This window comes from Macaca fascicularis, chromosome 3, assembly GCF_037993035.2.
Source record: "Macaca fascicularis isolate 582-1 chromosome 3, T2T-MFA8v1.1".
Classification (NCBI taxonomy): domain Eukaryota; kingdom Metazoa; phylum Chordata; class Mammalia; order Primates; family Cercopithecidae; genus Macaca; species Macaca fascicularis.
Window position 1 is genome coordinate 185438985 of NC_088377.1, and position 72089 is coordinate 185511073.

Genomic DNA, 72089 nt, shown 5'->3' on the forward strand with positions numbered 1-72089 from the left:
TTTATTATTCTTCAAGCTCTTGTTTCTGCATACTGGAAGTCCCTTACTTTTCCATCCTTACCCAGCTTCTTAATTCTAGAAGACTGAAGACTCAGAGGTCATTTTATATCTCTTACAGTCTCAGCTTTTTCAGGTCCAGGCTGCTGACACTTTTGCCAATATAATTCTCTCAGAAACATTATGTGTTTTCTATGTATTTGATTCCATTTAACTCCATGTGCCAAAAACACACCACAGTTCTGGGTCTTAAAAAAATGAAATAGGCTGGGTGTGGTGGCTCATGCCTGTAATCCCAGCACTTAGGGAGGCCAAGGTGGGCAAATCTCCTTAGTTCAGGAGTTCGAGACCAGCCAGGCCAACATGGTGAAACCCTGTCTCTAGTAAAAATACAAAAATTAGCTGGGCGTGGTGGCACATACCTGCAGTCCCAACTACTTGGCAGGCTGAGACAGGAGAATTGCTTGAACCTGGGAGGTGGAGGTTGCAGTGAGCCGACATTGTGCCACTGCACTCCAGCCTGGGCAACAGAGTGAGACTCAATCTAAAAAAAAAAAAGATAGGCATACCATTAGAGTCTTGCTATATTTTTAGAACACATAAGAGTTCCAATGAACAGCGGTCTGTTGAGCCACAAAGACAGAGAATCATGACCCTTTACCTAATTCCCAGAAATGATTCCATCAGACCCAGATCCCTCCAGTGAAGGAGACTATGTTCCTTCAAGGATAAATACTGCTATAATAACCACAAATGAGGTACATGAATCTTCTTTCAAGCCTTTACCAAAGGGTTCTAGTACTACTTACTTGGTTTAAATAGCTGTGAAAAAATGCCCCAGACTTTCAGGAACTACTTGATGCTGGCTCTGAGGAAATACTATTTCCCGAGGAATACCAATTACCACTGCTTCCCCCTATCAGAGAAAGGGCTCCTGAGACTCAAGAAACAAATTAGATCCTGTCCAGTTTGCCTCAAAATAGGTCAAACAGTTCCTGGAACCCATATGGTTGTCATTCTCCCGGTTCTTGAATGTTTATTTGGCAATGATATTCTTAACAATTGATAGAACTCCGTTTTCTGATAATTCAGAGAAGACATTCTCTTTCTTTTAAATGCCAGCCTCAAAAGTATCTAGAGAATATCTTCATATTTTTCCTTAGACTTTGATGCCTTAGAGTTTCTGATATCACATTCTTTCCTGAGTATTCACCTTGGGCCTTTTCCTCTGGGTGAACTTGACCTGGTCAACTTGCTTGTTGAAATGGTGCCCAGAATAGCATGGATTATTTCAGAAATGATATGAAAAGGGAATATGCTTGGGGATTATTAGTTCCTGGCAAAGAAGCATTATTAATGTAGCTAACATGGAAGTTTGTGTTTAAAGATATATCACACTACTCATTTTCAACTTATGAACAACTAAAGGTACAAAGATTTTTCACTTCATTTATTAACAAGACAGAGTTTTCCTATCCCATGCTTGTAAAATTGATTTTTTAAACATTTTTTAGGATAAAAAGTAGCATATGTTCACTAAATGAAAGTTGAAAATGTGAAAAAATGAAAAAAAAACCCATCGCCCATAAAAATAGGTGTATTTTCTCAGCAATGTTTGCTCTCCATGATTTAAAAAATACAAGCATGATTATAAAATTGAACAAACTAATTCTAAAATTATTTTTTCTGATAGAAGTAATATACAATATTACTAATAGTAGAAAAAAATTGAATACGGGAAAGCATAAAGAAGATAATTTTTACCACAAATGATACTGAGTGTTTCTGCCTGTGTTTATTTACCATCTGCATGTCTTCTCTGGTGCAATGCCTAATAAAATATTTTGACCATCTTAAAAATCAAATCGTTCATTTTATGATCGAGTGTTGTTGTTGTTACATAGCCAAGTAAGATTCACTAACTCTTTCATTTGGCATGGCGAAGGTAACTCTACTGTTTACATGGAAAAATTGCTCTAACAACCAACAGAGAAGGTCTCAGGAAAGTCCCCTTTCCATGGGCGCAACAGCGCTCCTCTACCTTGTTTTCTACCCAATCTCAACTTTTCTTTAAAAGAAAATCAGAACTTATCTACAGATGTACATGTAAATAGAAATCACTTTCTGAAATACTAATTGAAAATTTAGAACTATACCCTTAGAATTTTGTGAAGACAATAGAGTGAATGAGAACGACATTGCTCTTATCACCTAAAATATAGCCAGTTTTACTTCCTAAAACTTATGGATTGACATATAGAAGGTCAGGTAATAACTCTAGAGTTTTATAATAGAACATTATTAGCATTTATAAAAGATATTTCTTTAATTATATTATCACTTGACAATGACCATACAGTGGATAAGAGAGTAATTTGAAAATGTCCTTATAGTAACTTCTCTGCCTATAAGGAGATATTAGTAAATATGAACAGCAGCCTGCCCCACAGCAAATGGTTGTTTAGCCCAAATATCTGAGCAGTAAACCGAGCTGACCTTTCTGGATAAAGGGTGGTTGAGCAGCTGAGACCACTGGGTGGTCGAAGAGAAGACCGCACATCCTGAGCTCCCCAGTCTGCATGAGCAGAGGGCAGCTGATAAGTGGACATGCAGTGTTCCCAGACGTCACTGGTCCCAAACCACTTCTGCCTGCCACTGCCACAAATACAGTGGGAATGCCATCCTCTTCACACTCAGCTTTAATCCTCAGAGTTTTATCTGATCCTTTATGCACAGATGTAACTTGAAGTTCACATGGAATGCCAAGATTTCCACAGGACTTCTTGATTTTTTCACAGTGGCCAAGATCAGAAGTATAGCCTATCAATACTGCCATCCTGTGCGGACTTTCTAATTTCAAAAGCAACTCTTCTCTCTCTGAAACCCACTCTAAGTTTTTCCTTACCATCTTGAGCCCTTCAGGAGTTACTTCTTTGAGGTCCTGATGAGGCTGTTTGTCTTTCTGTTGGCTTCAATCCACTGATGGCCAGAGTCTCCAGGAATCATTGTCAATCTCATCAGCAAGAACAATTTCTTTGGGGGTTATATCAACACCAAATTTGATCATCATATCAACCAGTATACAGTTCTGGAGCAACCAAGATTTCTTCAGTATTTAAAAAAAAAAAAAAAAGCCTATGTAGTATGACGTGATACCCACTTCAGTTTGGCCTATGAGAAGTCCGCCAAAGCAAAATTTTGGAGCAATTAGCTGTTCCTTTGATGACTGTGGGTCGTTACTGGCATCATCCTTGAAAAACATCTCCACTTTAGGTGGGTAAAACTTATATCCTTCCTTGTCATCAGGATTTCTTTTGAGAAAAGAATCAGTTGCTATTCTTCTGCAAACCCATTCAGTTGGAATCATTTCACATGCGGGAGCAGCAAAAGCTGTCTGTCTCCCCACATTTTCTGGTGAAAGCAGTTTTGACACTTGCCTCCTGTAACAACTGAAAAATACAACTGGTAATTTTATTTGCGATTCCAGCTTTTACTTCCAGTTGATTCTTTCTAACTGCATTTCCTGCTGTTATCTGGTCCTTGGACTGCGGGAGGATTTTTTTTCTGGACTATCTAATAATTCATGGACTTTGTTTTACCCTTATTCAGTTGTTTTTTGTTTGTTTGTTTGTTTGTTTTAACCAATACTTAGTGCCTCAGCTGTTGCCAATATCCCGAGCGGGCTAAGGGTTGTGACCCCACTGGGAAGAGAGGCAGAAATCTCGGATACAGGTTCTTCATCAGAAATGCCTTTTGCAAATATTTTCTCTCAGTGTATAGATTGTCTTCTAAGGTTCTGAACAGTGTCTTACAAAGAGCAGAAGTTCTTAACTTTGATGAATCACTATCAATTTTATCTTCATGATTGAGATTAAATTTCATATCTAATAAGTCTTTGTTTAATCCAAGGTATCAATTTGTGGTCTTATGATTTCTTCTGAATTTTTATTTTTTTACACTTTATGATTCATTTTGATTTAATTTTTACATATGGTATGAGGTATGGGTCAAGATTTAAAAAGTTTTGCAAATGGATGTTAAATTTTTTCAGATCATTTGTTGAAAAAATTCTCTTTTCTGCACTGAGTTTTCTTTGTACTTTTATCAAATATTAATTGATAATTTATATGTGAGTCTTTATCTGGACTTTGTTTTGTTACAGTGGATTTATGTGTCTGTCCTTTCACCAATACTACGTTGTTTTGATTAATGTAGCTTTATACTTTAATCCTGATCTATACATCTTGATTAATGTGTCTTGAAATGAAATAATTAAGTCCTCAGGCTTTGTTCTTTTTAAAATTATGTCAGCTCTTGTACTTCCTTTGATTTTTTCCATATAAAGTTTAGAATTAGCTTGTTGATTTCTCCAAAAAGAATATTGCTGGCAATTTTCTACTAAGGTTGCATGGAATCTATGGAAGGTTAATTTATGATTAACATTAATAAATTAACATAACAATGTTGAGACTTGCAAATCTTGAATAAGGAACATCTCATATTTGTTTAGATCTTTGATTTATTTCATTGGCGTTTTGAAGTTTTCAATATGCAGATCATAACACCTGTATAAACATATTTTGCTAAATTTTTACCAAAGTATTTTTTATTTTTGTTATCATTACAATAGCACTGCTTGAAATTTTTCAGTTTCTATTGATAGTATATAGAATGTAGACAGAAACGTGATTTTGTGTATTAAATTTACATTGGCCTTCTAACTATTGACCTTGCTAAATTTACTTATTAGTTCTAATACCTTTCTTGTAGATTCTTAATAATTTTCTAAATATATAATCATGTCATCTGCAAAGAGAAACATTTTTACTTCTTCCATTCCAGTCTGTCTGTCTTTTTTTTCAATTTCTTCTCTTATTGCACTTAGAATTTTCAGTGTGTCTAAAAAGAGCAGTAAGAATGGACTTCTCATCCTTATTCCTGATCTTAGAGGCAAAGCATATGGTCTTTTAGTATTAACTCTGATGTTTACTCAGCAATGTTAAATTGCTGAGGATTTTCATTATGGTTGGATTTCAAATTTTGTCCAATGATTTTCTGCATCTCTTGAGATGAGCAATGTTTTTCTTCTTTTGTCTACTGATGTGATGAACTAATTTAATTAACTTTTGAATGCTTAACTATGTTTTCATGATGAAATAAACCTCACTTGGTAATGATATGTTATCTTTTTATGTATTGTTGGATTACAATTGCTAGCATTCTATTGAATATTTTCATATCTATGCTGTGGGGGATATTTGGTCTGTAATTTTCTTGTAATGTCTTTGTTTTTAATATATGTAATGCTGAGTTTATAAAATGAGCTGGGTGTCATTCCCTCCTCTCTTATTTTGTGGAAAAAAATTGTGTATAATTATATTACATTTTTCTGAAATGTTAGGAAAAACTTGTTAGTACAGCCATCTGGACTTGAAGATTTTTCTTTGAGAATTTTAAACCACAAATTCAATTTCTTTAATGTATAGTAGATTATTCAAGATAGCTATTTCTTCTTCAGTGAGTTTTGCTGCTGTGTCATGCATGACACATGTATGATTTATTTTTATGTTTATAAATAACTAGGATCTGAAAAAATTTTCCATCCTTCATTCCTAAAATTGTTAATTTGTGTCTTCTCTCTTTTTATCTTGGCCAATATGGCTAGTCACTATTAATTTATGAACTTTTTTCAAGGGAACAACTCTTTGGTCATTGATTCTCTCTTTGCTTCTCTTTCATTGTTTTTCCAATTCGTTGTTTTCTTCTGTTATTTTTATTTCCTGGAAATTCTGGGTGGATTCCTGAGGATCAACATTGTAGGCCATTGTTTTTTTAAAAAAACACTGTGACCTATAATAACAAATACTTTTTATATCGTATTTCGTTATGTGCTCAGAAAGCCCATTTACATACGATTAAAACAAACTTTCACAAAACAACACTCAGCCTTATTACATGCAATAAAGGTTTTTTTTTTTTTTTTTTTTTTTTTTTCAATTCAATTATATTCTGTTCCAGCCTGGATGAATTCTCTTTTGTTAACAAAAGGCTGTTCACAACCTGCTAAACTATCTTCACAGACTAGTAATGGTTAGTGACCTGCGGTTTGAAAAGGATTGCTGAATATAATTCTGATAACAAGTCATGTGTATAACACTTGTGAGACTCTCTATTATTTCTCTTTTCCTTTTATTGATACATAGTGTTTTGCACATTTATGGGGGTACATGTGAGCATTTTTAATGTGCATCAAACGTGTAAGATCAACTCAGGGTATTTGGGGTATCCATCATATTGAGTATTTGTCATTTCTATGTGTTGGTAACATTTCAAGTTCTTTCTTCTAGCTACTTAAAAATACACAATATATTGTTGTTAACTATAATCACCCCAGTCTGCTATTGAAAATTAGAACTTATTTCCTCTATCTAACTGTAAGTTTGTGCTTCTTCACGAACCTCTTTTCATTTCTCTCCCCGCCTACCCTCACACCCTCCCAAACTCTGGTATTGGAGAGCAAGGTTTTTAGCTCCTGCACATGAGTGAGAACATGTGATATTTTGTCTTTCTGTGCCTGGACTATTTCACTTAACATAATGACCTTTATTTCCATCCATATTGCTGCAGATGACATGATTTCATTCTTTCTTATGAATGAATAGTATTTCATTGTATATCTATACCACATTTTCTTTATCCATTCATCCATTGATGAACACTTACATTGAGTCCATACCTTTGCTATTGTTAAGTATTCCCTTTTCTATACATCCTTGCCAGCATCTGTTTTTTTTTTTTTTTTTTGTCTTTATAGGAATAACCATTCTAATTAGGGTGAGATCATATCTCATCATGGTTTTGATTTGCATTTCTCTGATGATTAGAGATGTTGAGCATGTTTTAAAATATGCTTGTTGGCTATTTGTGTGTCTTCCTTTGAAAATTGTCTATTCACATCATTTGCCCACTTTTTAATTGAATTTTTTTTTTAATTGTTGAATTGTTTGTGTTCCTTGCATATTCTAGATATTAGTCCCTTGTTGGATGGATAGTTTGCAACTATTTCCTCCCATTCAACAGTTCATCTCTTCACTTTGTTAATTGCTTCTTTCACTGTGCAAAAACTTTTTAGTTTACTATAGTGCCATTTGTCTATTTTTGTTTTAGTTGTCTCTGCTTTTGAGGTCTCAGCCATAAAATATTTGCCTAAACCAATATCCTGGAGTGTTTTCCCTTTGTTTTCTTCTAGTGGTTTTATAGTTTCAAGTCTTACTTTTAAGTCTTTGATCCACTTTGAACTGATTTTTATGTAAGGTGGAAGATAGGGATCCAGTTGCATTCTTCTGCATGTGAATATCCCATTTTTTCAGCACTATTTATTGAAGAAGGTATCCTTTCCTCAGAGTATGTTCTGGGCACCTTTGTTGAAAGTCTGTTGGCTGTAAATATGTAGATTTATTTTTGGGTTTTCTATTCTGTTCCATTGTTTTTTGTGTCTATTTCTATATCGATACCATGCCTTTTGGTTACTATAACCTTGTAATATATTTTGAAGTCAGGTAGTGTGATGACTCCTGCTTTGTACTTTTTGCTCAGGATTGTTTTGGTTATACTGGCTCTTTTTTCTATTCCATATGAATTTTAGAATTTTGTCTTCTATTTCTGTAAAAAATGACATTGGTATTTTGATAAGGGTTTCATTGAATCTGGATATTTCTTTGGTCATTTTGACAATATTGATTCTTCTGATCCATGAGCATGGGATATCTATTTGTTTATGTCTTCTTTAATTCATTTTATCAGTGTTTTATGGTTTTTATTGTAGAGATCTTTTATCCCCTTGGTTAAATTTACTCCTAGATATTTTATTTTATTTTTTTGTAGCAATTGTAAATGGGATTGTCTTCTTGATTTTTCTTTTGGCTGTTTTATTGTTGGTGTATAGAAATGCTACTGATTTTTGTATGTTAATTTTGTATCTTGCAACTTTATTGAATTTGTTTATCAGTTTTAGGAGTTTTTGGTGGAATCATTTTTTTTTCTAAATATAAGATTATTTCATGTGCAAAGAGAGACAATTTGACTCTCTCTTTTCCAATTTGAATGCCTTTTATTTTTTACTCTTGTCTGATTGCTCTGGCTAGGGGAAATAGTATTTTTAGTGGTATTTTAAGCATTATGTTCAATAGGAGTAGTGAAAGTGAGCAACTTTGTCTTGTTCTAGTTCTTGGAGAAAAGGTTTTCAACTTTTCCCCATTCATTATGATGTTGGCTGTGGGTTTGTCATATACGGCCATTATTATTTTGAGGTATGGTGCCTCTATGCCTAGTTTGTTGAGAGTTTTTATAACGAAATGATGTTGAATTTTATTAAATCCCTTTTCTGAATCTGTTGAAATGATCATATAGTTTTTGCCCTTCATTCTGTTCATGTGATGTGAAACATTTATTGATTTGTATATGTTAAACCATCCTTGTATCCCTGGGATGAAACCTGCTTGCTCATGGAGTATTATCTTTTTGACATTCTATTAAATTCATTTTGCTAGTATTTTGTGGAGAATTTATGTGTCTATGTTCATTAGGGGTATTGGTCTGTAGTTTTCTTTTTGTGTGTGTGTTCTTGTTTGGTTTGGTATCAGGACAATGCTGACCTCCTAGAGTAAATTAGGGATAATTCCCTGTTCTTCGATTTTTTGGAATAGCTTGAAGAGGATTGATATTAGTTCTTTTTATGTTTGTTAGAATTTGAAAGTGAGTCTATCTGGTCCTGGGCTTTTCTTTGTTGGGAGACTTTTTGTTGCTAATTTAATCTCGCTATTCATTATTAGTTTGTTCAAGTTTTCTATGTTTTCCTGATTCAATCTTGGTAGTTTGTATGTTTCCAGGAATTTATCCATTTTATCTAGGCTTTCCAGTTTGTTAGTGTATAGTTATTCATCATAATCTCTGATGATCTTTTATGTTTCTTTGGTATCAGTTGTAATGTCTCCTTTTTTATTTCTGATTTTGTTATTTGGTCTTCTCTTATTTTCTTGGTTAGTCTAGTTACAGGTTTGTCAGTTTTGTTTATCTTTCTGAAGAACTAACCTTTTGGTTTAATGATCCTTTTCTTTTAATCTCTATTTTATTTAGTTCTCATCTTATCTTTATTGCTTCTTTTCTTCTGCTAATTTTGGGTTTAGTCTGTTCTTCCTTTTCTATAATAATTCTTTGAGGTGCATTGTTTATTTTAAAACTTTCTACTTCTTTTGATGCAGATGTTTATTGGTGTAAACTTCCCTCTTAGTACTGCGTTAGTTGTACTCCACAGATTTTGGCATCTTGTGTTTCAACTTTTATTTGTTTCAATAAATGTTTTTTTTTTGTTTTTTGTTTTTTTGTTTTTTTTTTTTTTTGAGACGCAGTCTCGCTGTGTCTCCCAGGCTGGAATGCAGTGGCGTGATCTCGGCTCACTGCAAGCTCCGCCTTCTGGGTTCACGCCATTCTCCCGCCTCAGCCTCCCAAGTAGCTGAGACTACAGGCGCTCGCCATCACGTCCGGCTAGTTTTTTGTATTTTTAGTAGAGGCGGGGTTTCACCATGTTAGCCAGGATAGTCTCGATCTCCTGACCTCGTGATCCACCCGCCTCGGCCTCCCAAAGTGCTAGGATTACAGGCTTGAGCCACCGCGCCCGGCCTTGTTTCAATAAATGTTTTTATTTCCATTTTAAATTCTTCAGTCAGGACCATGTTGTTTTATTTTTATGTATTTGTATAGCTTCCAAAATTGTTCTTTGTATTAATTTTTGGTTTTATTCCACTGTTGTATGGGAAAATACTTAATATAATTTCAAGTTTTAAGAATTTTTTGAGACTTCTTTTGTGGCTGAAAATATGATCTATCCTGAAAAATGCTCCACAGGCTGAGTAGAAAAAAATGTGTATTCTGCAGTTGTTGAATAAAATGTTCTGTAGGTGTCTGTTAGGTCCATTTGATCTATAGTACGTTAAATTCAATATTTTTTAGTTGATTTTACATCTGGATGATCTGTCTAATGCTTAGAGTGGGGTGTTGAAGTTCCTCACTATTGTTGTATTGGAATTTATCTTTCTCTTTAGATCTAGTAATATTTGCTTTATGAATCTGGGTACCACAGTGCTAGGTGCATAGGTATTTACAATTATTATATCCTCTTGATGAATTGATCCCTTTATCATTATATAATGACCTTCTTTGCCTTTTCTTACTATTTTTGACTTAAAGTCTCTTTTATCGGATATAAATAAATCAACTTCTGCTCACATTTGGTTTTTGTTTGCATGGTATATCTTTCTTAATCCTTTTTCTTTCAGTCTATGTATGTCTTCGCAAGTAAAATGTGTTTCTTGTAGGCAGCACATAGTTGGATCATATATACTTCTTTTAATCAATTAAGTCAGTCTATATCTTTTAAGTGGAGAATTTAATCAATTTACATTTACGGTTATTATTGATATGTGAAGTTTTTTTTTTTTTTTTTTTTTTGGACAAGAGTCTCACTCCGTTGCCCAGGCTGGAGTGAAGTAGTATGATATTGGCTCACTGCAACCTTCGCCTCCCAGGTTCAAGTGATTCTTCTGCCTCAGCCGCCCACGTAGCTGGGATTACAGGCACCTGCCACCATGCCTGGCTAATTTCTGTTTTTTTTTTTTAGTAGAGATGGGATTTCACCATGTTGGCCAGACTGGTCTCAAACTCCTGACCTCAGGTGGTCTGCCTGCCTTGGCCTCCCAAAGTGCTGGGATTACAAGCGTGACCCGGCCATATGTGAAGTATTGTTTCTGTCATATTGTTCATTGTTTTCTGGTTGTTTTGTATTTTCTTCGTTCTTTTCTTTTTCTTTTAATGTTTGTCATTGCAGTTTGGTAGTTTTCTCTGGTGGTACAGTGTGAGTTCTTTCTCTTCCTCATTTGTGTGTTTGTTTTCCCAATGAGTTTTATACTTTGATGTGTTTTTGTGATGGTAAATGCTGTCTTTTTCTTTCAGGTTTGGGACTGCCTTGAGCATTTCTTGGAGGACCAGTTGAGTGGTGATGAATTTTATCAGCTTTTGCTTCTTTGGGAAAGACTTTTTTATTTCTCCTTCATTTATGAAGAATAATTTGCTGGAAGTCGATCTTTCTCTGGCAGTATTTTTTTTTTTCTTAGCCCTTTGAATATATCATCTCATTCTTTCCTGGCAGAAAGGCTTCTACCGAGAAATTCACTGTTAGTCTGATGGGGGTTCCTTTAAAGGTGACTATATGTTTTCTCTCACTGTTTGCAGAATTATTTCTGTGTATTTTACTGTAGACATCTGACTGTAATGTTTCATGAAAACTTTTTTGCATTATATCTGTTTGGGGATCTCAGAGCCTCTTGTATCTAGACGCCTAAATCTCTTGCTAGACTTGGGAAGTTGTTATATATTGTTATGTTGAATAGTTTTCTAATCCTTTTGTTCTCTCTCTGCCTTCTGAGACCCCAGTAATTCAAATATTTGGCCACTTTATGGTGTTTCATATGCTATGGAGAATTTGCTTATTCTTTTGTCTTTAGTTTTGTCAGGCTGTGTTATTTCAATAGACTTGTTTTCAAGTTCTGAGATTCTTTCTTCTGCTTGATCTAGTCTATTTTTGTTGAAGCTTTTGAATATATTTTGTATTTCATTAAATGAATTTTTCATTTTCTGAATTTCTGCTTGTTTTTTTTTTATTATTATCTCTCTCTTTGGCAAATTACCATTCATATCCTGAATTGTTTTTCCGATTTCTTTGTAAGTTTTTCAGAAGTTTCTTGTATTCCACTGAGCTTCTTTAATATTCAGATTTTGAATTCTTTTCCCATGATTTCATTGATTTTTTATTGGAATCTGTTGTTCGAGAGTTATTGTGTTCCTTTGGAGGTGTATTATTTCCTTGCTTTTTCATGTTTCTTGTGTTCTTACATTGATATTGACATATCTGAAATAATATTAGCTTCTTCCAACTTGTTGAATTTGCTTTTGTAGAGGAAGACTTTCTTGAAGATGTATCTATGGTGTTTGTTGGGTAGAACATTTGGCTTTGATTCTGGGTGCATGCAGTAGTGTAGCTTTAAACAACATCAGTGGTATCGGTGATTTCCTTAGGGTACAGCTGGAAACTGTAGTGAAGTTCTGCTGGGGACTGGGAAGCCAAGTAGGCCAGTTTTCCAGCCCCATTGGTACCAGTGTTGGGCTGAGAATGCCTGTTCTTGGACACCGGGGGCAGTGTAAACTGGCACTAGTATTAGCGGGTCCAGGCAGGCTAACCCTTGGGCCTTCTGCTAGCTTACTCACACGCTGGTAGTGGTAATTTTGGGCAAGGTGGGTGTCAGGTTCTTGGACCTCTGGACAACCAGTATGGCGTGGGCAATGGTAGAGTCAGTGGCAGAACAATCCTCTGGGTCTTGAGAAGTATGTGCTGGTGTTGGTGGTGGCCACAATGGGCTGCGTGGGCTAGTCTTTAGACCCGCGGGCGGCACATGTAGATAAGTGCCAGTTGTGTTGTTCTCATTTTGGTGAGTAGGTCCCTGGGAGGGGTGTTTAGGTTCCGATGGTGGTGAACTGAGTTGGGAAATCCCCTGACCCCTAGACTATGTGCTCTTGTATGGGAAGGGGGTAAATCTGGGTCAGGTGGGCTTGCCCTCAGGCCTCCAATGGCGTGTGGAGGAGCCACCCATGGTACGAAGGAGTTGGGTGATCCTCAGGCCACTGGTGGAATGCTTGCATGGGGGAAGCAACAACTGTGCTGTTATCCTGCCACTGGAGAGGGTAGTGCTCTCTTCAGTGGCAACAGCCTAGGCCAAAGGATGGGGAATGTGTGCACCACTTGCACCTCAGCCCCAGCAGCACTGCACCTTAGCCCCAAGTGTGATAGCCCAGGGTCACTCACGCCTAGATCTTGGGGATGCAGCCTGTACTTCTCTTGAGCCTCAGTTCCAGCACTGCTGGACTCCAAGACAGCATACAGTTTGTTGGGCCTCTACTATTTCTTGATCCATGACATTGATAAAAATTAAAAGCAAGTTGAATAGGACACGCATGGTCTAGACTCACAGCATATTCCAAGAAATTTCTCACCAGCTTCAAACAAAGTCATTAATTTCTTCATTAATTCAACAAATATTGAGCCATTACCTATGTGCCAGGTATCAATTTAGACACTGGGGATATAGCAGTGAACAGCACAGATAAAGTATTTGATCCATGAAATTTCTATTTTAGTGGGTAAAAACAGTCAATAAACAAAATATACAAATAAATTTGTCAAGAGACAATAAGTACCCTGAAGAGAAAGAAAGTAGGATAAAGAGAGACATGGGAATGCCATACTATTTTATTTGGGATGGTTAGTGACTATTTCTATGAAAAGGTCATATTTGAGCAAAGAACTGAAGGAGTGAGAAATATATGGGGAAACTATGTTCCCAACAGAGGATATAGCAAGTGCAAAGGCACTGAGGAAGGGTCATGCTTGAAATCAGAAAGGATTGCAGCCGGGGAGGGGAATGGTAGAGATGGGTTTAGAGATGTAGCAGTGTTCAGGCCACAGATTCTTCTACAAGCCATGGAAATGACAGATTTTACACTGAGAGAGAAGTGAGCTATTGGAAGTGTTCTGCAGCTGAATTATATGACTTGACTTACACTTTAAAAGAATCATTCTGACTGCTGTGGGGAGAACAGACTATGAAGGGGGGGCGGTAATATGGTAGCAGGGAGATCAATTAGGAAACTCTTGCAAAAGTCCAGGCAAAGGATGATGGTGACCTGGATTAGGGAGATAACAATACAGATGTAGAGAAGATATTAAGTTCTGTACGTACTTGGAAGGTAAAGCTGACCAATGTTCCTGATAAATTGTATGGGCTACAAAAGAAGGAGAGAAGCCAACCCCTATTCTCTATCATTCCATTTTATATATTTATATAGCTTTTGTTACCATTTATAATTATATTATGTATTTTTTGCCCACTTACTGATTGTCTTCCTTAACCAGTAGAGTAGGTATTCCATGATATCAGAAACCTCACCTATCTCATTCACAACGAAATTTCAGCACCTAGAAGAGTACCTGGTACACAGCAGGTGCTCAATAAATATTTGTTTGTATGAATGAGTGAAAAGAAAGGGATTTGGCATCTGTGATGAGCCCTTAATATATTTCTACTCTTTCCCACTCTAATTCTACTTCCGGGAATCTATTTTGAAGAAATTTCACAAAGGTAGAAACTTATCCCAATAGATACTCATCAAAGCAACCTATTCTTATAGTGGAAAATTAAACACATTCTAACAGTTCAACAGGAGGAAAATTTGGGACACTTCCCAAAAGGTTCAAGGAAGCCTTCACTTCAAGATATTTCACAGTGGAGGACCCCAGTGTTTCCCTTTGTCACTTTATAGGATTAGTTTGGTCTACTGTCATTCAGCTAAAATGCCTTGTGTCTCTGGTGGGTGTGAAGTCCATAACTAATCCCACTTTTGGGACAGGATGGTCAATGGTTAGAAACAGTCAGAAACAGTCTGTTCTGCCAGGACCTAAGCACCCAGAGATCAGCAGACCCATGGGCACCGGGTTATGCCAGCTAGATGGCAGGGTTATGTTAGTTCATTTCAAACCATGCATTCTAATTACAAATTCTTAAAATCTCAAGGGTTTAATTAAAAAAGTTTTACAGCAGGCTCTGAACCAGTTCCTGGGGCCTCATTATTGTCAGCTCTCCTCACCACAGGCCTATGTGTTAGGAGTTTAGGGAAAATAGAGAGAAGACTATGGGGAAAAGAGGGGAAAGAGAAGTATATATGATTGAAGAGCCCAAAGGAAAGTGGGAGTAGAAGTTTAATTATAACCCAGTTGGGCAATTTGCATCAGTGAGTTTAACCCTGAGAAGGAAAACAGGCTTAGGAAATGCCATGTGAATGTGGGTATGCTTGCTCCCCAAAGAGCTAACATTTACAAAAGACATTGCACTGCAGCCATAGCATGTACTCAGCACCTTTCTGTGTGCAAACATGAACATATTGAAATGTACAATTTTACTAATTAAGGACCCCCTTTATTCTACTGAGTATAAAAAATAAACAAAATATAACCCCATTTTTTCTCCCCAAAGATAGAATTATTTTTTAACTTGCACAGCAATATTCTGAATTCTAGTACTCAATCTTAAGTATATTTACTCTCAAAGCAATGAATTTCTGAACTCAAAGGTACTTAAGGCACTTTGACTCTTCGTTTTTCAAATAAGGAAAATAATATTCAGAGAGTATCTCAACATAGTAAAGAAAGGAAGAAGATGCTTTGTCTTTCCTGATCTCTATTTAAGCTCTCTCTTCATTATTCTGCACTATTTTCCAGTTATTTCTGGGATTGTTTATTCAACAAACACTCAGCCTTCTTGTGCAATGCACTGGTTAATCATGGGGGAAAAGTGCACACAACAATGAAATAGGAATAAATTCTATCTTCTGGAGTTGTATACTCTGGATGTAAATGTTCTTATATTCATTCTTTCTCTGTTTTCCTCTGCCTGCTTCTTAAAAGAACTTGAGGTGGTCAAGGTTTAGACCATTATATATTTAAGATGTTGAAAAGATTTCATTCAACAATGCTTTTTGCATCAATAACAATTTTATTCACTATTAGTCAGACATATTTTTTTCTTCAATTTAAGTCCTCTCCTTGACTTTCTGTAAGTACCTTAGAAATTTCCAAGTAAGTGTCATTTGCTTTGCCTATTGAAGTCAAATTATGTTATGTGTTTGAATTACAACTTGAAGGGGACTATGCTTTTAGTAACTCATTTTTTGTGTTCAAATGCAAAAATTATTGAAATTATTCTATGCTTGTAGTCTATGATTGCTTATTCTGAGTTCCATTTGCCTCTTCTTATGAAATCGTTGTTGTCTAGGACATGAAAAAAGACAGGTCATATTAGTAAATCAGTATTTATATTCAAGAAAAAGATCTAAAATATTTTTAGAAGAACTATTCTCACATAAAAATAAATCATCTCTGATAATATGTTTTCTAAAAGAGTTTGGCTTTTATGTTTATGCAAGACTGACTTCCTGCCAAGCCTTCACTTCAAGATATTTCACAGTGGAAGGCCCCAATGTTTCCTTTTGTCACTTTATAGGATTAGTTTGGTCCACTGTCATTCAGCTAAAATGCCTTGTATCTCTGGTTAGTGTAAAGTCCATAACTAAGCCCAAGTATTTGCTCTTTAAACTTTATAAAGTGGCTCTTCCATTCACCCTCAGAATGTGCCATTCATCATACCTTCAATGGCTGGGGAAAACATACTGTCTCTTTATGGCCTTTTTAATGCTCTGAAAAATGATTTGTTAAAGGAAGGGTTTTGAAAGAAGTATTGTCCTTTTGGCTTAAAGTTTATAGTTTTTCAGCACTTACTGTAAAAGGAACACATTCACAACCACATTTTTTTTTTCTAAAGGTAAAGGAATGGAATGTTTAGTCTGAAAGCTTAGAAGGAAGATGAGGCGCAGCATGAAAACAAAAGGAAAATCGGAAAGCTAAAACCGTAAGAAAGGAGAGAAAAATCCGAGATGAATCGTAGCAAAGTGATATGTTTATCATTATCCCAGAATATATAAATTTCTTTTTTTAACCAAAATATTAAGTCTTTTGAAATGTTCCAAAAACATGAGAATCTAAAACTGATTCTCACTCTTGATTTCAACAATTAATATTTCCTGAGTTTCTGCCTCCTCTTCGTGAATTTTTTTATACTAACATTAGTTACACATGGCACTTTTTCATAGCATGCAGCGATCACAACACAGGCACCTTTATCTTCACAATAAACAGATATTGACCTTTGAAAAATAATTTAGACCATTGTGAGCTAAGTACGACCTAATATAAAGGGGAAAATGCAAGTACTATTTGGGTTTCCAGAAATTTCAAGAATTGGGTGGCATTTTTGAAGAAAAAGCCTGTCAGGTTGTCCTGAAGATACCGCAGGTGTGTTATATTTGGTGTATCATCCAGGGTTCTTGTTGGCAATCAACAAAAAAGAAAGCCTCAGTTAACTCTGCAAGGTAGGAATTTATTAGATGTGATTTGGATTGCTCTCATAATTGGTAGAGTATGTGGAGAACCAAGCCTGAGTCCACCAGGAACGAGGATCCAGATGTTCAGAAATACAATCAAAATTACACCACCAGAATTGGTTATAATGCTATTGTTGTGGCCACTGGCCACTGAATGCCACTAACATAGTTATTCCATATACTCACACCTTCCTAGTGTCATCTGTGGAGGAGTCAATGGCCTCGTAGACTTGAACTGACTACACTCTAGCTACAAGGGTTGAGGGGAAGAAATATATGTATTTGGCATTTTAAGCTCGTGCACTGGCTAAGTGCATAAGTGATAAGAAGGGCCTATCTTCCACTATGACTGACTGTTTTAGGAGGCCCCCAAACAGAATTAGGATCCAAATGCTGAGCAGCCAAAAAAGAAAAAGAAAACTAAAAATGCCCCCTTGTCTGGTTAAAATTCAACTGAATCAAGTGAGTTGACAGCAGATAGGCAGTCTGTATTTTTCTAGTCAAATCTGCACTTTTTCATCCGTAGAAAGTTTTGAACTATGAATTATTAATAATAAGCCTTTTTAAAATTATACTTTAAGTTCTAGGATACATGTGCACAATGTGCAGGTTTGTTACATATGTATACATGTGCCATGTTGGTGTGCTGCACCCATTAACTCGTCATTTACATTAGGTATATCTCCTAATGCTATCCCTCCCCCCTCCCCCCTCCCCACAATAGGACCCGATGTGTGATGTTCCCCTTCCTGTGTCCAAGTGATCTCATTGTTCAATTCCCACCTATGAGTGAGAACATGCGGTATTTGGTTTTCTGTTCTTGCGATAGTTTGCTGAGAATGATGGTTTCCAGCTGCATCCATGTCCCTACAAAGGACATGGATTCATCCTTTTTTATGGCTGCATAGTATTCCATGGTGTATATGTGCCACATTTTCTTAACCCTGTCTGTCACTGATGGACATTTGGGTTGATTCCAAGTCTTTGCTATTGTGAATAGTGCTGCAGTAAACATATGTGTACATGTGTCTTTATAGCAGCATGACTTATAATCCTTTGGGTATATACCCGGTAATTGGATAGCTGGGTCAGATGGTATTTCTAGTTCTAGATCCTTGAGGAATTGCCACACTGTTTTCCACAATGGTTGAACTAGTTTACAGTCTCACCAACAGTGTAAAAGTGTTCCTATTTCTCCACATCCTCTCCAGCACCCCTGTTGTTTCCTGACTTTTTAATGATTGCCATTCTAACTGGTGTGAGATGGTATCTCATTGTGGTTTTGATTTGCATTTCTCTGATGGTGAGTGATGATGAGCATTTTTTCATGTGTCTGTTGGCTGCATAAATGTCTTCTTTTGAGAAGTGTCTGTTCATATCCTTTGCCCACTTTTTGATGGGGTTGTTTGTTTTTTTCTTGTAAATTTGTTTGAGTTCTTTGTAGGTTCTGGATATTAGCCCTTTGTCAGATGAGTAGATTGCAAAAATTTTCTCCCATTCTGTAGGTTGCCTGTTCACTCTGATGGTAGTTTCTTTTGCTGTGCAGAAGCTCTTTAGTTTAATTAGATCCCATTTGTCAATTTTGGCTTTTGTTGCCATTGCTTTTGGTGTTTTAGACATGAGGTCCTTGCCCATTCCTGTGTCCTGAATGGTATTACCTAGGTTTTGTTCTAGGGTTTTTATGGTTTTAGGATTTAAGTCTCTAATCCATCTTGAATTAACTTTCGTATAAGGAGTAAGGAAAGGATCCAGTTTCAGCTTTCTACTTATGGCTAACCAATTTTGCCCACACCCTTTTAATAATAAGCCTTTTGTTAATATAGGTGCATCCCAGATACCAAAGACATATTCTGAAGTAAGGTGCCATTACTGGGGGAAAACCCCAGATATTCTGCTATTTAAAAACAACCTCAGGCTGGGTGTGGTGATTCATGCCTGTAATCCCAGCACTTCTGGAGGCCAAGGCAAGTTCATTGCTTGAGCTCAGGAGTTTGAGACCAGCCTGGGCAACATGGTGAAACCCTGTCTCTACCAAAAACAGGAAAATTCATCAGGCATGGTGGCATGTGCCTGTGGTCCCAGCTACTCAGGATGCTGAGGTAGGAGGGTCACTGAAGCCTGGGAGGTCAAGGCTGCAGACATCTGTGGTCACACCACTGCACTCCAGCCTTGGTGACAGAGTGAGACCCTGTCTCAAAACAAAACAAAAACACCGAAAAACTCTGAGCTAATCAAATTTCTTTGAAAGAAATGTATTTTTTTTTTACACATAAGTTTCTTAAAAGTCAAGCATAGAACAAACTTCAAATCCAAATGAGTTGATAGAAAATTAGTTTGCCAGGCTGACTTATGGATCATGTTCTATCCAACTGGTTTCCTTTGTAAACTACTTTATAATTTTATATAATATTAAATTTAGTTTACTTTCCCCACTTTCCAACACATAAGTCATAATCTCTCTCCCCATGCTGGATTATTTACATCGATGTAAAAATACTCTCTATTATCTCATCACCTTAAAAAATAAGATCTTCTCTGGGTCCTTTATCCCTCCAGTTTTCCCCTGATTTCTTTGCTTCCTTATCAAAAGCATTTTGAATATGAGATTTCTCAAGTTTCTCATTTCCCTGATCTCCTCAACCCACCCTAGCTGGCTTTCTAACTCATCTGCCATGTAACGTGTCAAGGTTCCCATATGGATAGATCCCAAGATTACTTTTTCATCTTTATTTACATGATTTTGCTATCAGCTTTCAACAACATATGACTGTTGACATCTTGCTCCTCTTCCCCTTAAAAAAAAAATCTTCTCTCCCACAGCTCTGTGATCCTGTAATAAACTTGGGCTTTCCTCTTATCTCATGGGGCTAGTCTTTCCAAATCTCTCTCTCTCTCTCTTTTATTTTGCCTCTAAATGTTAGTTTGCAGCATTTTCAATGTTCTTCTCTTGAGAATTCAATTTGGCCTAAAGCTTTAATATCATCTATTTTCTGATGACTTCGAAATTTATATTTGCAGACCTGACCTCTGCTCTGAAGTCTAGACTCATTATTAAACTGCCTATCTAATATCTGCCTATCTAATATCTTCTCTTCATTCTGTACCCCAAACCTCTAAAGTCTAGACTCATATCTCAAACTGTCTAGCTGATATTTTCTCTTCATCCCATACCCTCATCTTCCATTGTCTCAGTTAAAGTTCTGAAAAACACTGATGGCTCAAGCCAAAAGCCTAGGTATCATACTTGATCTTTCTTTACCTGCCCCTATCACATCCAATTCGTCCACTAAGTCTATTAGATCCACCCTCAAATTATAAAGGATCATATTTTCCAAATATTATGACTTTTATTTATTTCTGTCCAGTTTGTTTATTTTTATTGTCTTAATGCACTGATAAGGACCTCTACGAGTATGTTGAAGGTAACACTGAGAGTAAACATTCTTCTTTTGTTTGTGAATTTAATGTGAATGCATCTGACTTTTTACAACTGAGTGTAATGCTTGCCGAAGGTTTCCGGTAGATACACTACTTCTTAGAGGAAGTTTTTTTCTACTTTACTGTGCTGCTAATGTTTAACCATCATCAGGACTTGGATTTTTTCAATTTATTTTTTGGCATGAGCATAAAGGTTTTTTTCTTGTAATCTGTGAATTCAGAGAACGAATAGATGTATTAGGAATACATTATCCTTGCATTCCTGAGACTTATCTGTTTCCCCCATCTGCTCCCTCTGGACTTGCAAGACCTCTTGTGGCCATTCGTGTTCTTTGCAGCACTTTGTTCTGGGTGAATTCTTGGTTTTCTTTTACCATGTGATACCATCTCTCTGGATCTTCTACAGGGAGCCTGCCTTCTGTTTTTTTAATGCTGTGTTAGAGTTTTAGAAAAGATCTGTCTTTCTAGTAACGTACAGCGAAGTTGAAGAGGCTGGAGCCTGTGCTTAGGGTGCCATCTTGAGGAAAGTCAGGAAAAGACTCGAATTATATAAAGACACTTGGGAATCTTCCAATTTAGAGAAATGCCTTTGATCCAGAATGTAGTGACACAAAGCAGGACAAGGTGAGATGATAATTCAGAGAAGAGTGTCTCCAAAATTAATATTGGCTGATGTTCAAGTGAGAAGAGAGAAGAAACAGGCATGGTAAGAGGTGAAGACAAGGACCATACAATGTCAAGGGCCGAGAAATTTAATTAAAAGCTAATTATTTCCTTTGAAAGTTTTCATCATCGTCCCCCACAAAAATATTGCTAAAAATATTCCCATAAGTTCTGATTCTTGCATATATAAAAGGAGAAAATGAGATCATTGCAAAGTTTCCTCTTATTCAATCTGATGACCAGTATTACCCAAAGTTTTATAGCCTGTTACAAGACAGAAAAAAATTGGGGAGATATTAAAGTCATGTTGCAACTTCTTTCTAGAATAATAAAAGGATTTCTTTGATTTCAGTAAATATCATAGGCCTCTGTAGGATATTAAACAGGGACAGGAGCTAGAAATCCTTAATCAGACTTGTAAAATTTTATTCAGTCCGTGAAAACCTATGGAAAGCTTTTGATGTGTCAGGTACTGTGACTGGTATTGCGGATACATCTCTGAGAAGTATAGACATCATTCATCATGAAACATATTGCCTGGTGGGGTGAGAGAATACCAAATAAACATTAACCGTAAATGTAATGACAAGTATTGAACGAAGCGTGGGTGGTCTGACTGCAGGAAAGCAGTGTGCATAGTCACAATACAGCTGGGTATAGAGTTTTCTTGAAGAAATTATCTTTAAATTGAGGGAGCAAAGAACCATTAGTCAGTCTTTCCAGCTGTCTTCTGAAAGCAGGAAATAAAACCTGGATTTTTTGGGTCTAACTTATGTTTCCAAAGACACCTTTAAAATTAGGAGAGTGTGTGGCCTCTGAATTTTTGCATTCTAGGGCCCCAGGCCTCGGTAACCATTGGCTGTCTTTACCATCACAGTAAACTGGCAACTGAGTTGCATCATCACTGTCCCAACTCCTGCTGAGCTGTGGGCACCCATCATGAGTAGATGAAAGAGATATAAAACCAGGAGGGTCTGTTCCAGGGCAAATCCTCTGTGAAAAAGACAGGTGTCACATTGCTCTAAGAGCAAGCTGGAAAGGAGTTGAGGAAGGGAAAATGTTTTAGTTGGAATTTCCTGATAACAGATGATAGAAACTAAATTGAAACAGGTAGAAGCAAAAAAAAAAAAAAAAAAAAAAAAAAGGCTGTTTATTGATTAAGGAAACAAAAAAGTCTAGGTGTTGACCTGGAGCTTTAATCAGTACTATAGCTAGATTCTTTAACAATATCCCTAGGGGTATTGCTCTTTGCCTTTGATTTGTCATTTATGTGCATGCGTATGGTGGGGGCTGATGGTGCTTGTTGTCCACCAAGCTCTCTTGGTGTGAAGATAATATTACAAAGCAATTCCAGGCTTAAATGGTTTGTAGAAACCATGATCTCAGAAGGAAATAAATTCTTTCTCCATTAATGCCTTTATCACACTCATCTGGACACTGACTGGCTATACTTAGGTGGTTTGAACATTCATAGTCAAGTCACGAGGTCCAGGGCGCGGAATGCTAAGACTGGCCTTCTGTAGTCACACCTACTCTGATGACGACAATGCAGGGGTCCCTTGGTGGTCAGCCCCATTTCAATCAGAGAGAAAGTAAAGGCAGCCCTCAGAATAAAGATTCATAGAACAGATGAAAAAGCAAAAAGGGCCACTAAAGAAAAGTAAATTTTTATGGGTTTTTTTTTTTTTTTTCTCTAAGCATATCTTGGGATCTTGCAATTAGGAAAAGAGTAGCTATGATGCTATGTTCTCTCAGTTAAGGACACTGATTCTGGAATTTAATGATCTGTTTCACATTCTTGCTCTACCACTTACTCGTTTTTCATTTTGAAATTTAGTTTTCTTCATTTGTCACTGAGGATTAATTATGGGCTTAGTAATGGGCTTAGTAATGCCCATTCATCATGGATTTGCAGTGGCATTGATCCTTCAGCACAGAAGATCCTAGCACACATTCCTGACCAAAAAGCAGCCATTTGTGTGGCACAAGCCAATATTTATTGCATTTTCTTGCCTTGGTCTATCTTTCTGACATTAACACCAACTTCTAGGACGGAAGACTTCTTACTCTCAGCAAGTAGTTTGTTTCTCAAAGAAAAAACATGGGGTGTTCAGTTGGCTGTGTGGCTGCTCCCATCTGTAGAGGTGAGGTGGATGTACGTAGTTTTCTATGCTGAGAGAATAATTCTGAAGAATGCTTTGAAGGTAAACATATAAATCAGTACACTCCTCCAACTCAATACCTTCATGAAATGTATCTTCATGAAGTCTGCCTATTATATTAAAGTTTTTTTTTTTTTTAGACAGAAATTCACTCTTTTTGCCCAGGCTGGAGTACAATGGTGCAATCCTGGCTCACTGCAAGCTCTGCCTCCTGGTTTCAAGTGATTCTCCTGCCTCAGTCTCCTGAGCAGCTGGGATTACAGGTACCCGCCACCACACCTGGCTAATTTTGAATTTTTAGCAGAGACAGGGTTTGTGCAAGTTGGTCAGGCAGGTCTCGAACTCCCGACCTCAGGTGATCTGCCCACCTCACCCTCCCAAAGTGCTGGGATTACAGGTGTGAGCCACCGAGCTCGGCCTACATTAAAGCTTTAATTTCCAGGAAGACACTCCAATTTGAAGCAGAGTGATACGGTTTGGATATGTCCCCACCAAATCTAATGTTAAATTATAATCCCCAATGTTGGAAGCAGGGCCCAATGGTAGGTGTTTGGGTCATGAGGGTGGATTGCTTATGGCTTGGTGCTATCCTCACCATAGTGAGTGAGTCAATTCTCAGGCGATCTGGTCATTTATAAATATGTGTAGCAGTTTCCCTGCAATGCTGTCTTTATTGATCTTGCTCTTCCTTGTGAGATGTCTGTCTGCTCCCACTTTGACTTCTGCCTGTATGTATGTCATACTTAAAACTATGACCCTTTCGTATACGTTTCTTGTGTGCTGTGTACAAGAAACTCACTTGAAATTCACCAATACAGGGTAGGACAAATTGAAAGGATGAATAAAGATATATTACGCAAACATTAATGCAAGGAAAGCAAGAGTGCCTGTATGTATATCAGCTAAAGCAAAGAAAATTACCAGAAACAGAAAGATTACATAATGATCAAAGGTTTAATCCCTGAAGAAGACAGCAATTTAAAAAGTGTATTCACCAAACAACAGAGCTTCAAAATATGTGATGTAAGCCAGGCGGATCACGAGGTCAGAGCTCGAGACCATCCTGGCTTACATGGTGAAACCCCGTCTCTACTAAACACACACACACACACACACACACACACACACACACACACAATTAGCCGGGCGCGGTGATGGGCACCTGTAGTCCCAGCTACTCCGGAGGCTGAGGCAGAAGAATGGTGTGAACCCAGGAGGCAGCGCTTGCAGTGAGCCAAGATCGCGCCACTGCACTCCAGCCTGGGCAACAGAGCCAGACTCGACCTCAAAAGACACACACACACACACACACACACACGCACGCACCACAAAACAAAATATGTGATGTAAAAACTGCCAGAACTAAGGCGGGTCAGGCTGGGACCTGCGCTGCCTCAGGATGTAAAGTGTAACAAGGGGGTAGGGGGGATGAGGGGACAGCAGCATGGGCCTGTGAGGCCTGTGGGGTGCCCGTGTTCCCCAGATCCCCCCGCAGCCGGCTCCGCAGTGGTCCGCTCCGCTTGGTGGCCGCGTGCGGATTCGGATTCCAGACCCCGCCTGCGTGTTCTCCACCGCTTGTTGTGGCCAGTGTTACTGCGGAGACCCCAGAGCAGCCTCGGCGCTATGGAGGAGCCGGGCGCTACCCCTCAGCCCTATCTGGGGCTGGTCCTGGAGGAGCTACGCAGGGTTGTGGCAGCACTGCCTGAAAGTAGGAGACCATATTCGAATCCTCATGGTTTTCCATGGGAACTGGTGGTATGTGCAGCTGTCGTTGGATTTTTTGCTGTTCCCCTTTTTCTGTGGAGAGCTTTTAGATCCGTTAGGAGTCGGCTTTATGTGGAAAGAGAAAAACAACTTGCTGCAACGCTTTCTGGACTAATTGAAGAAAAATGTAAACTACTTGAAAAATTTAGCCTTATTCAAAAAGAGTACGAAGCCTATGAAGCAGAGTCGTCTTTAGAGGATGCTAGCTTTGAGAAGGCGGCAGCAGAAGCACGAAGTTTGGAGGCAACTTGTGAAAAGCTGAACAGGTCCAATTCTGAACTTGAGGATGAAATCTTCTGTCTAGAAAAAGAGTTCAAAGAAGAGAAATCTAAACATTCTCAACAAGATGAATTGATGGCAGATATTTCAAAAAGGATACAGTCTCTAGAAGATGAGTCAAAATCCCTGAAATCACAAATAGCAGAAGCCAAAATCATCTGCAAGATCTTTAACATGAGTGAAGAACGACGCGAGATAGCAATACAAGATGCTTTGAATGAAAATTCTCAACTTCAGGAAAGCCAGAAGCGGCTTTTGCAAGAAGCTGAAGTATGGAAAGAACAAGTGAGTGAACTTAATAAACAGAAAATAACATTTGAAGACTCCAAAGCACACGCAGAACAAGTTCTGAATGATAAAGAAAATCACATCAAGACTCTGACTGGACGGTTGCTAAAGATGAAAGATCGGGCTGCTGTGCTTGGAGAGGACATAACGGATGATGATAACTGGGAATTAGAAGTGAACGGTGAATCGGAAAATGGTGCTTACTTAGATGATCCTCCAACAGGAGCTTTGAAGAAACTGATTCATGCTGCTGAGTTAAATGTTTCTTTAAAAACCTTAGAAGGAGAAAGAAACCACATTGTTACTGAGTTATCTGAAGCTGATAAAATAAAGGAAGAGCTTACAGAGCATATTAAAAATCTTCAGACTCAACAAGCATCTTTACAGTCAGAAAACATGTATTTTGAAAGTGAGAATCAGAAGCTTCAACAGAAACTTAAAATAATGACTGAATTCTATCAAGAAAATGAAATGAAACTCCACAGGAAATTGACAGTAGAGGAAAATTCCCGGATACAGGAAGAAGAGAAACTTTCTAAAGTGGAAAAAAAGATCAGCCATACCCCTGAAGGGCTGGAGACCTATGGAAAGCTAGCCAAAGATCTTGAAGAAGAATTGAAGAGAACTATTAATTTTTATCAAAGGCAGGTTATTTCCTACGAGAAAAAAGGACATGATAATTGGTTGGCAGCTCAGACTGCTGAAAGAAACCTCAATGATTTAAGGAAAGAAAATGCTCACAACAGACAAAAATTAACTGAAACAGAGTTTAAATTTGAACTTTTAGAAAAAGATCCTCGTGCACCTGATGTTTCAAATACAGCATTTGGCAGAGAGCATTCCCCATGTGGTCCCTCACCATTGGGTCAGCCTTCATCTGAAACGAGAGCTTTTCTGTCTCCTCAAACTGTGTTGGAGGGTCCACTGAAACCCTCTCCTGTGCTTCCGGAGGGAGAAGGAAGGGGCCCAAGAGGCCCAGGGAATCCTCTGGACCATCAGATTACCAATGAAAGAGGAGAACCAGGCTGCGATACGTTAACCGATCCTCACAGGGCTCCTCCTGACACTGGGTCCCTGTCATCTCCGTGGGAACAGGAACGTAAGATGACGTTTCCTCCACCAGGAGAATCATATCCTGATTCAGCTCCTCCTCCACAAAGGGAAGACAGATTTTATTCTAATTCTGATGGACTGTCTGGGCCAGCAGAACTCAGAAGTTTTAATACGCCTTCTTTGGATAAAATGGATGGGTCAATGCCTTCAGAAATGGAATCCAGTAGAAATAATGCCAAAGATGATCCTGGTAATTTAATTGTGCCTGATTCATCTCTCCCTGCTAAAAATGAAGCAACTGGCACCGGCTTTGTTCCTCCACCTCTGGCTCCAATCAGAGGTCCATTGTTTCCTGTGAATACAAGAGGCCCATTCATGAGAAGAGGACCTCATTTCCCCCCACCTCCTCCAGGAACCATGTTTGGAGTGTCTCGAGGTTACTGTCCACCAAGGGATTTCCCAGGTCCACCACGTGCTCCATTTGCAGTGAGAAACATCTATCCACCGAGGGGTTTTCCTCCTTACCTTCACCCAAGACCTGGATTTTACCCCAACCCCACATTCTGAAGGTAGAAGCGAGTTCCCTTCAGGGTTTATTCCGCCTTCCAAGGAGCCTGCTACTGAACAAGCAGAACCACAGCAAGAAACCTGACAACATTTTTGCTCTCTTCAAAAGTAATTTAGACTGATCTTATTTTCAGTTTAAGTAACGGCTGTTACTTAAGTGATTATACTTTTCTCAAATTGAAGTTTAAGGAATTATAGTTCTTAGTATAGTAGTTTATAAATAAAGATGATTTAAATACAAATCTATGAGTAAATCATTTCCATTTTATTATATTCTAGATAGTATAAGTACTTTAATTTGGTGAACTAATCCACTTTTATAGAAACAATAGTGGGAGTTTTATATATGTAATCTTGCAGGTGGGGAGGTTTTAAATTCTAAAGATTGTGTCTTCATGCCAAGAACTGTATTCACTGTGGTTGTAGATAAATGTGAAAGTAACTTTATGCTTAATTAAATAAATTTTTGTTGACTTTTTTAAAAAAGAAAACTGCCAGAACTGAAAGGAGATATAGATGAATCCACAATTATAGTTAGAAATTTCCTCATGCCCTTTTCAATAATTGATAGAACTAGACAGAAAATCAGCAAGGAGTGTTGGCTTTGGCAGCACTTTCTAAAATTAGAATGATGTAGACAAGATTAACATGGCTCCTGCATATAGATTACACAAAATTTTGTGAAACATTTCATATTTTTAAAAAGAGGAAAAACAAAAAAAAGAAAATCAACAAGAATATAAAACAACTCAAAATGCCATTAACCAAAGGAATCAATTTGGCATTTACAGAATATTCCACACAACAACAGCAGAATACACATTTTTTCTTGAGTGCTGACAAATACATGGCAAGATAGAGCTATCCGAGGCCCTAAAACTTTCCACAATCAATTTAAAAGACATAGTAATCATCCAGAGCAAGTGAAAACCACAAATCATTGTAGGGAATCCAACTGGAAATCAGCATAAGAAAGATATGAAAATCACTAAACTTTTGGAAGTTTAAAAACACACTTCACAATAATCTATTTGTCAACAAAGAGGTCTCAAGGAAAAATTTAAAAATACATTGGACTGGATAAACATGAAACTGTGACATATCAAAGTGCTGAGAAGGAAACTTATAGCAATAAATGCATGCATTAGGAAAGAGGAAAAGTCTCGAGTGAGCAATAGATTTCCACCTCAGGAACCTAGAAAAAGAAGAGCAGAATAAACTGAAAGCAAGTAGACGGTGGGGATTAATGAAGATAAGAACAGAAAACACTTACATTTAAAAGAGAAAAAAATAGTTAAATCAATGAAACAAAGAGATAGCTCTGTTAAAAGATTAAGAAAATTTAGCAAACTCAAGCAGAAATTAAAAGGAAAAGAAAAGACATACATTTTAAATATCATAATGAAACAGGCGCTATCACTACAGACACCGCACATCACAAAGGACAATCAAGGAATATTACAAACCACTCCACACACATAAATTAGACAACTTAGACAAAATGGACAAAATGCCGTGTTACTGCTGCGAGACAAACTAACTCAACTCACTACGCAGGAATAGACCATTTGAATAACTCTATAACCATTAAGAAAATAGAATTCCTAATTTTAAAACTACCAAATAAGAAATCTCTAGGTTTAGACGGTTTCACTGGAGAATTCTAACATGTTTTACAGAAATTAACACCAATGCTACACAGTCATTTCCAGAAAACAGAAAAGGAGAGAACACTCCCCAATTTATTTTGTGAAGTTATTATTACACTGATACCAAAACCAGGAGAGATACCAAAACCAGGGTGTGTGTGGATATGTAAAGATATGTATAACTTAATATTAACAAATAGAGTTCTACAGTATATTTAAAAAAATGTACCCCATGTTCAAGGGGGGTTGTTGCCAGAAATACAAGGCTGATTAAATCTCAAAAAGTCAATCAAAATAATCCACCATGTTAACAAACAAAAGAAGGAAAGTTACATTGTATCAGTTGATACATAATAAACATTTAACACATTTCAATATCTGTTCATGATAAAAGTTCTCTATAAAGTGGGAATAGAGGAAACTTTAGCCACTTGATAAAAAGCATCTACAAAAAGCTAGCATTATACAGTCATATGTTGTTTAACGATGCGGATAGGTTCTGAGAAATGTGCTGTCAAGTGATTTTGTCATTGTGCAAATGTGGTAGAGTGTACTTACACAAACCTAGATGGTATATAGAGTAGCTGCTATACACCTAGGCTATATGGAATAGCTCATCGCCCCTAGGTGACAAACCTGTACAGCATATTAGTGTACTGAATACTACAGGCAATTGTAACACAGTGAGTGTTACATTTATGTGCTTGAAACCCAGGGCCCTGGTGGCATAGGCACCCAGGGAATCTCCTGGTCTGCGGGCTGCGAAGAACATGGGAAAAGTGCAGTATCTGGGCCAGAGTGCATCATTCCTCATGGCACAGTCCCTGGAGGCTTCCCTTGGCTAAGAGAGGGAGTTCCTTGACCCCTTATGCTTCCTGGGTGAGGTGAGGCCACACCCTGCTTCAGCTCCATGGGCTTCACCCACTGTCTAGCCTGTCCCAATGAGATGGCCAGGTACCTCAGTTGGAAATGCAGAATTACCCACCTTCTGCACTGATCTCGCTGGGAGCTGCAGACCAGAGCTGTTCCTATTCGGCCAGTCACAACTTTATTTCTTATTTTCTAAAAGATTTTATTGAATACACTTTAAGTACAATACAAAGTATTTTTTCAAATAGTGAAATAATCATTTTTTTCCTTTTTCATCTGCTGCTATGAGTGGATTCATAAATTAATTTTCTAATGCTAAAGCAATATTGAGTCCTGGTATTATGTGCATTATGATACGTGTAAGTTATTGTTATAAGTTTAATATTGTTCTGGGGATTCTTATATCCATATTTAGGAGTTAGACTAGCCTGTAGTTTTCTCTTCCAGTGTACTTGTTATGTTTTGATATCAAAGTTACATCTTTCCTCATAAAATACATTATTGAATGCTCCCTCTTTTTTTTCTGGAAGTTGTCATAAATATTAAAATTACTTGTTCCCTAAATATTTGAAAGAAGTCACCCAACATTGGTCTGGAAATTTCTTTATAAGAGGTTTTTAACAAGCTTGGGATGCTGAGACAGGCGGGTCATGAGGTCAGGCGATAGAGACCAGCCTGACCAACATGGTGAAACCCTGTCTCTGCTAAAAATACAAAACTTACCCAGGTGTGGTGGTGCTCGCCTGTAATCCCAGCTACTCAGGAGGCTGAGGCAGGAGAATCACTTGAACCCAGGAGGTGGAGGTTGCAGTGAGCCGAGATTGCACCACTGCACTCTGGCCTGGGCAACAAACTGTGACTCCATCTCAAAACAAAAACAAAAACAAAACAAAACAACAACAGAAAAACGTTATTACCTACTGCCAGCATTCCCTCAGTAGTTACAGAATTATTGATAAACTTCTTAGTTCAGTTTTTAAAATGATGCTTTTCAACAATTTGTGTCTTTTACCTAAATTTTCAAATGCATTGGCTTAAAGTTGTTTATTCATTTCTGTATTATTATTTAATAATCGCATCATCTGTCATTTTCTTTCCCTTTCATTCCTGATGTTAGTTATTGGTACTTTGTGTCACTCCTCTTTTCTCCTTACTCAGTCTCACTAGAGATTTGTCTCTTCAAAGAACCAATTTTGAGTTTAGTTCTTGCCACTTTCTATTTAAATCATATCTGTTCTTAGTTTTATTATTTCCTTTCTTCTGCTTTTTGAGGTAGGTGTTATTTTACTATCTTCCTAATATGATGTTTAGCTCCATTTACTTTCAGTGTTTTTTTCTTCTCTAATATTAACCTTTAAAAATATACATTATTTGAAGCACTTTGTACCAAATGAACAGTATACATATACGTCATACAAATAGCTGAAAGGAACAAGTAAATTCTGCAAATTAATCACTATGCACACAAGTAAATGGACTAGTGAATGGGTTCCAGTGAATGAGTGTGTGAAATATTCACTCTTGGTGAATGGAATTTCAGAGGTTTGGCTCTTCCTGAATCATCAGCACAGACCCAGGAGCCTCTTCCAAGGAGACACTCCAATGGAACAGGCCCAGAGTAGTCATAGACCTCACTGTTTCTGCTCATTTTAAAAATGGTTTTACCTCTGACAACCATCATTTCCTGTAATATTTATCAGCGTTTCTCACTACACATGGTAGAGGCTTTGCAGAGATTCCCTTGCTCACCACAGAGGAATGCTATCATGCAGAGCATAAGGCCAACAACTGGAAAAAAACTTGAAGAAGGAAAATCTCAGAGCCTACATCGCTTCAGTCTGGGATGCACACCCAAACTCCATGAGAAATAGCCCAGGAACTTATGAGAGGCACCACCTGTGTGTGCTTTAGGTATTCAGAGAAGCCTCCCAGCCAACATCACCCTTTCAAAAGGAAGCAGGAAGAAAGATATTCCCAAAGAGAGTCACTCGTTCTCCCTATAGATAGCATCTCCAGATCATCCACTTGTCATTTCCACATAGGTGTCTCTTCTCCCCACGAGATCTGAGCCATCCACGGGACATCCAGACATCCAGGTGAGCTCCTCTGACTGTTTCTGGAATACAAATGTTCCTGCTCTGCAGGCATGGAGGCAGGTGTTACCGATGTTCTTTGTGTGTTGAAGCTGGCAGTGGTCAGCCTGGGGCTTCTGGTGACCCTGAGGAGATTGAGCTGTTAAGCTTTTGCCTTAGTAAAGGACAACACGTGTGTTTGAATTGAAGCCTCCAGGTGCCCAGAGTGCATTCTTTGCTGTTCATCTCTGTTTCTGATTTTCTTTCTACTCTGATTCTTTCTTTAGATCTAGCCGCATTTATCCTTCTTTGGTCTTATCATACACGAGTCTGATTTTGTCTGTTTTGCTGCCATAGGTAGGCAGGGAATCAGGGCTGAGGGAAATTTACTATCCATGCCAAGTTATACTGCAGGTGAGAAAACTATGACCTGAGAAATAAAAGAACTTGCTCTATGTCACCAGAGATCCAGCGGGTGAGCCACAACAGCAGCAGAGAAGATGCATCAACAACAAAAATAAAATAATTTACAAAGGAATTTTTGTATTTGATATTGCAAAAAGGAAACTGAAGTAGTCACCGAAAGAAAAATCGGGATTTTGTTTTTCTTTTCTAGCTGAGTAAATGGTTTGGTTTTTAATTACATATGGAATGTGTGAAGGGGACACCACCATCGGTCAGAGCTTTAGGCTCCAAGGTGATTGAATTGCTTCAAAGTGTCATGTAAGTGGTGACAAGGCACCATCTGTTTCTGTTCTCATGATCCTTACTCCACAACCTCAAGAGGGAAAGAAATGTCACCTACTATATCTTCTTTCAATTACATTAAATTCTACTAATTACAGCCTACTTCCTATTGAACTAGCAGGCAAACTGCTGTCCAGCAATTAAACACTGGAATTGAATCTCTGAAATCAAGCTCAGAATCTTGTAAAAGTGCTTAAGTGAAGCAGAGACATTTAGAAAGGTTTCTCTAGTCTTCGGTCAACATTGGCCACAGTTAAGAGGCCCACTGTTTACAAATCCGTGGTCCCTTGAAATCAAATGGTTCTGCTTCCGCCTTAAGCTGGGACATCTTCACAGACATCACCAGTGACTGGGACCAGTTTCTCTAAACATAGCACATAAATCCTTTCTCATAATTCCCTGAAATCTCTGTCCTCCTCTGGGACACTTCACAGAGGCTGGCTACATCCTGTCCTCACAGAACCCATACAACCGCTTTGCCTTCTCACTGTCAGGGAATCTCACGCCTCATTCTCACTGATTCCACTCATGTCTCTCCCTCCTCCCACCACCGGGGAGCTCAAACTTTGGTCAAGTAACCAGGATGGGGGCTGTCTGTAGATAGTTTCATTTTTTCGTTTTGTAACTAAACCTCCTCCTTAGCTTTAAGGCGGTTACGTCATTCCTGACTTTTGAATAGAAATGTGTACTATTCCCCAACCTGAATCTTCACCCTTGCATCTTCATCCTGAGAGTTCTTGCCCTGACCCCCACCCCCCGCCCCACAGTCATAGATGCTCAGGCTGGTATGTTGAGTGGAAAGGTACCTGCCCTGTGTATGGACAGCCCTATGCTCACCAGTATCTATCACCAGCTTGGTGATCCATCACATTCCTCTCTCCCCTTATGATTCCTGGTAAAGGGAAAGGAAAATGGATGCCAACTACACCTAAAACCTCGGATGAAACTACAATGGCCATATTGCCCTGTACCTGTCTGTTCTCCCAACACCTTCTCCAGCCAAGCATACCTCTGCTTCTCCTCAAGCGAAGCTAGGAGATGAATTTTTATCCTTCTCTAAATACTTAACTGTTGTCTCTAAAGTAGTTTCTTCAGAGATTGAACAGTACACTTCCAGGATTTGTTCAGCAAAGCAATCCATCCCTTTGTCCAGGTAAGAGTGGTTTTGCACATGTCTCTGGCCACCCCGTTGATAAGTCGAAGGACATGCTTACTGGGCAGAGTATTAGCTAGTCTGGACTGCAGGCACTGAAGGAGCCCATGGAATGAAACACTCACTACTAGTCGTCCTTAAACTCACAATGCGGTAATGGGGTCTTTTCACCATTTGAAAACCAATTACCTGCCAGAGCTCATAGAGAATGGGCTAATTCTGAAACTGAAACTCCTTATCTAGCCTCCTTGATTCTCATAATAAACACAATTCTCCTTCCCTCTCTCCACCAACTTCAACAGTTAGAAAGGCGTTATTCAGTCCCCCTGAGCAGTCAGCAGAGTGTACATCTCAGCTGTGTGCCTGCTCATATCCCGGCTTCAGAATGGACCGAGACCATGTTTCATGGGTCTAAAGATCCCCTGGGCAGTGCTTTCTGTAAAAAAGATTGTCCTGAGAACAAATACAGCAACACTTTCACCTGCCTCTTACTAATAATTTAAAATTAGAGTAATGAGAATTGGCAAAAGGGAAGGGAAGAAAGGGAGAGAATGAAATTCTACAGGAAATGACCTGACAGATACTAGAAACCACAGGTCGTGTTCCTATTTCCCAGGCAGAACAGAGTCTGTACAAACCGAGCAGCGCTAACTAGAAAATCTGAAATCCAAAATGCCCCCAAATACAAAACCTTTTGAGCACTGATGTGACTCTGCAAGTTGAAAATTCCACACATTAATTCTTAACACAAACTTTGCTTTTGGCACAAAGTTATTTAAAATAATATATAAAATTACTTTCGGGTATGTGTACAACTTATTATGAAACATAAATGAATTTTATATTTAGATTTGGATCCCATTCCCAAGATATCTGATCATATATATATATATATAATAAAATACATCCAGAACCAGGAGATTCCCTGGGGGTTTACTGCATTTTATATATATATACACACACAAACACACACACATATACACATAATGCATTATATATATGCAAATATCCCAAAATCTGAAAACACTCTGAAATTTGAAATACTTCTGATCCCAAGCATTTCAGAGAAGGGATACTCAATCCGTCTTGAGAGAGGTAATAAAAGAAAAGCTCAAAAAACCATCCCAAGGCAGATCCAGGACACCTCTGCTACCAGGATGAAAGAAGTCCCAAGCACTCATGTGTTATTCGTGGTGAAGCTTTGAGGGCTTCTTATCAAGGGAGTTTATGAGAGATCCAGCGTTTCCAGATGAAAATCCTGACCCAGGTTCGTGGCAATAGGCATGGAAACTGAAATGAACAAGCACTCGACAAAGCTCAATGACTAAATGAATGTGCAAAGCGGAGAGAGGAAGAGGGCAATCGTGATTCTAAGACTTTGGTGGTACCTATCATTTTGAGAAACCAGGAAGAAAGATAAAGTACAGGAATTCTTGAAACCCCGTCTCTACTAAAAAAATACAAAAAACTAGCCGGGCGAGGTGGCGGGCACCTGTAGTCCCAGCTACTCGGGAGGCTGAGGCAGGAGAATGGCGTAGACCCGGGAGGCGGAGCTTGCAGTGAGCTGAGATCCGGCCACTGCACTCCAGCCTGGACGACAGAGCCAGACTCCGTCTCAAAAAAAAAAAAAAGTATAGGAATTCTCTTTTGATATTATAATGTCCCAGGCTCAGAGAAAACCAGTGGCATGTATTGGTTCCAACAACCTTCACATGAAAACCCCTCAAGGTTATACTATCTTCCCGACAAAGATGGGAAAAGTAAGCTTAAGTATTTTCTCTAAGAGGAACCGTGGAGCGGGTAGTTCAATTTCTTCCATATAGATTTCAGCTGATAACTGTGATGCTCCTTAAGCAGATCGATTTAAAGTCCAGGCCAGGGGTAAACCATGGAGATCATTTACAGCTGTTACAAATGAAGGACAACTGTCAATGTAATCCCTGATGCAAGGAAGGGGCTACAAGAAGGACAGTTGAGTGGTGGAGGACAGAGCTGTGGAAAACATCTAAGTTGGTGGAGCTAAGGAAAGAATAAGAGAGAATAAGAGGTGATGTCTGCATAATAAAAATAAATCAAGAGAGTGAGACTTCTTAGATATTGTACTTATGAAGTGTTCTAGAGTCTGGGAAATCAAGAAAGGTAACTACATATAACCTCCATGAGTCTGGCTATAAGCTCTATCAGGCATGGCGCTGTGAGAACGAGGGTAACTTGCATTTATCCATTTGCTTGTCGTTCATTCATTCACCGTACTTTCCTTTGCAGCAGCTGAGAGAACCATGGTGACAACTCCCACTGCTGCTTTCAGGGCCCTCATGGATGGAGTGACAAGATCTCCCCAGAGTCCCCGACCCCAGTGAACTCCTTATTAGAGAATCTACCTTCCCCGTGATGGTGAATGACAAGGGCCAGGTGCTCATTACTGCCTCCTGCTAGGGCCAAGACTGCCTCGTGGTTGTGTCCCGTGAGGGCTACCTGTTGCATGCTGGTTTGGCTCCATGTCTCCTCAATACAGTGAGCTGACTCTGTCCTTGTCCCGGGGATCCCATAAGAGTGCACCCATCCTTGGCACCACTAGGAAATGTCCTGCAGGACTCTGGTGTTGAGACACAGATTGATCCAGAACCAGGACTGCCCTGGGGGTTTACTGCATCAGTGCCTTCGATGACACCATGACTGCAACGCCGATCCAGTTTGGGACATGGAAGGGGCTTACTTATCCGGGGCCGGGCCTGGTACTGGGTCAGCAAGTTCGGCCATGACAAGGTGCTGTCCAGGTTCCTTGGGATCAAGGTGACCACTGTGGCTGGAGTGTACTTCCCCGACACCTGTGGGGACACAGAGCGCTTCAAGGTCTCTTAAGAAGGTTCCAAGATCCCACTCCATGTCAGGGGAGTGTCTGTTCCCCCATTAGGGAGTCTGACTCAGGATAAACAACAGAGTTGGTTTCCCTTGTCAACGAGCTTCCATTTCAATACAGATTGTTTTTGATTCCGTTTGGAACCACCACAAATCAAAAGCACGATGATTAAAAGGCACCAAGACACAAGAGAGGTGGGCCCTCACTGCCACTCCCTCCTGTGGCCAAAGCTGAATAGAAAAGCTTGTCTTACTCACCACTCTATTTCCCTGCCTAGTGCCTGGAACACGGAGTGTTTATCAATATTTCTTAAATAAATGAAGTTGCAATACGGCTTTAATCTTTCCCCAATTATTTTGTACAAACTTTTGGTCATGTTGGCGGTCATATTGGATAAGAGAAAACTTTCCAATTGTCTCCTCTTTCCCACCCTTGCATATATGCAGGAGTCAGTACTTCTGAGAATATTTTTAGCAATATTTTGTGGGGGATGACGATGAAAACTGCCAAGGGAAATAATCAGGTTTTAATTAAATTTCTTGCTCATTGACATTGTATGGTCCCCCTTGTGAAGTGACCCCAGAGAGGTGGAAGAATCTAGACGCAGAGTATTCAGGGAATGATAGAAGGATTTATGTGCTATGTCTGGAAAAGTGTGGCTGCAGTGTACTTCATTGACACCTCTGGGGACAGAAGCCAGTTTGAGGTCTCTAAGAAGTGGCTCAATATCCCACTCCATGTAATGTGAGTGATACTTCGCTAAAAGGAGTCTGAACCATGTTAAATATCAGTCCTATATCCCCATTTTCAAGGGGTTTTCAGTCTAGCAGTGGAGAAATTGGTCACTGTGTAATGGAAGAGTTACAAATCGCCAATGTAATTCTAAATCTTACATGCTATGGATAAGGGACAACATCTTCTGGTTTTTCTGTGCTAGGCACTGAGTATTAAATGCCTTCAGAACAGGTTATTTTTCTGTTTTATTTGCTATTGTGCCTCCCAGTTCTAAATAGTTAGAAAGAGATGGTGGATAAGTGGAGAAAACAACTATAAAATTCATGGGAAACAAGAATCGTGTCTATTTTGCTTACCACCGGATCACTAGCATATAGTGCAATATCTGGCTTACAGTAAGTGCTAAATAAACATGGAGTAAATGAATGAAATCTAAGGCAACGTAGTCCAGGGACAGCAGGGAGACTGCAACATGTTACAGTCTATGTCCGTAATTCAGGGATTTCCTTCCCCAGGCATGGAGTGGGACCCCTGGGTGAGGGTATGTCTGAATGGAAAGTGGGGCAGCAGGGTGGTGATGAAGCCAGAGGAAATCTTGTAGCAACTTCTTCCACAGAGGAGCAGGATCACTCTGTCTAAAGATAGAGAAAAATGGGACAAAAGATGAGATTTCTCATAACGCTAAGATTGGATCGAATGAACTCTGACTGTCCTGTGACTCGAATCCCAAGAAATTGACAAGTGAAGCTCTTCCTCATTTAACTAATTCCTTTGTCTACACAAATCTACTTTAGTCTTTGGCACAGATGAATAGTGTTCCATGGGGTGGCCATAGTATGCTTATTCAACCATGGAAATTTGGATTAGATCTAATGCTTATTGTTACTCAAAATTTGAAAATGACTGATTTTATATGTCATTGCATACAAGTGCAAGCATTTCTTTGGCATACGGTCCAAGAAGGTCAGCAGCTAGTTAAAAAATATTTATTTTTGAAATGACAGATGCTGACAAATTGTCATTTTAAAAGGGTATACATCAATTTGCACTTATAACAAAAATACAGCCCTAGACTGTTGCTAGTACTGGATAGAATGAATTTTTGTTTGATATTATTGTCAGTATAGAAGTGAAGAAATGTTATTTTAATTTGTGTTTCTCAGGTTACAAATGCAGAGGATGATTTTATATATTTATGTTCATTTATATTTCTTCTATAAATCATCTATTTCATTCTATTTAGCATTTGTCTTTTCCTTATTGATTACTAAGTGCTATTACAGAAAACACTTCTTTGTCTATTTTACATGTTGCAAATATTTCGTTCCATTTGTTTTTTATTCTTGTTTTTGGTGTAATATATATGTTTTATATCTGTATGTGGTCAAATCTATCAGCCTTTTTCTTTATAACGACTTTTATTGTTTAGAAAATCTCCCATTACAAATGTATATAAATATTTTTCTATATTTTCTTCTAATACTTTCATGGTTGTACATTTTACATTTAGCTATTTAATTTATATGAATTTTTGTATTATATCACGTATATTATTTCTAAATGTATGGCCAGTTATGATAGCATCTTTGACCTTGCAAAAGTCAATATTTTATTGATTGACTTTAATGGTTACTTTTTCATATAATATGCTTCCACATTATATTAATTTGCTCTTCCAACTCTGTCCTCTGGACTACTGCCCTATTCATCTAATTCTGCACCAACCATACTGCTTTTGTTACTGCAGCTTTGAAGCAAGTTTCACCATCTGAGAAAACAAATTCTTCTCTATGTCCCTATATTATGTTACTCAACATTTCCAAAAATCTCTTATGTGTTTTTTTTGATACTTATTTTTGCAGATTAAACTATAGAATCAGCTTATCAATTTCCTTTAATATATGTCAGAATTTTTAGCAGGATTATATTCAAATTAGAGATTATTTAGGGATAGTTAATATCTTACTTTTCTTAAATTTCCAACTTTTATTTTAAGTTCAAGGGTACATGTTCAGGGTGTGTGGGTTGTTACACAGGTAAATATGTGCCATGGTGGTTTGCTGCACAGATCATCCTATCACCCAGGTATTAAGCCCAGCACCCACTGGCTATTCTTCCTGATCCTCTTCCTTCTCCCACCCCCCACTCTTCGACAGGCCCCAGTGTGTGTTGTTCTCCCCAGTGTGTGTTCTCATCATTTAGCTTCCACTTACGAGTGAGAACATGCAGTATTTGATTTCCTGTTTCTGACTTACTTTGCTGAGGATAATGGCCTCCAGCTCCATCTGTGTTCCTGCAACTGACTTTATCTCATTCCTTTTTAAGGCTGCATAGTATTCCATAGTGTATATGTATCACATTTTCTTTATTCAGTCTATCAATAATTAACATCTTAAAATATTGAATCTACTCATCTAGGAACAAAAATGTGTCTTCATTTATTCAAGTATTGCTTTCTATTCTTTGTCAAGTCTTATAGATTTTCCCAGAAAGCCTTTGCACAATTCTTAGTAGAATTATTCTTGGTCATTAAAATTTGTTGCCATTTTATAAACTATAAAATTATATTGTTCTATTAATAATGGAACATTTTATCATTATCTATTCCTACTTAATAGAACAATTATTAAAATTTGTGTTTCTCTTGAATTTAAACAACTTGCTCAACTCTTTCATTAGTTATAATAGTCTGTCAGTTGATTCCTTATGTTTTCCACTACTTCCCAGCAAATAATGGAAACTTTTGCTGGTTGCATTGTAACGTTTATTTATTTTGTTAGCTAGGATGTCCATTATCCATTAAAATTATGATTGGTATCAGTGACAGAGAGCAGCCTTGCTTTTTTTCCTGATTTCACAGGAATGCTTCTAATGTTGTGATATTACTTGTGTGTGTGTGTGTGTGTGTGTGTGTATATATATATATATATATTTTTTTTTTAGAAGGAGTCTTGCTCTGTCACCTAGGCTGGAGTGGTGCGGAGGCACAATCTTGGCTCACTGCAACCTCCGTCTCCCTGGTTTAAGCGATTCTTCTGACTCAGCCTCCTGAGTAACTGGGACTACAGGCGTGCACCACCATGCCTGACTAATATTTGTATTTTTAGTAGAGACGGGGCTTCACCATATTGACCAGACTGGTCTCAAACTGGTGACCTTGTGATTCGTCCATCTTTGCCTCCCAGAGTAATGGGATTACAGGCGTGAGCCACCGCGCCAGGACCAATATTACATATTCTAACGGATACTCAATCTATACAGATAAGAAGGTTTCCTTCCTAAGATTTAGTTTGTTTTTTTAAATGAAAAATAAATTTTGTCAGCTGCTTTGTTGTTATCTATAGGAATAGCGAGAAAATTGATTGCTTTATTTATTTATTTGTTTGTTTATGCTGCATCACATTAATTCCAGAGTCAGAGCATTTAACCACTAAGCTATACTGATATATTTTAGAAGCCTCTCTCTCCATCCAAAAACTCAAGAGTTGAAACAAAATGGATGTTTCTGCTTATGCATCACTAGGCTTAATATTTTGTTAACTACAACATCCCTTTCTCTAGATATTGTTGTTTCATGGTAACAGCAGCAATGTGTGTTCACTCCTAGAAAATCTCAACCACAAAGAGTTTTTCTTTTGTCTTGTTTTTGAAGACATTAACTTGAAAAATTAGTCATGAAACCTCTAGGCAGAATTGATGCTCAAGTTAAAATGCTATTCATTGATTTGAAAGTGAAAAGAGAAACTGTCAGAGTGCATTCTCAACTTTATGCTGAAAATGAATTAAGAAGTAACTTACAGTAGTTACAAAACTTACAAAACTTACAGTAGATTAATCAAAAGAGCATCTGACTTTACCCCTAAGCGAATTCTCCTTTCTAGTTTCTTAGACATTGTTTGATTGACTCATCCGCACATGACCTTGAAGAATACATGTACATAGAATGTGACTGTGAGTGTTATCATTCATTTTACACCCATTTTTAGGTGAGTGGTGTGCCAGGATGTCCTGAGTCTGGATTTGGGACTCTGAGGGGAGACAGTAATATTCTCACCTCTCCAATTTAGTCTTAATTCATTTTATGGAATCTTTTTGAGATCCTGAGAATGGTAAACGGGCTTCCTCATTTTTTTTTCTAGATATCTACATTTTCTCCCATTTTCTCAAGAACCAACAAAATCTTTGTCATCTACTCAAAGCTTTTGAGAATCCCCCTACCTCGACGTCTGGCCACTTTCCATTGCCAACTCTGACCCCAATTCAATTCTTCCGTGAAGTCACATGGGAAGATTCTGGACTTATTTTTCCCTCATTCTTACTATCTTGTGACTCCTCTTTTCTTGAAAATTTAAATGATAATTTACCTGTTTGCCCGTGAACATGATTGACAAGATCCTAAGTGTTGTTATGCACCATTTCACCCACTGATCCCAGCAACATTATGCATTGTAATTCAATTATGTTTGTTCAATTGGAAAATAAATTTTCAGAGCATTCCCCAGGAGGACGCAAGAATTGAGATCTGCACATCAGTTACAATGCTTTCTGGATGGTGGAAGGGAATGGTTCTGCTACCAGCCTGGCCACAGCCTGCGTTATTTTGTCCCAGAGGTAGAACACAGGCTCGGGGTCCTCCACTGTCTGAAGGTTTGCTGTTGGCATGGTCAGGATGACGTTGTTCATGGCCACCTCTCCCTAGGGAGCTGGATTCTCCTCATTACGCCTCTTCCACTCCTCCAGGGATGTCTGACCTGGGAATGAAGGTTAAAAGAAGGTGATACCTGCTCTGTATGCCTGGAGGGGTTTTTGAGAGAATCCAAAAAATTATTGAAAGCGGAAGTAAAAGTGCCATGAAAAATGTCAAAAGTTAACTTAAATGGGGGGGTGGGGTGGGGGAAGAATGCTTTACCTTCAATTTACCCTGCCCTACACCGTGTTTTCTGGGTTTAAATGGTAGCACTTTGGCCACATCGAGAGATAACTTGGTGACTAATAAAGTCTTTGTTGTTGTTGTGGAATGAAATGCACATCCCTGTTCCTTTTCCATCTTTCTCTCAGGGCTCTAAGGATAGCGGGTCCATATCGCCCAGACCACTGTCAGCCCTCAAGACTCCCTCCTCTTCTTTCCATCACTCAGCCCCTACCCCTCACACAACGAACCCACTCCCACCTCCAAACTTGCCTCTCCTCTGAGTCCAGCCTGAACCTGAATCGCCCGCTCATCCAGCTTGAAGTATGGACCCGACACAGCCCCACGGATGATGACGGACACGGGGCCCAGTGTATCTCTGGGAGGCACAACAGTGTAGAGGAGTCCCCCTCTCTCCCAGAGGCAGGAGATGGACTTCTTTGTTCTGTCCAAGATGTACTGACACGACAGTCACCACAAGGGGGCAGAAGTAAGTTCCCAGTGGGCTTAGGTTATCCACGTGGCACCGGATCAGCACCTGCCACAGTGAGAAACCAGCAAGAGTGGGTGAAGGGACTTGTGCTGGGGATGACTGAATATGTGTGTGTGTGTGTGTGTGTGTATGTGTGTGTGTGTGTGTGTGTGTACATGCATGTGTGTGTTCATGGCCAGAAAGGATAGGTTCGGCCTTGTCCCAAGCACACCTAGGAGGAGGAGCGTCTGAGAGTGACCCATCTCTTTGGAGGGAGTGGAGGTTTCCTCCCATATATTCACTTTCTCCAGGTCACCCCTTTCTGTTCATAATTATTCCTGGTTTTCTATAGAGATTTGGGCTTTTTTCTTTGATTTAATCAAAACCAGCCCCGAGGTAAATATTGACTCAAAGACACTGACTATGCCCCTGTGATTTCCTACAGGTATTGGATAGGAGAGGTGAGGGACTGCATCCCAGATTTGTGTCTGTGGAAGTGATTCCTATATCTGGGGTGCTGTTGGAGCTTGGTCAACAGTGAGATAATGTTTCAGATGCTACAGGAAAGTGTAATTAGAAAGACTTTGATACTGGGTCAAAGAGGAGGAGGGGATAAAGGAAACATGTTTTTTGAGCACTTGTTTATGTGTCAAGCTCTGCTAGGGGCTTCATGTTCTGTATCCCATTTACTGCTTACAACAACCGAAGGTTTTTCTGTGACTACTTTCCTTGCCTGTAAAATGAAGGTGATAACTGCTCTGTATGCCTGGAGAGGTCTTTGAGAGAATCCAAAAAATTATTGAAAGCAGAAGTAAGGGTGCTATGGAAAATGTCAAAAGCTGACTTAAATAGGGAGTGAGGGAAGAATACTTTACCTTCAATTTTGCAGCGACTGCATCCTCAGGAAATATAGCTTCTGCGGTTTGTCCTTCAGGTAAGTAGAGTCCAGTACTCACCCAGGAATGTCTGTTATCTGATAAGAACCATGGGAAAGGTTGAGATCTTCCCATCCCCATGGCTCCACATTGGTGGAGAATTCCCGTAATCGCTTCCAGAGCTAGTGGATCTCCCGTGCACACCTCAACCCAGCCAGACTGCCCTAACTGAGGCCTCCCATACCTCACTTACAATTCCTGGTCTCCATCTCCTTAAAAGTTTATGAGAAAGAATGACGATGTGGTTTGGTTCTGTGTCTCCACCCAAAGCTCATCTTAAATTGTAATCCCCATGTGTCAAGGGAGGAACCTGGTGGGAGGTGATGGGATTATGGGGGATGGTTTCCCCATGCTGTTCTTGTGATAGTGAGTGAGTCTCCTGAGATCCGATGGTGTAAAAAGTGGCAGTTCTTCCTCTGCTTGCATTTCCCTTCTCCCTCTTGCTGCCTTGGGGAAGAAGGGGCCCGCTTCCCCTTTGCCTTCTGCCATAATTGTGAGTTTCCTGAGGCCTCCCCAGCCATGCAGAACTGAGTCAACTAAACCTCTTTCCTTTACAGATTACACAGTATCAGGCTTTTATTTATAGCAGTGGGAAAATGGACTAATACAAATGGCCTTCATGAGGAAGAGGGTCCCTAGAATGCCGCTGAAGTTATTCAGTCCACCACTTCTGCAATCCTACACTTCCGTATCCTCTCTCACCAGTCTATACCTTCACTGATCTCAATGCTGATTGGAGATTCTGTGAAACAGACAGAAGAGGGAGTCCAATCATGAAGCAGCAAGGAGCTGTCAGTTCCTGATTTGACCATTTCTTATGCCAAGGATATCAGGTAGGCCTGAGAGCTGCCCCTGATGACTGGGTTTTTCTTATTCACAAGTGGTAAGCCCTTTTCTTTGACATTTTTAGGATGTCTTTGTGCACAGACGCATCGATGGGAATCCCTTCCTGGGGGACTTGACACATGTAGGAAGAGTCTTCTATGAGTTTCTCCAGCCAGTTCGTTTCTAAATTTCTTCCCTTGTTGTGCAGCATGGACTCAAATTGGGACAGAGCTCTGTGGATGTGGTAGTTTGTCACCCCAGGCATGGGGACTGGGAAGAGACCTTTATGGCATCTCTTATCTAAGATGCCTAGGCCAGAGCATTTAAGAAACCTGTTTTCTGGAAACTGACATAAACTGTTAAAATTTGGGTTTCTGGAGGCCGAAAACCAGGCCTGCTTGCCAATCGGCAATCCTCCACCTTCTACAGCAAATTCTACTATCTTCTTGACATTCACGTCAGTGAGTGAGTGACAGCAAAAGACCTTTAGGTCACTGACGAGAAGGTCTGTTCTGGTCCACTGTAAGTTATTTTTTGGTAACATAGGACCCAACTTGTGCATTTCTGAGTTCAACCCAGTTTTTCCATTCTGGTCCGCTGCTGGCCAACACAGTGCATTGACCACAAATAGGCTAAACCTGTGATCCAATATCAAACGCTCATGACCTGCCAGCACTACATGCCCGCGGCCATAGTGGGCAGCTGCAGGAAAGCAGCCAAAGGAGCTATCTATTCCTAAGGGCAAGGCAGCGACCCGTGCACCAGCAGCTGACAGGGGGATCCTCCTGTCCTGAGGTCCAGCTTTGACATCCCTTCAAGGAGCTGCTCTTGATCCTGCCTGAGATCCTCCGAAACCTGGAAAGGAGATATTTCTCACATTAGTGCCTGTAGGACATGTGAGTGTAAAATAGAGCAGAAGAGAATACCCAAGACCTGAGCTTGTTTGGTACAAAACTTTAAGAGGCAAGAGAAGAAATGCTATTTTAATCTTGCTTTATACACCTTCAGTTTTAACTAGCAGTAATTAATATCATAAAATGATGGTATTTTCATCTATAGGCAGAATATATGTTGAAATGGGTGCATACATTCTCCCAGATACGTTTTCCAGGATGAACTACTGTCTTAGTAAACATTCTATCCTGATTTATAAGTTGTTTATTTAAATAGTTAAAAATATAAAATAAATAAAGCTTGGAAAACAGTCTCACATTCCCTTAGAAAGTAGTCCTGCTTATAAATTTGAACGGCTTATATTCCACAACATGTGCACACATTCACACACACAACATTTAAAAAGGCTGTGAAGTTCTCAAATTATCCTTGTCAGAGCTCTGAACTATCTTTTGTTATATTTACTTTTCGCTGTTTTTAAGTAGACCCACTGGAATTATTATATGAAGAAAAATGTTTAGTTCATTCCTTGTTATCAATTAAATCACCAAAGCATAACCACTTTTTAAAACTGTTAAAGTATTTTAATATGGTATTAAATTGTGTTTTAATTACATCTCTTGGTACAGACATAATTGTGTTAAAATGCAACAATTAAAAATGAGTGAAACCCACAGCTTATAGAAACAGTGTACACAGAAAAATCCAAACTAATATTGAAAGTGTTATTGAAAGTATAGAGAAGTGACTGGAAGAGCATATATTAGAATATTTTCAGTGAGCTCTGGGTAGAATCACTACCCAGATGGGATTTTAAAAATGCTTTTCTATATTTTTTCTGATTTTATTTTCATCATCAGAAAAATAACAGTTACATATTTTACATTTTTGTTTATTGATTTCACTGAATACTGTGACAACAACCACTGTAAGTTACTTCTTAATTCATTTTCAGCGTAAAGTTGAGAATGTGCTCTGACAGTTTCTCGTTTCACTTTCAAATCAATGAATAGCATTTTAATTTGAGCATCAATTCTGCCTAGAGGTTTCATGACTAATTTTTCAAGTTAATGTCTCCAAAAACAAAACGAAAGAAAAACTCTTTATGGTTGAGATTTTCTAGGAGTGAACACACATTGCTGCTGTTACCATGAAACAACAGTATCTAGAGAAAGGGATGTTGTAGTTAACAAAATATTAAGCCTAGTGATGCATAAGCAGAAACATCCTTTTTGTTTTAACCCTTGAGTTTTTGGATGGAGAGAGAGGCTTCTAAAATATATCAGTATAGCTTAGTGGTTAAATGCTCTGACTCTGGAATTAATGTGATGCAGCATAAACAAACAACAAACAAACAAATAAATAAATAAATAAAGCAATCAATTTTCTCGCTATTCCTATAGATAACAACAAAGCAGCTGACAAAATTTATTTTTCATTTAAAAAAACAAAAAACTAAATCTTAGGAAGGAAAACTTCTTATCTGTACAGACTGAGTATCCGTTAGAATATGTAATATTGGTCCAGGCGCAGTGGCTCAGGCCTGTAATCCCATCATTTGGGAGGCAAAGGTGGGCGAATCACAAGGTCACCATTTTGAGACCAGTCTGGTCAATATGGAGAAACCCCATCTCTACTAAAAATACAAAAATTAGCCAGGCATGGTGGTGCACGCCTGGAGTCCCAGTTACTCAGGAGGCTGAGGTAGAAGAATCGCTTGATCCAGGGAGGTGGAGGTTGCAGTTAGCCAAGATTGTGCCACTGCACCACTCCAGCCTGGGTGACAGAGCAAGACTCCTTAAAAAAAAAAAATATATATATATATATATATATATCTCACACAACATTAGAAGCATTCCTGTGAAATCAGGAAAAAAAGCAAGGCTGCTCTCTGTCACTGATACCAATCATAATTTTAATGGATAATGGACATCCTAGCTAACAAAATAAATAAACGTTACAATGTAACCAGCAAAAGTTTCCATTATTTGTTGGCAAGTAGTGGAAAACATAAGGAATCAACTGACAGACTGTTGTAACTAATGAAAGAGTTGAGCAAGTTGTTTAAATTCAAGAGAAACACAAATTTTAATTGTTCTATTAAGTAGGAATAGATAATTATAAAATATTCCATTATTAATGGAATAATACAATTTTATAGTTTATAAAATGGCAACAAATTTTAATGACCAAGAATAATTCTACTAAGAATTGTGCAAAGGCTTTCTGGGAAAATCTGTAAGACTTGATAAAAAATAGAAAGCAATACTTGAATAAATGAAGACATATTTTTGTTCCTAGATAAGAAGATTCAATATTTTAAGATGTTAATTATTGATATACTGAATAAAAAAATGTGATACATATACACTATGGAATACTATGCAGCCTTAAAAAAGAAATGAGATAAAGTCAGTTGCAGGAACATAGATGGAGCTGGAGGCCATTATCCTCAGCAAAGTAAGTCAGAAACAGGAAATCAAATACTGCATGTTCTCACTTGTAAGTGGAAGCTAAATGATGAGAACACATGGACACATGGGGAGAACAACACACACTGGGGCCTGTCGAAGAGTGGGGAGTGGGAGAGGGAAGAGGATCAGGAAGAATAGCCAGTGGATGCTGGGCTTAATACCTGGGTGATAGGATGATCTGTGCAGCAAACCACCATGGCACATGTTTACCTGTGTAAGAACCCGCACATCCTGCACATGTACACTTGAACTTAAAACAAAAGTTGGAAATAAAAAAAAGTAAGATGTTAACTATCCCTAAATAATCTCTAATTTGAATATAATCCTGCTAAAAATTCTGACATATATTAAAGGAAATTGATAAGCTGATTCTACAGTTTAATCTGCAAACATAAGTATCCAAGAAAACACATAAGAGATTTTTGGAAATGTTGAGTAACATAATATGGAGATATAGAGAAGAATTTGTTTTCTCAGATGGTGAAACTTGCTTCAAAGCTGCAGTAACAAAAGCAGTATGGTTGGTGCAGAATTAGATGAATAGGGCAGTAGTCTAGAGGACAGAGTTGGAAAAGCAAATTAATATACATATGCAAGCTTATTATATGAAAAAGCAACCATTAAAGTCAATCAATAAAATATTGACTTTTGAAAGGTCAAAGATGCTATCATAATTGGCCATACATTTAGAAATAATATACGTGATATAATACAAAAATTCATATAAATTAAATATCTAAATGTAAAATGTACAGCCATAAAAGTATTAGAAGAAAATATAGAAAACCATTTTAATAAATTTGTAATGGGAGATTTTCTAAACAATAAAAGATGTTATAAAGAAAAAGGCTGACAGATTTGACCACATACAGATATAAAACATATATATTACACCAACAACAAGAATAAAAAACAAATGGGAGGAAATATTTACAACGTGTAAAATAGACAAAGAAGTGTTTTCTGTAATAGCACTTAGTAATCAAGAAGGAAAAGACAAATGCTAAATAGAATGAAATAGATGATTTATAGAAGAAATATAAATGAACACAAATATATAAATCATCCTCTGCATTTGTGACCTGAGAAACACAAATTAAAATAACATTTTTTCACATCTATACTGACAATAATATCAAACAAAAATTCATTCTATCCAGTACTAGCAACAGTCTAGGGCTATATTTTTGTTATAAGTGCAAATTGATGTATACCCTTTTAAAATGACAATTTGTCAGCATCTGTCATTTCAAAAATAAATATTTTTTAACTAGCTGCTGACCTTCTTGGACCGTATGCCAAAGAAATGCTTGCACTTGTATGCAATGACATATAAAATCAGTCATTTTCAAATTTTGAGTAACAATAAGCATTAGATGTAATCCAAATTTCCATGGTTGAATAAGCATACTATGGCCACCCCATGGAACACTATTCATCTGTGCCAAAGACTAAAGTAGATTTGTGTAGACAAAGGAATTAGTTAAATGAGGAAGAGCTTCACTTGTCAATTTCTTGGGATTCGAGTCACAGGACAGTCATAGTTCATTCGATCCAATCTTAGCATTACGAGAAATCCCATCATTTGTCACATTTTTCTCTACCTTTAGACAGAGTGATCCTGCTCCTCTGTGGAAGAAGTTGCTACAAGATTTCCTCTGGCTTCATCACCACCCTGCTGCCCCACTTTCCATTCAGACATACCCTCACCCAGGGGTCCCACTCCATGCCTGGGGAAGGAAATCCCTGAATTACGGACATAGACTGTAACATGTTGCAGTCTCCCTGCTGTCCCTGGACTACGTTGCCTTAGATTTCATTCATTTACTCCATGTTTATTTAGCACTTACTGTAAGCCAGATATTGCACTATATACTAGTGATCCGGTGGTAAGCAAAATAGACACGATTCTTGTTTCCCATGAATTTTATAGTTGTTTTCTCCACTTATCCACCATCTCTTTCTAACTATTTAGAACTGGGAGGCACAATAGCAAATAAAACAGAAAAATAACCTGTTCTGAAGGCATTTAATACTCAGTGCCTAGCACAGAAAAACCAGAAGATGTTGTCCCTTATCCATAGCATGTAAGATTTAGAATTACATCGGCTACTTGTAACTCTTCCATTACACAGTGATCAATTTCTTCTCTGCTAGACTGAAAGCTCCTTGAAAATGGGGATATAGGACTGACATTTAACATGCTTCAGACTCCTTTTAGGGAAGTATCACTCACATTACATGGAGTGGGATATTGAGCCACTTCTTAGAGACCTCAAACTGGCTTCTGTCCCCAGAGGTGTCAGTGAAGTACACTGCAGCCACTCTTCTCCAGCCATAGCACATAAATCCTTCTATCATTCCCTGAATACTCTGCGTCTAGATTCTTCCACCTCTCTGGGGTCACTTCACAAGGGGGACCATACAATGTCAATGGGCAAGAAATTTAATTAAAACCTGATTATTTCCCTTGGCAGTTTTCATCGTCATCCCCCACAAAATATTGCTAAAAATATTCTCAGAAGTACTGACTCCTGCATATATGCAAGGGTGGGAAAGAGGAGACAATTGGAAAGTTTTCTCTTATCCAATTTGACCGCCAACATGACCAAAAGTTTGTACAAAATAATTGGGGAAAGATTAAAGCCATATTGCAACTTCATTTATTTAAGAAATATTGATAAATACTCCGTGTTCCAGGCACTAGGCAGGGAAATAGAGTGGTGAGTAAGACATGCTTTTCTATTCAGCTTTGGCCACAGGAGGGAGTGGCAGTGAGGGCCCACCTCTCTTGTGTCTTGGTGCCTTTTAATCATCCTGCTTTTGATTTGTGGTGGTTCCAAACAGAGTCAAAAACAATCTGTATTGAAATGGAAGCTCGTTGACAAGGGAAACCAACTCTGTTGTTTATCCTGAGTCAGACTCCCTAATGGGGGAACAGACACTCCCCTGACATGGAGTGGGATCTTGGAACCTTCTTAAGAGACCTTGAAGCGCTCTGTGTCCCCACAGGTGTCGGGGAAGTACACTCCACCCACACTGGTCACCTTGATCCCAAGGAACCTGGACAGCACCTTGTCATGGCCGAACTTGCTGACCCAGTACCAGGCCCGGCCCCGGATAAGTAAGCCCCTTCCATGTCCCAAACTGGATCGGCGTTGCAGTCATGGTGTCATCGAAGGCACTGATGCAGTAAACCCCCAGGGCAGTCCTGGTTCTGGATCAATCTGTGTCTCAACACCAGAGTCCTGCAGGACATTTCCTAGTAGTGCCAAGGATGGGTGCACTCTTATGGGATCCCCGGGACAAGGACAGAGTCAGCTCACTGTATTGAGGAGACATGGAGCCAAACCAGCATGCAACAGGTAGCCCTCACGGGACACAACCATGAGGCAGTCTTGGCCCTAGCAGGAGGCAGTAATGAGCACCTGGCCCTTGTCATTCACCATCACGGGGAAGGTAGATTCTCTAATAAGGAGTTCACTGGGGTCGGGGACTCTGGGGAGATCTTGTCACTCCATCCATGAGGGCCCTGAAAGCAGCAGTGGGAGTTGTCGCCATGGTTCTCTCAGCTGCTGCAAAGGAAAGTACGGTGAATGAATGAACGACAAGCAAATGGATAAATGCAAGTTACCCTCGTTCTCACAGCGCCATGCCTGATAGAGCTTATAGCCAGACTCATGGAGGTTATATGTAGTTACCTTTCTTGATTTCCCAGACTCTAGAACACTTCATAAGTACAATTTCTAAGAAGAGTCACTCTCTTGATTTATTTTTACTATGCAGACATCACCTCTTATTCTCTCTTATTCTTTCCTTAGCTCCACCAACTTAGATGTTTTCCACAGCTCTGTCCTCCACCACTCAACTCTCCTTTCTTGTAGCCTCTTCCTTGCATCAGGGATTACATTGACAGTTGTCCTTCATTTGTAACAGCTGTAAATGATCTCCATGGTTTGCCCCTGGCCTGGGCTTTAAATCGATCTGCTTAAGGAGCATCACAGTTATCAGCTGAAATCTATATGGAAGAAATTGAACTTATGTCTACCCGCTCCACGGTTCCTCTTAGAGAAAATACTTAAGCTTACTTTTCCCATCTTTGTCGGGAAGATAGTATAACCTTGAGGGCTTTTCATGTGAAGGTTGTTGGAACTAATACTACCACTGGTTTTCTCAGAGCCTGGGACATTATAATATCAAAAGAGAATTCCTGTACTTTTATCTTTCTTCCTGGTTTCTCAAAATGATAGGTACCACCAAAGTCTTAGAATCACGATTGCCCTCTTCCTCTCTCCGCTTTGCACACTCATTTTTGAACTTTGTCGAGTGCTTGTTCATTTCAGTTTCCATGCCTATTGCCACGAACCTGGGTCAGGATTTTGATCTGGAAACGCTGGATCTCTCATAAACTCCCTTGATAAGAAGCCCTCAAAGCTTCACCACGAATAACACATGAGTGCTTGGGACTTCTTTCATCCTGGTAGCAGAGGTGTCCTGGATCTGCCTTGGGATGGTTTTTTGAGCTTTTCTTTTATTACCTCTCTCAAGACGGATTGAGTATCCCTTCTCTGAAATGCTTGGGATCAGAAGTATTTCAAATTTCAGAGTGTTTTCAGATTTTGGGATATTTGCATATATATAATGCATTATGTGTATATGTGTGTGTGTTTGTGTGTGTATATATATATAAAATGCAGTAAACCCCCAGGGAATCTCCTGGTTCTGGATGTATTTTATTTTATATATATATATGATGAGATATCTTGGGAATGGGATTCAAATCTAAATATAAAATTCATTTATGTTTCATAATAAGTTGTACACATACCCGATAGTAATTTTATATAATATTTTAAATAACTTTGTGCCAAAAGCAAAGTTTGTGTTAAGAATTAATGTGTAGAATTTTCAACTTGCAGAGTCACATCAGTGCTCAAAAGGTTTTGTATTTGGGGGCATTTTGGATTTCAGATTTTCTAATTAGCGCTGCTTGGTTTGTACAGACTCTGTTCTGCCTAGGAAATAGGAACACGACCTGTGGTTTCTAGTATCTGTCAGGTCATTTCCTGTAGAATTTCATTCTCTCCCTTTCTTCCCTTCCCTTTTGCCAATTCTCATTACTCTAATTTTAAATTATTAGTAAGAGGCAGTTGAAAGTGTTGCTGTATTTGTTCTCAGGACAATCTTTTTTACAGAAAGCACTGGCCAGGGGATCTTTAGACCCATGAAACATGGTCTCGGTCCATTCTGAAGCCGGGATATGAGCAGGCACACAGCTGAGATGTACACTCTGCTGACTGCTCAGGGGGACTGAATAACGCCTTTCTAACTGTTGAAGTTGGTGGAGAGAGGGAAGGAGAATTGTGTTTATTATGAGAATCAAGGAGGCTAGACAAGGAGTTTCAGTTTCAGAATTAGCCCATTCTCTATGAGCTCTGGCAGGTAATTGGTTTTCAAATGGTGAAAAGACCCCATTACCGCATTGTGAGTTTAAGGACGACTAGTAGTGAGTGTTTCATTCCATGGGCTCCTTCAGTGCCTGCAGTCCAGACTAGCTAATACTCTGCCCAGTAAGCATGTCCTTCGACTTATCAACGGGGTGGCCAGAGACATGTGCAAAACCACTCTTACCTGGACAAAGGGATGGATTGCTTTGCTGAACAAATCCTGGAAGTGTACTGTTCAATCTCTGAAGAAACTACTTTAGAGACAACAGTTAAGTATTTAGAGAAGGATAAAAATTCATCTCCTAGCTTCGCTTGAGGAGAAGCAGAGGTATGCTTGGCTGGAGAAGGTGTTGGGAGAACAGACAGGTACAGGGCAATATGGCCATTGTAGTTTCATCTGAGGTTTTAGGTGTAGTTGGCATCCATTTTTCTTTCCCTTTACCAGGAATCATAAGGGGAGAGAGGAATGTGATGGATCACCAAGCTGGTGATAGATACTGGTGAGCATAGGGCTGTCCATACACAGGGCAGGTACCTTTCCACTCAACATACCAGCCTGAGCATCTATGACTGTGGGGCAGGGGGTGGGGGTCAGGGCAAGAACTCTCAGGATGAAGAGGCAAGGGTGAAGATTCAGGTTGGGGAATAGTACACATTTCTATTCAAAAGTCAGGAATGACGTAACCGCCTTAAAGCTAAGGAGGAGGTTTAGTTACAAAACGAAAAAATGAAACTATCGACAGACAGCCCCCATCCTGGTTACTTGACCAAAGTTTGAGCTCCCCGGTGGTGGGAGGAGGGAGAGACATGAGTGGAATCAGTGAGAATGAGGCGTGAGATTCCCTGACAGTGAGAAGGCAAAGCAGTTGTATGGGTTCTGTGAGGACAGGATGTAGCCAGCCTCTGTGAAGTGTCCCAGAGGAGGACAGAGATTTCAGGGAATTATGAGAAAGGATTTATGTGCTATGTTTAGAGAAACTGGTCCCAGTCACTGGAGATGTCTGTGAAGATGTCCCAGCTTAAGGCGGCAGCAGAACCATTTGATTTCAAGGGACCATGGAGTTGTAAACAGTGGGCCTCTTAACTGTGGCCAATGTTGACCAAAGACTAGAGAAAACTTCCTAAATGTCTCTGCTTCACTTAAGCACTTTTACAAGATTCTGAGCTTGATTTCAGAGATTCAATTCCAGTGTTTAATTGCTGGACAGCAGTTTGCCTGCTAGTTCAATAGGAAGTAGGCTGTAATTAGTAGAATTTAATGTAATTGAAAGAAGATATAGTAGGTGACATTTCTTTCCCTCTTGAGGTTGTGGAGTAAGGATCATGAGAACAGAAACAGATGGTGCCTTGTCACCACTTGCATGACACTTTGAAGCAATTCAATCACCTTGGAGCCTAAAGCTCTGACCGATGGTGGTGTCCCCTTCACACATTCCATATGTAATTAAAAACCAAACCATTTACTCAGCTAGAAAAGAAAAACAAAATCCTGATTTTTCTTTCGGTGACTACTTCAGTTTCCTTTTTGCAATATCAAATACAAAAATTCCTTTGGAAATTATTTTATTTTTGTTGTTGACGCATCTTCTCTGCTGCTGTGTGGCTCACCCGCTGGATCTCTGGTGACATAGAGCAAGTTCTTTTATTTCTCAGGTCATAGTTTTCTCACCTGCAGTATAACATGGCATGGATAGTAAATTTCCCTCAGCCCTGATTCCCTGCCTACCTATGGCAGCAAAACAGACAAAATCAGACTCGTGTATGATAAGACCAAAGAAGGATAAATGCGGCTAGATCTAAAGAAAGAATCAGAGTATAAGGAAAATCAGAAACAGAAAAGAGATGAATAGCAAGGAATGCACTTTGGGCACCTGGAGGCTTCAATTCAAACACACGTGTTGTCTTTCACTAACCCAAAAGCTTAACAGCTCAATCTCCTCAGGGTCACCAGAAGCCCCAGGCTGACCACTGCCAGCTTCAACACACAAAGAACATCGGTGACACCTCCCTCCATGCCTGCAGAGCAGGAACATTTGTATTCCAGAAACAGTCGGAGGAGCTCACCTGCATGTCTGGATGTCCCGTGGATGGCTCAGATCTCGTGGGGAGAAGAGACACCTATGTGGAAATGACAAGTGGATGATCTGGAGATGCTATCTATAGGGAGAACGAGTGACTCTCTTTGGGAATATCTTTCTTCCTGCTTCCTTTTGAAAGGGTGATGTTGGCTGGGAGGCTTCTCTGAATACCTAAAGCACACACAGGTGGTGCCTCTCATAAGTTCCTGGGCTATTTCTCATGGAGTTTGGTTGTGCATCCCAGACTGAAGCGATGTAGGCTCTGAGATTTTCCTTCTTCAAGTTTTTTTCCAGTTGTTGGCCTTATGCTCTGCATGATAGCATTCCTCTGTGGTGAGCAAGGGAATCTCTGCAAAGCCTCTACCATGTGTAGTGAGGAACGCTGATAAATATCACAGGAAATGGTGGTTGTCAGAGGTAAAACTGTTTTTAAAATAAGCAGAAACAGTGAGGTCTATGACTACTCTGGGCCTGTTCCATTGGAGTGTCTCCTTGGAAGAGGCTCCTGGGTCTGTGCTGATGATTCAGGAAGAGCCAAAGTTCTGGAATTTGATTCACCAAGAGTTAGGATTTCACGCACTCATTCACTGGAACCCATTCACTAGTCCATTTACTTGTGTGCATAGTGATTAATTTGCAGAATTTACTTGTTCCTTTCAGCTATTTGTATGACGTATATGTATACTGTTCATTTGGTACAAAGTGCTTCAAATAATGTATATTTTTAAAGGTTAATATTAGAGAAGAAAAAAACACTGAAAGTAAATGGAGCTAAACATCATATTAGGAAGTTAGATAATAATAGTAAAATAACACCTACCTCAAAAAGCAGAAGAAAGGAAATAATAAAACTAAGAACAGATATGATTTAAATAGAAAGTGGCAAGAACTAAACTCAAAATTGGTTCTTTGAAGAGACAAATCTCTAGTGAGACCGAGTAAGGAGAAAAGAGGAGTGACACAAAGTACCAATAACTAACATCAGGAATGAAAGGGAAAGAAAATGACAGATGATGCGATTATTAAATAATAATACAGAAATGAATAAACAACTTTAAGCCAATGCATTTGAAAATTTAGGTAAAAGACACAAATTGTTGAAAAGCATCATTTTAAAAACTGAACTAAGAAGTTTATCAATAATTCTGTAACTACTGAGGGAATGCTGGCAGTAGTTAATAACGTTTTTCTGTTGTTGTTTTGTTTTGTTTTTGTTTTTGTTTTGAGATGGAGTCACAGTTTGTTGCCCAGGCCAGAGTGCAGTGGTGCAATCTCGGCTCACTGCAACCTCCACCTCCTGGGTTCAAGTGATTCTCCTGCCTCAGCCTCCTGAGTAGCTGGGATTACAGGCGAGCACCACCACACCTGGGTAATTTTTGTATTTTTAGCAGAGACAGGGTTTCACCATGTTGGTCAGGCTGGTCTCTATCGCCTGACCTCATGACCCGCCTGTCTCAGCATCCCAAGCTTGTTAAAAACCTCTTATAAAGAAATTTCCAGACCAATGTTGGGTGACTTCTTTCAAATATTTAGGGAACAAGTAATTTTAATATTTATGACAACTTCCAGAAAAAAAAGAGGGAGCATTCAATAATGTATTTTATGAGGAAAGATGTAACTTTGATATCAAAACATAACAAGTACACTGGAAGAGAAAACTACAGGCTAGTCTAACTCCTAAATATGGATATAAGAATCCCCAGAACAATATTAAACTTATAACAATAACTTACACGTATCATAATGCACATAATACCAGGACTCAATATTGCTTTAGCATTAGAAAATTAATTTATGAATCCACTCATAGCAGCAGATGAAAAAGGAAAAAAATGATTATTTCACTATTTGAAAAAATACTTTGTATTATACTTAAAGTGTATTCAATAAAATCTTCTAGAAAATAAGAAATAAAGTTGTGACTGGCCGAATAGGAACAGCTCTGGTCTGCAGCTCCCAGCGAGATCAATGCAGAAGGTGGGTAATTCTGCATTTCCAACTGAGGTACCTGGCCATCTCATTGGGACTGGCTAGACAGTGGGTGCAGCCCATGGAGCTGAAGGAGGGTGTGGCCTCACCTCACCCAGGAAGCATAAGGGGTCAAGGAACTCCCTCCCCTAGCCAAGGGAAGCCTCCAGGGACTGTGCCATGAGGAATGATGCACTCCGGCCCAGATACTGCACTTTTCCCATGTTCTTCACAACCGGAAGACCAGTAGATTCCCCGGGTGCCTATGCCACCAGGGCCCTGGGTTTCAAGCACATAAATGTAACACTCACTGTGTTACAATTGCCTGTAGTATTCAGTACACTAATATGCTGTACAGGTTTGTCACCTAGGGGCGATGAGCTATTCCATATAGCCTAGGTGTATAGCAGCTACTCTATATACCATCTAGGTTTGTGTAAGTACACTCTACCACATTTGCACAATGACAAAATCACTTGACAGCACATTTCTCAGAACCTATCCGCATCGTTAAACAACATATGACTGTATAATGCTAGCTTTTTGTAGATGCTTTTTATCAAGTGGCTAAAGTTTCCTCTATTCCCACTTTATAGAGAACTTTTATCATGAACAGATATTGAAATGTGTTAAATGTTTATTATGTATCAACTGATACAATGTAACTTTCCTTCTTTTGTTTGTTAACATGGTGGATTATTTTGATTGACTTTTTGAGATTTAATCAGCCTTGTATTTCTGGCAACAACCCCCCTGAACATGGGGTACATTTTTTTTAATATACTGTAGAACTCTATTTGTTAATATTAAGTTATACATATCTTTACATATCCACACACACCCTGGTTTTGGTCTCTCTCCTGGTTTTGGTATCAGTGTAATAATAACTTCACAAAATAAATTGGGGAGTGTTCTCTCCTTTTCTGTTTTCTGGAAATGACTGTGTAGCATTGGTGTTAATTTCTGTAAAACATGTTAGAATTCTCCAGTGAAACCGTCTAAACCTAGAGATTTCTTATTTGGTAGTTTTAAAATTAGGAATTCTATTTTCTTAATGGTTATAGAGTTATTCAAATGGTCTATTCCTGCGTGGTGGGTTGAGTTAGTTTGTGTCGCAGCAGGAACACTGCATTTTGTCCATTTTGTCTAAATTGTCTAATTTATGTGTGTGGAGTGGTTTGTAATATTCCTTGATTGTCCTTTGTGATGTGCGGTGTCTGTAGTGATATCGCCTGTTTCATTATGATATTTAAAATGTATGTCTTTTCTTTTCCTTTTAATTTCTGCTTGAGTTTGCTAAGTTTTCTTAATCTTTTAACAGAGCTATCTCTTTGTTTCATTGATTTAACTATTGTTTTTCTCTTTTAAATGTGTTTCCTGTTCTTATCTTCATTAATCCCCACCGTCTACTTGCTTTCAGTTTATTCTGCTCTTCTTTTTCTAGGTTCCTGAGGTGGAAATCTATTGCTCACTCGAGACTTTTCCTCTTTCCTAATGCATGCATTTATTGCTATAAGTTTCCTTCTCAGCACTTTGATATGTCACAGTTTCATGTTTATCCAGTCCAATGTATTTTAAAATTTTTCCTTGAGACTTCTTTGTTGATGAATAGATTATTGTGAAGTGTGTTTTTAAACCTCCAAAAGTTTAGGGATTTTCATATCTTTCTTACGCTGATTACCAATTGGATTCCCTACAATGATTTGTGGTTTTCACTTGCTCTGGATGATTACTATGTCTTTTAAATTGATTATGGCAAGTTTTAGGGCCTCGGATAGCTCTATCTTGCCATGTGTTTTGTCAGCACGCAAGAAAAAATGTGTATTCTGCTGTTGTTGTGTGGAATATTCTGTAAATGCCAAATTGATTCCTTTGGGGTTAATGGCATTTTGAGTTGTTTTATATTCTTGTTGTTTTTCTTTTTTTTTTTTTCCTCTTTTTAAAAATATGAAATGTTTCACAAAATTTTGTGTAATCTATATGCAGGAGCTGTGTTAATCTTGTCTACATCATTCTAATTTTAGAAAGTGCTGCCAAAGCCAACACTCCTTGCTGATTTTCTGTCTAGCTCTATGAATTATTGAAAAGGGTATGAGGAAATTTCTAACTATAATTGTGGATTCATCTATATCTCCTTTCAGTTCTGGCAGTTTTCTTTTTTAAAAAAGTCAACAAAAATTTATTTAATTAAGCATAAAGTTATTTTCATATTTATCTACAACTACAGTGAATACACTTCTTGGCATGAAGACACAGCCTTTAGAATTTAAAGCCTCCCCACCTGTGAGATTACATATATAAAACTCCCACTATTGTTTCTATAAAAGTGGATTAGTTCACCAAATTAAAGTACTTATACTATCTAGAATATAATAAAATGGAAATGATTTACTCATAGATTTCTATTTAAATCATCTTTATTTATAAACTACTATACTAAGAACTATAATTCCTTAAACTTCAATTTGAGAAAAGTGTAATCACTTAAGTAACAGCCGTTACTTAAACTGAAAATGAGATCAGTCTAAATTACTTTTGAAGAGAGCAAAAATCTTGTCGGGTTTCTTGCTGTGGTTCTGCTTGTTCAGTAGCAGGCTCCTTGGAAGGCAGAATCAACCCTGAAGGGAACTCGCTTCTACCTTCAGAATGTGGGGTTGGGGTAAAATCCAGGTCTTGGGTGAAGGTAAGGAGGAAAACCCCTCGGTGGATAGATGTTTCTCACTGCAAATGGAGCACGTGGTGGACCTGGGAAATCCCTTGGTGGACAGTAACCTCGAGAAGCTCCAAACATGGTTCCTGGAGGAGGTGGGGGGAAAGGAGGTCCTCTTCTCATGAATGGGCCTCTTGTATTCACAGGAAACGATGGACCTCTGATTGGAGCCAGAGGTGGAGGAACAAAGCCGGTACCGGTTGCTTCATTTTCAGCAGGGAGAGATGAATCAGGCACATTTAAATTACCAGGATGATCTTTGGCATCATTTCTACTGGATTCCATTTCTGAAGGCATTGACCCATCCATTTTATCCAAAGACGGCGTATTAAAACTTCCGAGTTCTGCTGGCCCAGACAGTCCATCAGAATTAGAATAAAATCTGTCTTCCCTTTGTGGAGGAGGAGCTGAATCAGGATGTGATTGTCCTGGTGGAGGAAACGTCATCTTACGGTCCTGTTCCCACGGAGACGACAGGGACCCAGTGTCAGGAGGAGCCCTGTGAGGATCGGTTAACGTATCGCAGCCTGGTTCTCCTCTTTCATTGGTAATCTGATGGTCCAGAGGATTCCCTGGGCCTCTTGGGCCTCTTCCTCCTCCCTCCGGAAGCACAGGTGCGGGTCTGAGTGGACCCTCCAACACAGTTTGAGGAGAGAGAAAAGCTCTCGTTTCAGATGAAGGCTGACCCAATGGTGAGGGACCACATGGAGAATGCTCTCTGCCAAATGCTGTATTTGAAACATCAGGTGCACGAGGATCTTTTTGTAAAAGTTCAAATTTAAACTCTGTTTCAGTTAATTTTTGTCTGTTGTGAGCATTTTCTTTCCTTAAATCATTGAGGTTTCTTTCAGCAGTCTGGGCTGCCAACCAATTATCATGTCCTTTTTTCTCGTAGGAAATAACCTGCCTTTGATAAAAATTAATAGTTCTCTTCAATTCTTCTTCAAGATCTTTGGCTAGCTTTCCATAGGTCTCCAGCCCTTCAGTGGTATGGCTGATCTTTTTTTCCACTTTAGAAAGTTTCTCTTCCTCCTGTAGCTGGGAATTTTCCTCTACTGTCAATTTCCTGTGGAGTTTCATTTCATTTTCTTGATAGAATTCAGTCATTATTTTAAGTTTCTGTTGAAGCTTCTGATTCTCACTTTCAAAATACATGTTTTCTGACTGCAAAGATGCTTGTTGAGTCTGAAGATTTTTAATATGCTCTGTAAGCTCTTCCTTTGTTTTATCAGCTTCAGATAACTCAGTAACAATGTGGTTTCTTTCTCCTTCTAAGGTTTTTAAAGAAACATTTAACTCAGCAGCATGAATCAGTTTCTTCAAAGCTCCTGTTGGAGGATCATCTAAGTAAGCACCATTTTCCGATTCACCGTTCACTTCTAATTCCAAGTTATCATCATCCGTTATGTCCTCTCCAAGCACAGCAGCCCGATCTTTCATCTTTAGCAAGCGTCCAGTCAGAGTCTTGATGTGATTTTCTTTATCATTTAGAACTTGTTCTGCGTGTACTTTGGAGTCTTCAAATGTTATTTTCTGTTTATTAAGTTCACTCACTTGTTCTTTCCATACTTCAGCTTCTTGCAAAAGCCGCTTCTGGCTTTCCTGAAGTTGAGAATTTTCATTCAAAGCATCTTGTATTGCTATCTCGCGTCGTTCTTCACTCATGTTAAAGATCTTGCAGATGATTTTGGCTTCTGTTATTTGTGATTTCAGGGATTTTGACTCATTTTCTAGAGCCTGTATCCTTTTTGAGATATCCGCCATCAATTCATCTTGTTGAGAATGTTTAGATTTCTCTTCTTTGAACTCTTTTTCTAGACAGAAGATTTCATCCTCAAGTTCAGAATTGGACCTGTTCAGCTTTTCACAAGTTGCCTCCAAACTTCGTGCTTCTGCTGCCACCTTCTCAAAGCTGGCATCCTCTAAAGACGACTCTGCTTCATAGGCTTCGTACTCTTTTTGAATAAGGCTAAATTTTTCAAGTAGTTCACATTTTTCTTCAATTAGTCCAGAAAGCGTTGCAGCAAGTTGTTTTTCTCTTCCCACATAAAGCCGACTCCTAACGGATCTAAAAGCTCTCCACAGAAAAAGGAGAACAGCAAAAAATCCAACGACAGCTGCACATATCACCAGTTCCCATGGAAAACCATGAGGATTCGAATATGGTCTCCTACTTTCAGGCAGTGCTGCCACATCCCTGCGTAGCTCCTCCAGGACCAGCCCCAGATAGGGCTGAGGGGTAGCGCCCGGCTCCTCCATAGCGCCGAGGCTGCTCTGGGGTCTCCGCAGTAACACTGGTCACAACAAGCGGTGGAGAACACGCAGCCTGGGGTCTGGAATCCGAATCCGCACGCGGCCACCAAGCGGAGCGGACCACTGCGGAGCCAGCTGCGGGGGGAGCTTGGGAACGCGGGCACCGCACAGGCCTCACAGGCCCATGCTGCTGTCCCCTCATCCCCCCTGCCCCCTTGTTACACTTTCCATCCTGAGGCAGCGCAGGTCCGAGTCCCATGCGCCTTAGTTTTGGCAGTTTTCTCATCACATATTTTGAAGCTCTGTTTTTTGGTGAACTCACTTTTAAAATTGCTGTCTTCTTCATGGATTAAACCTTTGATCATTATATAATCTCTCTGTTTCTGGTAATTTTCTTTGCTTTAGCTGATATACATACAGGCACTCTTGCTTTCCTTGCATTAATGCTTGCGCAATATACATTTTTTCATCCTTTTAAATTGTCCTGACCTGTGTTGGTAAATTTCAAGTGAGTTTCTTGTACACAGCATACAAGAAACATATACGAAAGGGTCATACATTTAAATACACTCTTCTATTATCTGTCTCTTAATTGGTAGACCATTCATAATTAAACGCATTATTGATACTTTAGTACATAAGCCTGACATTTTTTATTTACTTTTATGTAAAATTTTTGTTTTAAAATTTTATCTATTTTATTTTTAATGTAATGCTATACAACCTTCTTTCTATACTCAAAATTTTAATTAAAATATTACTAAAAATTTCTTAATGATTTTATTTCATGGGAAAGAGACTCAGTGAGGAATGTGAAGTATGTCTTACAAGTATTTCTCATTTTGCAGGACACTGTCTGGGTGTCCCTCTCCCATGAATGATCATTGGTGTGGTTTATCTTTATGCTTTGAGAAAACAAGTCTGTAGTATGTTACTATATTCTGCTATATAAAGATACTCTTCAACTTATGATAGGATTATGTTCCAATAAACCCATCAGAAGTTGATACTATTCTAAGGTGAAGATGCTGTTTTTTGTTTTTGTTTTTGTTTTTTTTTAATGTAGACTCTTGTCGTGTTGCCCAGGCTGGAGTGCAGTGGCTATTCTCAGGTGTGCTCATAGTGCACTATATTCTCAAACTCTTCGAGCTCAAACAATCCTCCTGCCTCAGCTTCCTGAGCAGCTGGGTCTGTAGGCACACACCCCTATACCTGGCTTGAAGATATGTTTAATAAACCTAACCTACCAAACATCATAGCTTATCCTAGCCCACCTTAACCATGCTCAGAACACTAACATTAGCCTACAGCTGGGCAGAATAATCTTACACAAAGCCTATATTATAGAAAGCTGTTGAATATTTTATGTCATTTATTGAGTACTGTACTGAAAATAAAAAACATAATAGTAGCATGGGTACTTGAAATATGGAAATATGGTTTCTACTCAATGAATATTTCTTTCCCACCATCGTGCCGTTGAAAATCTTAAGTGAAACCATTGTAAGTTGGTGACTGTCTGTATTTGTTCGTTTATTTTACTACTTTCCCTTTTTCTTTTAATGGTTGAAAGACATGATAAGGTAAAATATTATTGCCTAAAAATACTCTGCTGCTCTGGAAAATAAAAAGGCAGAAGTTTCCAAGAAATCATTCAAGAGATATAAAAATCGTATGAAAATGAGATAATTAAAGAATAAATCTGCAATTATGCATGTTGTAAAATACAAATAGGAGGCTGAAAGAGAGGCTATAGATCACAGTGAAAATGAAAGCAGAAAGAAAGTAGGAATGGAAATATTTACATAGGAGTTGTGAGATATAGTATCTTATTCTTGTTCAACACTAAATAGTTTTCAAGTCTAGCAGAGGACTTGGAAATTTTAAGCTACTCAACAGTGAATCTCAGAGATTTCTTCATTCATCTCACAGTTAGTCTTATATAAATATATAGCTCTGTAATGATTATATGTATCAATTTTTTTTTCCAGTCAAGGAATTTTCCTCTTCCTGTTCATTTCTCTGAAAAATACCACTTGGTACTAGATGATGTAAATGGCTAGGAATGAACTGGTTACTTAGGGTAATAGGCTGACATCTTGTTTCAGCAATTAAACAATAAAAAGGATGTTCTTTATTAAGATATGAATTTGTTTCCTAAAGAAATTGGTTCTATAGATTTCCATAGCATTAAGTATGTTGATAATTCAAATGCCTCATCACTGAACAAAAATGCTCAACCTCAGAGACTGTCCTTGCACATAAATTTGTTTCTTATTTTCAGTTGAGTATTGGCCAACTCATATCAAACACTATTGGTAGATTTTTTTTTTCAAGATGGCAATTTGAGGCTTTTAGCATGCCACAGCCACTTGGAAATAGCAAGGCAGTACATAAAGATAAATACTGTGAGCTTTAATTCAAGAAGGAATATGGAGATCCACTGGAATTGTGAAGAACACTCCAGATCCCGAGGAGGAGAATGCTGGCAAACAGCCACCATAATGCTGTCCAGCTGATAAAAGTGAATGAAGTCCCAGCACATGAGAGGTAGAAGCTTCCCACTGTAACTCACGTTTCCACTGAGGATCTGAGCAACCCAGGCTGAGAGAGAGCACTTTGTTTCTCTCAAATCCTGGAGCTAACTTCACGAGAGGCTTGGAAACACTGACAGAGACAGATACTGGAAAAAACCACAGGCATTTTCCCAGCCCCAGGACAGAGAACAGGACACCATTTTTAATTTGTGTGCATCTAAAGTCAGCTGTTCTTTGGCAACCCAGCAGAGTGACCATGCAGGCATTTTAGTATTGGGACAGAGACTGGAGCACCTGCTCTGGATCAGGGTAGGGTCCTCCACAGACAGAACCGTGGAAAACATCTCAACAGTAGGCACTGGAATTGTGCTTTCCCCAGTCACAGGCCTTGGGCGGGAGGAGAGCTGCTATGGCTGTGGTTTCTCCTGGGCAATGAGACTTTCAGCCAGGGCTAGTTTGATGAACTAGAACTGGTCTGTGTGTGTTATTGCTGGGTGTCCCAGCCTACTTTCCTGAGACTGTGGTGTAGCAGGGCCTTCTTCATTCTACACATGAGCAGATCTCCAAGTATTTAAAGCACTTGCTCGCATGGGCTAGCAGCCTGGCTTGCCCCTTCCTTCCTGTGCAGAGATCCTCGTGCAAGGGGACCATCTCCACTCCATGCCCAGGCAGATATCCAGGGATTCAGAGTGCCCATTAGCGTGATTCAGCAGTCTGAGCTGCTCCATTCTTCTGGTGCAGAGATTGCAGTGCAGTGAGACCTTCTCTGCTTCACAGATTTCCAGGTATTTGGAGCACCTGCCTGAGCCACCCCGTCCTTCCTGTGCAGTGATAGTGGTGCAAGGAGACCCTCTCCACCCCACAACCAGGCAGATCTCCAGGCATTTGCAGCAGCCACTCTCCTGGATTAGGAGATTAGGCTGGCTCTGACACTCCTATGCAGAGAATTTGGGGCCAAGGAGGTTTCCTACCTCCATGCCGAGGCATGCCTCTGGACACTTGGTGGCTGCCCACTGGACTCTCCCTCAGAGCTGGTGCTTGTGCCTATCATTGGGGGACCTGTAGATGGACTTGCCAGGTCCAGCCCCACCCAGTGTTTTCCCGGTAAACAAGGATCAACTATATACCCAGCCACACTGGCAGCAACCTGCTGTTACCCATAAGCGCCATCTTCTGGCTTGTAGGTCAAAGTACCCAGCCCAATATAAAACATGCAGACAAAAGTGCACAAGGTTATGGAAGCAAAGCCAAAAGGCCCTACCCAGCATTATCCTCCGTCATACCCTCTAGGGAGAGGAGGAAAGGGAAAGGAACAGAAAAAAATATATATAGGGAAAGGAAGAAAAATAAAAAATCCGAGCTCTGGCTGGCAAGATGGCCGAATAGGAACAGCTCCGGTCTGCAGCTCCCAGGGAGATTGACACAGAAGGTGGGCGATTTCTGCATTTCAAACTGAGGTACCCAGTTGTTTTTTTTTTTCATAACTCAGTGGCACCTGGAATGCCAGTGAGACAGAACCGTTCACTCCCCTGGAAAGGGGGCTGAAGCCAGGGAGTCAAGTGGTCTGGCTCAGTGGGTCTCACCCCCACAGAGCCCAGCAAACTGAGATCCACTGGCTTGAAATTCTCGCTGCCAGCACAGCAGTCTGAGCTCTACCTGGGATGCTCAAGCTTGGTTGGGGGAGGGTCATACACCATTGCTGAGGCTCAAATAGCCGGTTTTACCCCCACAGCGTAAACGAAGTCGCTCTGAAGATTGAACCGGGTGGAGCCCATCACAGCTCAATAAGGCCACTGTAGCCAGACTGCCACAGCTCAACAAGGCCACTGTGGCCAGACTGCCTCCTTTCTGGGCAGAGCATCTCTGAAAAAATAAAAAATTTTAAAAAAGGCAGCAGCCCCAGCCAGGGGCTTATAGATAAAACCCCCGTCTCCCTGGGACAGAGCACCTGGGAGAAGGCGTGCCTGTGGGTGCAGCTTCAGCAGACTTAAACGTCCCTGCCTGATGGCTCTGAAGAGAGCAGCAGACCTCCCAGCACAGGGTTCACGCTCTGCTAAGGACCAGACTGCCTTCTCAAGTGGGTCCCTGACTTCTGTGTCTCCTGATTGGGAGACACGTCCCAGTAGGGACCAACAGATACCTCATACAAGAGAGCTCTGGCTGGCATCTGGCAGGTGCCTTTCTGTGACAAAGCTTCCAGAGGAAGGAGCAGGCAGCCATCTTTGCTGTTCTGCAGCCTCCGCTGGTGATACCCAGACAAACAGGGTCTGGAGTGGACCTCCAGCAAACTCCAGCAGACCTGCATCAGAGAGGCCTGATTGTCAGAAGGAAAACTAACAGATGGAATAAAATAGAATCAACATCAACAAAAGGATGTCCCCTCAGAGACTTCATCTGAAGGTGCCAACATCAAAGACCAAAGGTAGATAAATCCACGAAGATGGGGAGAAACCAGCACAAAAAGGCTGAAAATTCCAAAAACCAGAATGCTGCTTCTCCTCCAAAGGATCACAACTCCTCACCAGCAAGGGAACAAAACCCAACGGAGAATGAGTTTGACGAATTGACAGAAGTAGGCTTCAGAAGGTGGGTAATAACAAATTCCTCTGAGATAAAGGATCATGTTCTAACACGGAATGCAAGGAAGCAAGAACCTTGAAAAAAGGCTAGATGAATTGCTAACTAGAATAATCAGTTTGAGAAGAACATAAATGACCTGGTGGAGATGAAAAACACAGCACAAGAACTCCATGAAGCATACATAAGTATTAACAGTTGAATCAGTCAAGTGGAAGAAAGGCTATCAGAGATTGAAGATCAACTTAATGAAATAAAGGGAGAAGACAAGATTAGAGAAAAAGGAATGAAAAGGAATGAACAAAGCATCCAAGAAATATGGGACTATCTGGGACTATGTGAAAAGACCAAATCTACGTTGGATCTTGAGCAGGACTTTGATGTTGCTTTGAGTGCTGCCAACTTAGATGAAGGCCCTCATCCTATAGCTGTAAAGCAGAGCCAAAGCAGCAACTTCTCTAAATCATGCCTTTATAGGAAACTTGAGAGCAGAGATTCAAAAGAAGTAAAGACCCATGAGGTGAGAGAGAGACTCTGGTTTTAAGGGTAGAGTCAGAATTCTCTGGTCATGACTCCATTTGGTGAGTTGATTATTGACCCAGGAATGGATGAAATCCTGATGAATTGGGTTTTATTGTGCTTCCTAGTATACTTTTTTTTTTTTTTTGCATTTTTTTGGCAGATTTCTTATTAGCCTTAACCATCTTGAGGCTGGGGATCTTGCCATAACTCAGTTTTTGGTAAGGGGTCTGTAGGTCCTGATGTCCTTTTGTGAATAGAGTTGTTTTGTTTTGTGGTATTCTTTTAAAGCAGGGTCTGGAGGCATGTGGCACAGCCTAGGAGGAGATATGAAGTGACCGAATGTCCTTCTCTGTGTGGTATGAGCCAAATGGAAAGGCACCTGTACTGTGTGTGGCCTGAAGAACTTTGAGGAACCTAATTATTTCTTTTCTCCAGTGGAAGGTCATTAATTTATGGACATCCCAGAGGATTAGGTTGGAGAAGCCTGTACAAGTATTCAGTGGGCTACCTCTAGTAGCTTATCAATCTGTGTATCTCTTTCTTAGAAAGGGGAGCCTAAGAGAAGAAAGGTAGTATTTGTTTTGGAAAGATATTTCTCTGTAGTCTAGACATTTCTATAGCCCAAAACATCTCATTCTGGGAAGGCTGTTGGGTTTTATACTTTTAATAATCATTTATTTTGTGAAAGTCACGAATGTAATGAGATGTTAATTATAGCTTCATATACGTATTGATGAAAACAAAACTCTGGTGTACGCCAAGAGTCAAAGTCCATTTTAGTACAATATTATGAACTAAAGAGTAGGTAAGTTTGTTTCTCTCACACTAAAAGTAAATTGGTTTGGGAAATTTTTATGGATAACATAAGTAGAGAGCATACTGACCAGTCAATTGCTTCATGGGAAGGGTAACATAAATATCTCTTTTAAATTAAAACCAGGGCAAGAGGCTGTGTTTGCCACAATGGGAACCATTTCACTGTTTCAGTTGGTGATCAGGAGCTGAAAGCTTTTCTAAATGGCCACAACAGACAGACACAGAACTTAAAATGTCTAGAGTTCATTTAAGATAGGAGTGACTTTAATTCCCTTTAGCAGTGCCTGTTATTCCATTTTAACAATATTTGTGAGCAGTAGGAGCTTTGATGGTTCCATTTAGTGTGACCAACCACTGACGCTTTGATTTTTTCTGAAACTGTTTCAAAATACTAATTTTTCAAATAAGTCGGGACTATAAGGCACTCAAGGGAGGAAATATAGGCAGGGTCATTTTAAATAAAGGTAGGGTCATCTTTAAGACTGGTGGCTGTGTCTCATGCCTGTAATCCCAGCACTCTGGGAGACCAAGGCAGGTGGATCACGTGAGGCCAGGAGTTCCAGATGAGCCTGGCCAATATGGCCAAACCCTGTCTCTACTAAAAATACAAAAATTACCTGGGCATGGTGGCAAACACTTGTAGACCCAGCTATCTGGAAGGCTCAGGCAGGAGAATCACTGGAATGCAGAAGGCGGAGATTGCAGTGAGCTGAGATTGCACCACTGCACTTCAGCCTGGGCAACAGAGTGGGACTCCATCTCAAAAACAAACAAAACCAACAACCACCACCACCACAAAATCCCACTGCTTTAAAACTTAAAAGTGACCACTGTTATTTCCATAAAGTATTCTAGGGTGATTTCTGTCTCTTGAAATGTCTCCAGTTCGCTGGGAATTTAGGTTTTACAGCTATTGGAGCTAATAACCTATAGGAACGTATGTGGTCCCTTGTCCAATGCTCTCAGACACAATGATGGGAGTTGGGCATCCTTAAAAATGGTAAAAGCCTTGAGTGTAAGATCTGCTTCCTCTAAGACTCCATCAAGCTCTTATTTTGAAGCACGGAATCTTTAAAACCCTCCAGTCTAGGTTGGATACGGTCTTGGTATCGGAAAAGAAATCAATTATATATCCTGAGCGAAGTGTTCCTTGGATGAACGACCTTTACTGCAAAGTAACTGCTTTTTTTATATAACTAGGAATAACCTGATTGGTTTTGGCAGTTGGACTCTGCTTGCACTGTGATTCAGTAGTCAGACACATAGTCTAATGCAGGCAGAGTCACAGGCGATGGCAAATCCAGTAACTGTATAGAACAGTATGTTGGCTGAGAGTGTGGGCTCCGAATTCTAGGGTTGGAAACGTGGATTCACTGCTTACTAGTTCTCGGCAAAATGAAGAGAGTAATTGTACTTCTTTGTAGGAATGTTGTGAGCATAAATCAATATAAAAGCACTTAAAACAGTTTCTGAAAAGCAGCAGTTATACTTACACTGATATCCCTGGCAGTAAATGTGGTCTGGAAAATAGATTTTTAGGGTCACCGCTTCAGTGGGATTATATAATCATATAAATGCCCAATATATTTTTTTGTTATAACTCCCCTGTCTGCTACAATAGTTCAGACTGAACTGAATCTTCCCATATGTAACTTTACTAATTCAAACCTGAACAGTCCTCAAAGCCCATACATTTTAACTACCTGTTCAAATGATTGGTTATTTAAGACAAAAACTATGTGGCTGGGGGTAGACTGCAAGATACTATTAAAAGAAGTATCATTTGTGAGGGTGAATCAGTCTCAGGCATTGAATATATGTTTATCTAAGTGAAGCACACAGCTGTTTAGGTTTCAGTCTGCAGACCCAGGAAAGCATTGTTCCAACTGAATGTCAAACCTAAGTGCTGAGAATTTGTTTTTAATCATTGCGAGTGTCCTAAAATGGCTTGGTTCTCCGTCGTGAGGCCAATTACACTGGACTTTAATTTCCCAATCTCCACCTAAGTTTTTCTTTTTTAGCAACAGAGAGTGATATGGCTAGGCTTTGTGTCCCCACCCAAATCTCCTGTTGAATTGTAATACCTAGGTGTTGAGGGAGAGAGCTGGTTGGAGGTGATTGGATCACGGTGGTAGTTCCCCCCATGCTGTTCTCGTGATAGTGAGTGAGTTCTGAAGAGATCTGGTGTTTTATTCAGTGTTTGGTAGTTCCTCTCTTGCTCTCCCATCTCTTGCCTGCCACCATGTAAGAAATGCTTGCTTTCCCTTTTGTAATGATTGTAAGTTTCCTGAGACTACCCGAGGCTTGCAAAGTTGTGAGTCAATTAAACATCTTTCCTTCATAAATTACTCAGTCTTGGGTATTTCTTCATAGCAATGTGAAAATGAACTAATACAGAGAGTTAGTTGTTTTAGGGCTATTAAGGGCCTAGGAATAAAAAGCAGTGGCTTTGTTGTTGTTAATTCTCCCCTTCCATCTGTAATGCACAATAAAGATGACTGGCTTTTTTGCAGGTTATTCTTCATGAAAAGGACAATACATTCAAGGATATTTTATAAATTTGTTGGTAGCCTAGGGAAAAGAAACAAAGGGATCATTCTTACTGAATTTTAAAACAGAAATGGCTCATCAAACGGCTCCATGGGGCTGCCTTTGGGTTTATCCCCTTGATAGGAGGTAATATGATATTTGAAGTGGTGACTGGGAGGCTGCCCCTTAGAGTAAGCTCTAGGTCACTCCTCAGGGTGAGGACATTTTCTCTCCATCTGTTACTCCACTTCTTTGTTCTCTAGATCTCCAGCTTGAGAGATAGTTTACAATTTCTATCTTAATTTTTTCTGAACACCATTTTTCCCAACCTATGCTTAACATTTCAAAATAATGCTCTCTCCCTTTATCATCTTGAAGAGTTTATAGAGACGATGGTTATATTTTTATGAAAAAAGTTTCTCATGGCTTTCCCAAATGAAAAGCGAATCAGTACAAAGAGCTGCGTGTAGAAAATGTAAGCTGAGTACGGCACCAAAGTATCTTCCTATGAGAACTGGGAAGTGCACCGATCTTGCACAAGAAGACATTTCAAAATGGAAGCCAGGCATGGTACTAAAGACCTTGTATCAGGAACAAGTTCATGAAAATAATATCATGAGAAGTGCAATCATGCCATGCTTTTAAGGAGATAGCATCAACTGAAAAGTAGCTCTCCTTCTTTGGAAACCTTGGCCACATCTAACGTCTTGGCTGACCTGCTGTTCATGTGCTTGCCACGTGCTGCT

General features: G+C 39.3%; 1 protein-coding gene, 2 non-coding genes and 4 pseudogenes across 3 annotated transcripts; 3 read left to right on the top strand and 4 right to left on the bottom strand.

Moving 5' to 3' along the window:
- Positions 1–2402: 2402 nt before the first annotated feature.
- On the bottom strand, positions 2403–20423 carry LOC102121867 (bifunctional phosphoribosylaminoimidazole carboxylase/phosphoribosylaminoimidazole succinocarboxamide synthetase pseudogene; annotated as a pseudogene).
- Positions 20424–24543: 4120 nt separating this feature from the next.
- On the top strand, positions 24544–27895 carry LOC102138112 (cTAGE family member 15-like; annotated as a pseudogene).
- A 13-nt stretch (positions 27896–27908) lies between these two features.
- Positions 27909–28011, top strand: LOC123572598 (U6 spliceosomal RNA). The gene has a single exon (XR_006697163.1). It is a non-coding gene; the product is annotated as a U6 spliceosomal RNA (small nuclear RNA).
- A 7954-nt stretch (positions 28012–35965) lies between these two features.
- Positions 35966–44725, top strand: LOC123572160 (TRPM8 channel-associated factor 2-like; annotated as a pseudogene).
- Positions 44726–50620: 5895 nt separating this feature from the next.
- Positions 50621–51572, bottom strand: LOC102137724 (TRPM8 channel-associated factor 2). The gene is given in 4 exon segments (XM_015448216.4): positions 50621–51050; positions 51052–51109; positions 51112–51416; positions 51418–51572. Coding segments are annotated over 4 exon segments (708 nt in total). The 5' UTR covers positions 51468–51572; the 3' UTR covers positions 50621–50755.
- Positions 51573–56326: 4754 nt separating this feature from the next.
- Positions 56327–72089, bottom strand: part of LOC135970265 (cTAGE family member 15-like) — an 18226-nt pseudogene continuing 2463 nt past the window's right edge.
- On the bottom strand, positions 59341–59443 carry LOC123572597 (U6 spliceosomal RNA). Its single transcript, XR_006697162.2, has one exon. It is a non-coding gene; the product is annotated as a U6 spliceosomal RNA (small nuclear RNA).